General features: G+C 34.9%; 7 protein-coding genes, 1 long non-coding RNA gene, 1 other non-coding gene and 1 pseudogene across 11 annotated transcripts; 7 read left to right on the forward strand and 3 right to left on the reverse strand.

Annotated features, from left to right (window-relative positions):
* The first annotated feature begins 10067 nt into the window (after positions 1–10067).
* LOC142522610 (secretory carrier-associated membrane protein 2-like) lies at positions 10068–14701 on the forward strand. The gene is made up of 13 exons (XM_075626104.1): positions 10068–10367; positions 10726–10791; positions 11098–11211; positions 11294–11356; positions 12500–12533; positions 12665–12787; positions 12945–13007; positions 13095–13188; positions 13429–13474; positions 13560–13627; positions 13898–13946; positions 14156–14221; positions 14336–14701. The coding sequence occupies exons 1-13, from the start codon at positions 10311–10313 to the stop codon at positions 14420–14422; spliced, it is 930 nt and encodes a 309-aa protein (XP_075482219.1). The 5' UTR covers positions 10068–10310; the 3' UTR covers positions 14423–14701.
* A 420-nt stretch (positions 14702–15121) lies between these two features.
* Positions 15122–15778, reverse strand: LOC142522611 (uncharacterized). Its single transcript, XM_075626105.1, has one exon. It carries the CDS (start codon positions 15704–15706, stop codon positions 15332–15334), a length of 375 nt encoding a protein of 124 aa, XP_075482220.1. The 5' UTR covers positions 15707–15778; the 3' UTR covers positions 15122–15331.
* Positions 15779–19161: 3383 nt separating this feature from the next.
* Positions 19162–21381, forward strand: LOC142522978 (sphingolipid delta(4)-desaturase DES1-like). The gene is made up of 2 exons (XM_075626598.1): positions 19162–19471; positions 20344–21381. The coding sequence occupies exons 1-2, from the start codon at positions 19304–19306 to the stop codon at positions 21178–21180; spliced, it is 1005 nt and encodes a 334-aa protein (XP_075482713.1). The 5' UTR covers positions 19162–19303; the 3' UTR covers positions 21181–21381.
* A 1276-nt stretch (positions 21382–22657) lies between these two features.
* On the reverse strand, positions 22658–24749 carry LOC142523135 (pentatricopeptide repeat-containing protein At4g21705, mitochondrial-like). Its single transcript, XM_075626781.1, has 2 exons — positions 24343–24749; positions 22658–24080 (listed from the first exon to the last, which is right to left on the reverse strand). The coding sequence occupies exons 1-2, from the start codon at positions 24601–24603 to the stop codon at positions 22851–22853; spliced, it is 1491 nt and encodes a 496-aa protein (XP_075482896.1). The 5' UTR covers positions 24604–24749; the 3' UTR covers positions 22658–22850.
* A 1811-nt stretch (positions 24750–26560) lies between these two features.
* TRNAF-GAA (transfer RNA phenylalanine (anticodon GAA)) lies at positions 26561–26633 on the forward strand. The gene has a single exon. It is a non-coding gene; the product is annotated as a tRNA-Phe (tRNA).
* A 5624-nt stretch (positions 26634–32257) lies between these two features.
* Positions 32258–35423, forward strand: LOC142522559 (serine/threonine/tyrosine-protein kinase HT1-like). Of its 3 annotated transcripts, none has more exons than XM_075626011.1 (4): positions 32258–32468; positions 33271–34193; positions 34343–34798; positions 34872–35423. In XM_075626011.1, the coding sequence occupies exons 2-4, from the start codon at positions 33447–33449 to the stop codon at positions 35142–35144; spliced, it is 1476 nt and encodes a 491-aa protein (XP_075482126.1). In that variant the 5' UTR covers positions 32258–32468; positions 33271–33446; the 3' UTR covers positions 35145–35423. The 3 variants fall into 3 exon arrangements, with proteins under 3 accessions (XP_075482126.1, XP_075482127.1, XP_075482128.1); XM_075626012.1 differs by lacking the exon at positions 32258–32468 and adding an exon at positions 32476–32696; XM_075626013.1 differs by lacking the exon at positions 32258–32468 and adding an exon at positions 32525–32543.
* A 7692-nt stretch (positions 35424–43115) lies between these two features.
* On the forward strand, positions 43116–44289 carry LOC142523371 (VQ motif-containing protein 4-like). Its single transcript, XM_075627147.1, has one exon. The coding sequence runs from the start codon at positions 43163–43165 to the stop codon at positions 44135–44137; it is 975 nt and encodes a 324-aa protein (XP_075483262.1). The 5' UTR covers positions 43116–43162; the 3' UTR covers positions 44138–44289.
* Positions 44290–58303: 14014 nt separating this feature from the next.
* LOC142522771 (uncharacterized) lies at positions 58304–59104 on the forward strand. Its single transcript, XR_012814524.1, has 2 exons — positions 58304–58526; positions 58597–59104. It is a non-coding gene; the product is annotated as an uncharacterized LOC142522771 (long non-coding RNA).
* Positions 59105–65612: 6508 nt separating this feature from the next.
* On the reverse strand, positions 65613–69407 carry LOC142522893 (mitochondrial arginine transporter BAC1). The gene is made up of 8 exons (XM_075626472.1): positions 68830–69407; positions 68204–68293; positions 67716–67817; positions 67446–67550; positions 67273–67368; positions 67018–67206; positions 66144–66242; positions 65613–66067 (listed from the first exon to the last, which is right to left on the reverse strand). The coding sequence occupies exons 1-8, from the start codon at positions 68920–68922 to the stop codon at positions 65933–65935; spliced, it is 909 nt and encodes a 302-aa protein (XP_075482587.1). The 5' UTR covers positions 68923–69407; the 3' UTR covers positions 65613–65932.
* Positions 69408–70243: 836 nt separating this feature from the next.
* LOC142522049 (receptor-like protein 4) lies at positions 70244–71078 on the forward strand (annotated as a pseudogene).
* The last annotated feature ends 1011 nt before the right edge of the window (positions 71079–72089 follow it).

A 72089-nucleotide genomic window follows, 5' to 3' on the forward strand; every position in this document is an offset into this window, starting at 1 on the left:
AAATCAATAGATTTTGGGTATAATTTTATTGTTTACAATAAAATATTAGATTAAATATTTTATTCACACATTGCTTATTTACATATTAGTGATGCACAGTGAAATGAATATCAAGTGAGACCATTATTTGATGAACTTGAAATACATCCCTAATTAATATGAAATGTGATGTAACATGTAAGAGATAAATTCGAAGTTTATGATTTTACATATCTCAACAACAAAAATATATTTGAATTTCGGTGATTTGAAATCAGTAAATCCAAATATAATCTTAAATTTAGTCATTTCAATTAAAATCATATCAAAGTATGTATCTTTATCGCACTACATCAATTATCCATAACTTTCAATTTCTCAGCATTCTTATCGTATATCATTCTGTTATCTCATCACACTAACCAATCGATAAGTTAAAGATTTGATGACATGTGTCTTTTATTTTTTAATAGTAATAAAAAAATTCAAGCCTCATAAACATTTTTACTTCCACTTTTGATTAAGGCCGAGAAAATTATCAGATTTTTTTTTCTCCAAAATATTTATGTGTATCAAATAAACAAAGTAAGATTATTTACACCGTTAGCGAGCACAGAAGCTCCTTACACCCTAAAAACCAATGTCTCCATATCTACCGTCTCGCCATGGCGAGTAAAGCCAATCCTCTACTCTCAACAAGACCACGACGGCAAATCAAACTCCGGACAATCTAAAACTGCCGTAGTAGTGCCAACGCTTCATCCACGTCAGCTGTGGCCAATTCTAAAACTCGAGTAGCAGGGAAGATGATCCTTGAAACACACAACGAAGAGTTTGACGTTGGATCACAAAACATTACGCTGGAAATAGGTAAGTTAGCGCGTTTTGCGAATGGCGTCGTTCTCTTGGCTATGGAAGAGACGAAAGTGTTGTCCACAGTTTCCTCATCTCAGTGTGATGAGACTCGCGATTTCCTACCTCTCACTGTGTTTATATCCACAGATTCTAGGCATGATGAATGATCATGCCTAGAATCTCATCGTGTCTGTGGCTGTAGTTTCAGAAGTCGGTGTCCCTAACAGGTACAATCGTTCTTCCCACTACTTCCCCACACTACCGCCTAGGCTGGCCGACTAGCATATTTACGGTGCGGTCGGCCGGTGCTAGGCCGAATTTTAGAACTGACTTATTGCCATTTACCCATTTTGTCATCTTCTTCTTATGAGCCTTATTATCCTAATTTGTCGTCTGTTTTGTGTGTAGTGTGAACGGGGAGAAGCCTTGGATAATATTACGCAGGATGTGTAAAAAACACTCGAGGAAGAATGCGATGAGGAAGGTCTAAATTTTTTTATCAAAAACTGTAGATACTGTAAGAAAACAGATATTTTCATCATGATCTTGGCCAATAATATAGTGTATATATATTCATGAATCCCCCTTTTTTATATGAGGATGGTATGGAGGAATAGTGAGAACACCATCAATACATGTTTTTTGTGTTCAACTTTTACGTATTAAGTCGCTTCAAAATAGATATTTATTATATATTGGTGCTCAATAGTATATGCAAATTCTCATTGAATTTGGAAGCAATTATTGCTGAGCATGTTGAAATCAGCTCCAGGTGAAGTTACATGAGGACAAATATTAAATACTTTGGTCAACTGTGTTTTTTCCTTTTCCCCTAGATTAATTCTTCATATGGGTTTGACATCTTATTCAGGTATAGGCTTCTTAAATTTCTGGCCATGTCAGGTTGTTCGCATAAGGATAATCAATGAAGGTCTGAGTCTCTGAGAGTTGATGGAAGATTCTTTGATGAAGTCAGACCTCTGTATTGCGCATCTGGTAATCTGCTTGTATTACATGGCTCAGCGATCTTTTCGCGTGGTGATACTCAGGTTAGTAACTTCACCGCCCTCGGTGTTCCCCAAAGAGTTTGCTCATGGTAGAGGGGCATGACATCTTATGTATCGGCACTTTTCTTCCGTGAGTCGTACGGTTGTCGGGGCATCTAATATGCTGGATACAGGTACTTTGTACTGTAACCCTTGGAGCACCTGGAGAAGCCCAACGTCCGGAATCTTTAGCTACTGGAATGTATCCATAATTGTCCTAATTCATGGTTTTCTGGGCATCTACTTGCTCATGTTTCATTATGAAAGCTATTTTAACTTGTCCGACTGGCGGAAGCAAAAGCAAAACAATTTCCCCATTTGTCTCCACCATTGTCAACATGATTGCTCAAGCACTCCTCATTCTTCATTCTGTTTGACCGTGATAGTTCTCTCTAAATTAGTGTTAGAATGAGACTGTCGAAGCAGGCAAGCCAGCTTTATAATTTATTGAAGTTGAGCTTCGAATTGAATTGTGCAGATTCGGAGGCAATCAACCATAGAACTTCAAAAATTTAAGGAGCGATGGGAAGAAGCTATCAGGGAAGACGAAAACTGGGTCGACCCGTCTCCTTCTTCCCAGAGACGTAAGCATAGGCACAATAAATACTCTCTCAATCTCATATATCTAGATTTGCGTGTGTTTTTACAAAGAAAAGTGGAAAAGTAAATTTTACAAAAAAATTTCTAATTTTTATCTTTATTTAATTAACGTTTATTAATACAATAAAAAAAGTTGTTGAAAATTATTAATGTATTTAATGACGAGATAAATTTGTAAAAATGTTAAATATTAAAATTACATTATATATTTTCGTCACGACATAAAAAAAATATGAAGGGAGAGAGAGAGTAAAAACTTGAGCAAAAGAAAAAAATCTTAGCTTGAAATCAGTCCAATCGAATGCCCTAATGTGAAATTGCATCTGTTTTTTCTGGAAGCCTTGGCCTAGTTGTTGGAAGTTTCCCAACGTACGACTGACAAAGACAAAAACTGGGAGAATTGTTCGTATTATGAAAGTCAAGGTGGGCAACTATGATGTGAGTTCCCAATTTCAATTAATAATTTCTTTTCCTATTGCATAATTTCAGAAATACATTATATCAAAATTAACTCCTCTGCTTATTCGATCTTAAGGAATTATTGTTCCTACTACATTGCTTGCTACGTTGCATGACAAATTGCTACATGATAAATTCAATTCGAAAATGGAAAATATAGACACCAAAATCTGAGTATTCCTCCAAGAACAAGTTAGGGAATGAAAGTGATTGCTGATATAAATACACGAAAGGGAAAATCGATTATTTTCAACTAGCAGATATAGCAATAAAAAAATTTCTAGAAAGAGACGGTGTCTCTTTTAATGGGAAAAGTCGAATTCCTTAACATCAAAAGATGCGTCTCTTTTGAACATACAACTTTCCATGATAGCCACCTTCAGATTTAAATGACTTGATTTTTAAAATAATTAAAGGCAACATTGAAACAAATAAACAATAAAATTCGAATTATTGTCCAAGTTATTGGAAAATAATATTTAAAATTTGTGTATTGAATATTTGAATGTTGAAAATAAGAGTTGTAAATATTGAAAATTAGTGTGTGATGATGTAGGTAATGATGTATTTTATTTTTGGATTATTTGTAAAGATTTCCTATAAATAGATCTCTCATTTGTGAAGAAAATCACAATTGAGTAGAGAGAAAAATATTATAAAGTGTGTAGTTTGGTAAATTTTGAGAGTTTGAGATTTTTACTTTTTACCATAAATTTTTACTTTTTCACAACACGTTATCAGCACGAAGCTCTAAAAGTCCTACATACTTTTCCAAGCTCCAAACAGAAGAAAAAGGTAACAAAAATAATTATATTTATTTTACTGTTATTTATTTATTGTGTATTTATTTAATATACAATATAATGTTATTATTAGAAATAATAAAAATAAATTTTTCATAAACTTGTTATAAATCCTGGGAGGATGTTAAGACGACATCCCACACTCCCGGTAAGGGATACGACAAGTATAAAAGCCTATAAGGTTTTTAAACAAAATAAATTATGACACTCATTATAATATTGATATGATATACATAATTATTTAAACATGTCTAATATTATATATATCATATTATTACCATAAAATTATACAAATACATACCTTTATTTTTTTTGTACCACAACGGTCATAAATGGTAAAAAACGGCTAGTTTTTGTCCTATAAATATGATCTCACAAACACATTCCATCACTCCAACTTTCTCTTCTTCTCTAATTATTCATCATCAAATTTTTCGAAGAAAAAAAGAAGATGGCTTTCTCAAGGATATTTTTAATTATTTTGGTTGTCATACTCACGAGTCTTGTATTTATCGGAGAATATCCTCCTCGTGCGTTTTCTTTATTTTTACAAATACTTGTACTTGTTGTTTATCCGTTACTTTGTATTGCAATAATTATTAACTAATAAAATGCATCGTAATTTTTTTTAGTACCACCATGTCAAATTTAACAAAGCTCGAATTTGTTGCGCTCGACATCACGGGAAAGAATTATATGCCATGGACTCTAGATGTAGAAATGCATCTTGAGTCATTGGGTCTAAGCGAGACCATTAAAGAAAATGGCATATGCACGTCACAAGAAAAGGCAAGAGCCATGATATTTTTGCGTCGACATCTCGACGATGGATTGAAATGTGAATATCTGACTGAAAAAAATCCCATGGCTTTGTGGAAGGGATTAAAAGAAAGATTCGAACATATAAGAGAAGTTATACTTCCGACCGCCCGGGATGAATGGAATACATTGAGATTCCAAGACTTTAAAAAAGTCAGTGATTACAATTCGGACGATGTATAGAATAATCTCGCAATTAAAATTTTGTGGACATGAGGTCACAGAATCTGAGATGCTTGAAAAAACATTTTCCACGTTTCATGCATCAAATATTACTCTACAGCAACAATATAGAGTACGTGGATTCGCGAGATATTCTGAACTCATCGCCTGTCTTCTTGTGGCGGAAAAAAACAACGAGCTATTAATGAGAAATCATCAGTCCCGACCCACTGGATCAACAGCATTTCCAGAAGTAAATGCTGTAAGTAAAAATGAATTTAAACCTGGAAACCAAAATCAAATTCAAAGACAAGGTTTTGGTCGAGGTCGTGGACGTGGACGTGGAATTGGCCGTGGTTTTGAAAATAATCGAGATAGTTATTTTTATAACTCATCTCAAAAGAACGTCCCAAACCATCCACAGAAAAGGCATCATGAGAATACAAGTGTTAATGAGAAGCACTCAAAAAGATATGAAAGTTCTTGTTACATATGTGGTACTCCAGGACATTGGTCCAAAGTTTGTCGAGCCACTGAGCACCTTTGTAAACTTTATAAAGAATCATTAAAGGGGAAAGAAAAGGAGACCAACTTCACTGAACGCAGTGACCGTTTGAGTGATTCAACTCATTTTGATGCTGGTGATTTTATGAATGATTTCTCTGGAAATGATCAATATGTTGGTGGGATAGAAATGAACAATATTGATGCTGCAGATTTTCTCAACGATTTCTCTGAAAATGAACAATATAATGGTAGAATATAAATGTACAATAATCTATTTTTCATGTATTCATAGAATAATGTTTTATTGTATAATTATGATTTGTGTTATATTTAAATATATATTGCAAGTAATTTATTTCATTGCATATTTTTTTGAAGTTCAAATATGGAAAATGCTATGAGCAAAGCTGAAGTTTGCATACCCGATAGTGGTACAACACACACTATCCTCCGAGATAAAAGATATTTCTTGGAACTAAACCCAACAAAAACAACGGTGAATACAATATCAGGTCCTGTAGACTTGATTAAAGGATGTGGTAAAGCACAATTTTTGTTACCTAATGGTACAAAATTTTTGATCAATGATGCTTTATATTCACCACAATCGAAAAAAAATTTGTTGAGTTTTAATGATATATATTCCCATGGATATGATACTCAAACAATGAATGAAGGGAATGAGAAATATATGTGTCTTATCACATATAAATCAGGAAAGAAATATGTGATTGAAAAACTACCAATGCTCCCTACTGGATTGCATTATACACATATAAGTCCCATTGAATCAAACATGATAGTTGATAATTCTTCGATATTAACCAATTGGCATGATCGATTGGGACATCCTGGTTCAACAATGATGCGAAGAATTATAGAAAATACACATGGTCATCCACTGAAAGACCAGAAGATCTTTCAGAATAATAAGTTTCAATGTAAAGCATGTTCTATTGGAAAACTTATTATAAGACCATCACCAGTCAAAATCCAAACTGAATCACCAATGTTTCTTGAACGTGTTCAGGATAATATTTGTGGACCAATCCATCCACCATGTGGACCATTCAGATACTTTATGCTATTGATTGATGCCTCCAGCAGATGGTCACATGTATGTTTATTATCAACTCGAAATGTTGCATTTGCAAGATTACTTGCTCAAATAATAAAATTGAGGAATCAATTTCCCGATTATACAATCAAGAAAATTAGACTTGATAATGCTGGTGAATTTACTTCCCAAACTTTCAATGATTATTGTATGTCTATGGGAATCATTGTTGAGCATCCTGTTGCTCATGTACATACACATAATGGATTGGCTGAATCATTGATTAAACGTCTGCAAATGATTGCTAGACCAATGATTATGAAAACAAAGCTCCCTATTTCTATATGGGGACATGCAATTTTACACGCTGCTTCATTAATTCGCATCAGACCAAGTGCATATCATAAATACTCCCCATTGCAGCTTGCATTTGGTAAAGAACCAGACATTTCTCATCTGAGAATTTTTGGATGTATGGTGTATGTGCCTATTGCACCACCGCAACGAAAGAAAATGGGACCTCAAAGAAAGGTTGAAATTTATATCGGTTATGATAGTCCATCAATCATTCGATATCTTGAACCTCAGACAGGCGACGTGTTCACAGCACGTTTTGCTGATTGTCATTTTAATGAGGAAATCTTCTCAATGTTAGGGGAAGAACAGAAACATACCGAAAAGGAAATTACATGGTATGTATCATCATTGTTATATCTGGATCCAAGAACAAAACAATGTGAAAAAGATGTACAACAAATTGTACACTTGCAAAGAATAGCAAATCAAATACCAGATGCATTTGCAGACACAAAAGGGGTAACTAAATCATATATACATGCTGCAAATGCCCCTGCTCGAATTGAAATTCCAAAGAAACAAATGGAAGATACTCATGATTTCATTAAACGCCTGAAGCGTGGAAGGTCCAGTCGGTTCCAAGGATAAAAATTCATCGAAAAAGAAAATTCATAGAGAAACACGATGATCACAAAATAAAGAATGACGTTTCTGAAGAAACACATGATGATCACAAAATAGAGAATGGTGTTCCTGAAGAAACACATGATGATGAAAATGTTCTGTCAGAACCACAAACTGACGAGAATCATGAAATCTCTATCAATTATATTAATACTGGAAAAATATGGAACCGAAAAGATATAGATGAAATTGATGATATATTTTCTTATAATGTGGCAATCGACATCATAAATGATAACGAAGATCATGAACCAAAATCTTTTGGTGAATGTAAAAATCGGCAGGATTGGATAAAATGGAAAGATGCCATCCAGGTTGAATTAAATTCGCTAAATAAACGTAATGTTTTTGGACCTATAGTCCTTACACCTGAAGGTGTAAAACCTGTTGGATACAAATGAGTTTTTATTCGAAAGCGAAATGAGAAAAATGAAATAGTAAGATATAAAGCTCGACTTGTTGCACAAGGTTTTTCTCAAAGGCCTGGAATTGATTATGAAGAAACGTATTCTCCTGTGATGGATGCAATTACGTTTCGGTATTTGATTAGCTTGACGGTATCTGAAAATTTAGAAATGCGTCTTATGGATGTTGTTACAGCTTACTTATATGGATCACTTGATAGTAATATATATATGAAAATCCCTGAAGGATTTAAGATGCCTGAAGCACAAAGTTCAAAACTCAGGGAATGTTATTCTGTGAAATTACAAAGATCATTATATGAGTTAAAGCAATCAGGTCGAATGTGGTATAATCGACTAAGTGATCACTTGATGAAAAAGGGATATGTAAATAATTCAATATGCCCTTGTGTTTTCATTAAGAAAACAACATCCGGATGCGTAATTATTGCTGTATATGTTGATGATTTAAACATCATTGGAACGAATAAAGAAATTCAAGAAGTTGTGTCATACTTGAAGGAAGAATTTGAAATGAAGGATCTTGGAAAAACCAAGTATTTTATGGGTTTACAAATTGAACAAAAAGAATGTGGAATGTTTGTTCACCAGACAAATTACATAGAAAAGATCCTTAAACGTTTTAATATGGATAAAGCAAATCCTTTAAGTACTCCAATGGTTGTTAGATCATTAAACATAGAAAAGAATCCATTCCGTCCATGTGAAGATGATGAAGATATTCCTGGTCCAGAAGTACCATATCTAAGTGTCATAGGTGCCCTTATGTACCTTACAAATTGTACAAGGCCTGATATATCTTTTGCCGTGAATCTGTTGACAAGATTTAGCACATATCCAACAAAGAGACACTGGAACGGAATTAAACATATATTCCGTTATCTATGAGGAACGACAGACTTGGGACTTTTGTATTCAAAAGATGCTAATCCAAGTATAATTGGTTATGCTGATGCTGGATACTTATCTGATCCACACAAGGCACGTTCCCAAACTGGATATGTATTTACTCGTGGAGGCACTGCAATATCTTGGCGTTCTCAGAAACAAACGCTCGTAACAACTTCATCAAATCATGCCGAGATTATTGCACTACATGAAGCAAGTCGTGAATGTGTGTGGTTAAAATCAATGACCTAACATATCCAAATTTCATGCGGATTATCATCTGATGAGAAGCCTGTGATACTATATGAAGATAATGCTGCATGTGTTGCTCAAATGAAAGAAGGATACATAAAAAGCGACAGAACTAAACATATTCCTCCTAAGTTCTTCGCATTCACCAAGGAGCTTGAGAAGAATAGATGTATTGATGTTCGTCACATTCAATCAAGTGAAAACTCATCAGATCTCTTCACAAAGGCACTTCCTACGTCAATATTCAGAAAGCACATATATAATATTGGGATGCGCAATCTACGAAATTTGTGAAGAATTGTTCATAGTCAACATCAGGGAGAGTTTACGTGACTGCACTCTTTTTCCCTTACTATGGTTTTTATCCCAATGGGTTTTTCCAAGTAAGGTTTTTAACGAGGCCAGTACAAAAACACGTAATGAAGACATCATCGTATCATGATCATCATCACAAGGGGGAGTATTGGAAAATAATATTTAAAATGTGTGTATTGAATATTTGAATGTTGAATATTTGAATGTTGAAAATAAGAGTTGTAAATATTGAAAATTAGTGTGTGATGATGTAGGTAATGATGTATTTTATTTTTGGATTATTTGTAAAGATTTCCTATAAATAGATCTCTCATTTGTGAAGAAAATCACAATTGAGTAGAGAGAAAAATATTATAAAGCTGTGTAGTTTGGTAAATTTTGAGAGTTTGAGATTTTTACTTTTTACCATAAATTTTTACTTTTTCACAACACAAGTGTTATTTTTGAGGATCAAATATTATTTATATTTATATTATATCATTCAAACTTTTGGAAGTTCTCTCCAATTATTTCATCAATCTAAATTAAACAATTGGTGTAAGTATCTCTTTACTAACCTTTCAATTTCTATTTTTTTTCTCGACATAAGACTTGTTTTATGTAGTTATCAATGGTAATAATTTGTATTGCAATAACTTTGATACCCAATATGACCTCACGAGTTTTAACCTTAAAAATCGGTTTTTGCGTATAAAAAAACAGAGGGGAAAAAAAAAAAAAAAACCTCACCTCTTGTGGTGTGGCTAAATCATATTCTTTTTATTACAAAAAATTATAAAGACCTCTCCTTATTTTCATAAGAGACCCACGAGATCGATGATTTTAAGGAAAGAATGAGTCACGAGACGAAGAGAGTAAAAATCGTATAGATGTATAAATATAACGCGAGAAATACATGCAAAATAGAAAACAATAACGGCGGTAATTACGACACAAGAAAAGTCGGCTGGAAAAGTCGTTAAATTTCGCAGCACGTCGCTCTGGTCTCCGTTCGATGTCTCTCGATATTCTATTATATTCTATTTTCAATATCTGAATCCGTAGTTGTCATAAAATTCTTCTGCCCCAACCCCAAGCTTCCACGCTACGTTTGTTGCATCTCTATACTATTTAGCCGGTGTTGTTCCGACGGATTATACTGAAGCGAACATTGACCAAGAATATGGCCGGCCGTTATGATCCCAACCCGTTTGATGAAGACGAAGTTAATCCCTTTTCTGTGAGTCATATACCCTTTTACTTCGCGTATGGGTGTGCTATATTTTAGGTGGGAAAAAAATACTTCTTTGTTCTTTTGATTGCGCCAAAAACGGATTTGAACTTGCTAGTCCAAGTGAATAATTTGAAGTTAACCAAAGAGTTCTTCTGTAAATAATTGAGGGTTTTGGGCTTTCTGAGAAAGGAATTACGATGATTGTCGATTTTATTGTTTTGAGTGTAAATTTTGTATGGAGTCCAATGAAGTCAATCCATTGGCTTTAAGCTGTTGGTTAAATTGCTTTGGCATTTTTACGGAACCTGCAGGATGTTTTTGTATTACATAGTACTGATTAGAGTATATATGTATGTAAATACAGGATGGAGGGGCTGGAGGTAAAGCACGCGGGCAATCAAGGTTTGGTGGAGGTTCGTTTTATACAACGGTGAGTTCATCTTTATTTTGCTTACATGCTCATAAATGCTTTCATGTTGTACCTTGATCTTGGAACATGCATTCCCACTTTATACTCGTGCATATGACGGGTCTCCCAGTTTTATCCATAATTTGCCATTGAATCAATTTGAGTAATTTTGAGTCTATTAATTTTGTTTCTCGAGATTATTTTTGTTCAAGCTTTATACTTTGAAATACTTGTTTCTGTCGTCACCTTTATACCTTAATGCATGAGCAGTTTGCATAGCATTTTTTTGGAAGTCTTTTTCACAATAACGATGTTCTATATTTTCAGACTACTGGGAGCGTCCCTCCCGTGACAAACTCAAGACTTTCACCCCTTCCTCCAGAACCTGCTGATTTCTACAATCCTACGGCTCCATATGATATTCCTCTTGATAGTACTTCGGTAGTTTTGATTGCAATGCTGTCTTGTTTGTTTCTTAAATTTGTTTGAGCAGTCTTCTAATAAAGGAAAATTTCAATTGCAGGATTTGAAAATGAAAGAGAGAGAGCTACAGGCTAAGGAAGCTGAGTTGAAAAGGAGGGAACAGGTATCAACTCTGTTTACTCTTGAACCGTGGGCATGAATTTCTGTGAAGAACTCTCTGATATGCAGTGAATACAGCTCCTGTTAGTTTTAATGGCAAACACAAATCAGCAATACTCCTTTCAATGCTCATCCCCTATACACACCCACACACACAACATATAATTGAAATTCAAGTTAAACTATGACATCAATTGGACGTCATAGACCATAAAACCTATTAGGATCGTTATAAAGCGGTAATCAAGTCAATTCTGGCTGAAGATGTGGAAAGTTTATATATGAGAATAATTGTGTCTTCATCATATATGCATATATAATGCTGACATTCATGTGATTATTGAACTGTTCTATCCACTGTCAATCATTGGATATCTTAAATAGCATATCGTTTGGAGGTGGAACCAAATTGTTTACCCACTATTTACTAGTAATTAAACATTGAACATATTTTTTTTTCCAGTGAAGCATTTGATTATTTTGGCTATATAGTGTCAAATGAACAAATCGTAACTTAAAATTTTAGACTTTTTTATCATGACACTTGTTAATAATTTATTATAAATTGATGTGATAAATGCAAGGTGCAAAATAGAATAATCTATTGATTGAAGAGTGAAAATTGTATCCATTGAAGAAGAATTGAGAAAAGGAATCTGGTCATGCAAAAGTTGACAAATAATTCCTTTCCATGAAAAAGAAAATTTGTGGGCAATAAAAATTATAGTGGAATTTCTAAATGACTCGCCAGGAAACCAAATTTGAGCTCCAAGAGGCTCTTCCTTAATATATAGTATCTTATACTATAACCATAACTAACATCGTTCATGTGCCCTGTTTTTGTTTGGACCATGTTATCATCCTGTTCTTAATACGTCAATTCCTGGGCAGCTCCCCTTCCCTGGTTATCCCATTATTACTTTATCTTGTGTACAATAAATTACATAGCCACTTCTTCCCCCAGCCTTCAATAAACTATCTGGTTGGGCAGCTCCCCATCCACAGTTATTCTGTAAATTATGTTATATCGTGTAGAGTTTGTACAATATATTACATAGCCTCCACCACCACAGCCACACCCTCCTTCAAAACCAATTTGGATCCAACCCTCTTTAATGTGTATTATTAACTTATTGATGCTCTGCAGGAAGTTAGGCGAAGAGAAGAGGCTGCTGCACGAGGTACTTTGTTCTATTCTTGATGACTTTTTTTTTTTTTCAGTTTTGAAAAGGTATACTTCATTGTCTAGTTATTCCTAGAGGCTTTTTCAAAGTCCAGAGAATTATTACCCTATTTTTGGTTCTCTTTGCAGCTGGTATTGTGATTGAGGATAAAAATTGGCCTCCATTTTTTCCCATTATACATCATGACATTGCAAATGAAATACCAATTCATTTGCAGAAACTGCAATACGTTACATTTACAACCTTGTTAGGTATGTAAAACTGGCTGATATTGTTATGGAGGTTCTGTGATTTTTTGTTACCATGCTATTTATTATTTGAATCCTGCAGTATCACTGTCTGCTTTTGCCTTTGTGGTTTGATGGAGATTATCTAACTACGCTACTAATTTGTATGTACCGTGATCAGGACTCACATTTACCCTTTTCTGGAATCTCATTGCCGTGACTGCAGCGTGGATTAAACTGGGAGGTTGGTAACTTGGTATTTTAGTATGCATCATTTGTTATCATTATTGATAAGTGGTCTTGACCTTACGTTCATAATCCTGTCCTCCAGATCCAAAGATTTGGTTTCTTGCTGTTATCTACTTCATATCTGGGGTTCCAGGAGCTTATGTGTTATGGTATCGCCCACTTTACCGTGCTTTTAGGTAAGTGCTTCTATCTTTTTGCAGGACCAAATGTTGCGTTTATACTTCTGCATAATTTCGTGTGGAACATTTGATATTCAGAAGGTTGTAGCGAGTTAACTTTCAGAAAAATAATTTGTAATTAATCTACGTGGAAGGCTAAAGACTTTATATAATGGGATGCTCAAAATTTTAATTAGTTGCATGGATCCGCTGTTGTCTATCTTCAGATAATTTCACTCAAACTAATCTATATCGCAGGACTGAAAGTGCCGTGAAGTTTAGCTGGTTTTTCTTGTTTTACTTGGTAAGTTTTCTAAACAAATGGTCGTCATATATATATATATATATATATTGAATCACTCCCAGTTTGTCATCTTATGCCTCTACAGCTTCACATCGGCTTCTGTATATTTGCCGCTGTTGCGCCTCCTATAGTATTCAAAGGAAAATCACTGGCGTGAGTCTTCTTTCTAATTTTGCCACGCTTCATTGGTTTCATAATTTATGCCATATCTTCTTTATTCACATAGTTCACATTATTTCATGTCAATCATTACGTTTCATATTTCTTGGAGTTTCTGCATGTTTGGTTCATTTAATCTTGTTCTTCAATAGTTTTGGGCTCTTGTTAAATATTTCTCTCGGCTATATAATGCCATTAGTCAATAGCAATTATCAATTTTTCGTTGTTTGTCTTTTGACCTGATTATGGATAGTGGTTTTACAGAGGTATCCTACCAGCCGTAGATATCATAGGCAATCATGCCATAGTCGGGGTAAGTCATATATATATACACCCCTGCTGAGCTTATACTTATTGGCATGTTATTGACAAGAAACTGATCCTGTGTATTATACAAAGGGGGGGTTACCTAGTTTCCTCCACCCTTGTAAGAAAGGGATCATCCGCTATCTTGTCTAGTAACCAAATTTGGAGGTACAAAATGTGTGTATGTTTACACTAAAATTGTGCATTGCTTCCCAGGTTTTCTACTTCATTGGGTTTGGACTGTTCTGCCTCGAGTCAGTTCTTAGCCTCTGGGTTATTCAGGTCTGATCATTGTTTCTCCACACAATATATGTTCTAACACAAATCCATTCCATACACCAAGAGACTCTACCTGTGTGGTTGTTATGTTGACGGTTGGTTCTTGTATATGTGCAGCAAGTATACCTGTACTTCAGAGGCAGCGGCAAAGCAGCAGAGATGAAGCGTGAAGCTGCTAGGGGAGCATTGAGAGCAGCAATCTAACTTCTGAAAAGTCGAAAAACTGAACGATAGGAAGTCCCGTCATATGATGGATATCATATGTGGGAGGAGGTGCAAGTGTTAGTTCATTATTTTGTAATAGTTTCATTCACGGTTTGCCTGTTTTGTGAGAGAGATGATTTGAGGGATGGACTAAAAACATGATAGAGATTGTATCTAGTCTGTTTTGTAATTATTATTATGAATATAATTTGTTGTTTATTTGATTAATTATGTATTGTAAAACTCAACACTTTATATATTTAGTATCATTAAACTTTACATACAATAATACTGCGGATTTCAAATACATCTACAATGGCCTGATTCGGAACTTATCCATCAAAGTCATGTTTTTCCCTCAAAGAAATTTATCAATCCAAAGGGAATAAAGGTATATCAATACAAAACATCAGTTTGTACAAAGAAAATAATGCCATAATCGAACGTCAATATATATTTTAATACAATAAATCGTATATTAATTTGGAAGATCACATTAGGCCAACTTTTATGATGCAAAATTTTGATAGAATCACCATAATCCACCCACATACATCGACCTTCTTGCCTGTCAGACCTACCCACTACAAACTTGGATCTTCATTGATCTTTCTCAGTTTGATCTATGTCACTGCGTTAATTTTTTTTCTCAATAAAAGATGTTCATATGAATATCTGCCTGCGATACAATCCGCACAATCAACTTCAAATCAATCCATTAGCATATGAAGATTAATCTGAATGCTGCTACATACATGATAAAGTTCATTCATAAAGCAAGCACAGAGCAACGATGTTGCCGTGGAATCACATTTCACATACTATATATATATATATTTGTGTGTGTATTTATTATAATTTATAAGTAGAAGCGACACAAAACACTCCATTGATCATCTGATAATCTCCTCAGCAATAAGCGATACATTTGTTCTTGCAATCAATAGTGCAGCCACCGCCACCTCCTCCTCCGCCGTACCCCTTTCCGGCGTGGCTGTAGGAAGTGAAACACTTGGCCGGGAACGCCAACTTCTTCTTGTAACACGGCCCTTTGTCTTTACACACAACAGTCGGCCTTATCACGGCGCCTTTTGCGTACCCTCCCTTAGGTCCTCCGTACCCGCCACCGAAGCCTCCGCCACCGAATCCGGGTCGGAACCATGGTATGTTGAACCCACCTCCCGGGCCAAAGAAGCCCCCCATCCCTTTGTCATCGTTGGGGCGAATGGCGAGGGATATGGTGGCTGAAACAAGCAAGAAAACAATGAGAAATGTGATTTTCATATTTGAATTTGTTATGAAAAGAGGAAGAGAAACGAGTAAATGAAGGTGAAAGATGCATTTATGAAGTGGATGACAGTTGCTGTGACTCGCAGGTAGTGAAAGTGGTAGGTTAGGGAAAGCAGCGTTCTCACACGGTCAAACCAAAGTCTTCACTAATTTGGACCTATCAGTCGTAGCCACACCGCAATTTGCTGGTTTAAATCGCATTGTTTGAAAAAAAAAAGTTTTATAAGAAAATATATTTTATCGTTATTTAATGATGGTTTTAGTGCAATACAAAAATTGTTTAAATAATTGAGAAAATAATAATAAATATAGATTTTGAACTATATATATGAGGCGAAATCGACTCAATCTGATCATGTTTTAAAATATTTTAAGTTAAATTATCAAATTATGACTGTGAATTGTATTAAACATCATTCCCCTCACGTGATGAGTATATGATAAGTATGCTATTAATCAAGTTTTGTACTTATATAATTTGAAAGTCATGCATTATTTATATTTTGCATGGGAATTAAAATTTTTATAAATACAAAAACTATCGTGAGATCAGTATCACAAGTCAATTTCATGAGAGATATATCCAACCACATACAATATATGAAAAAATATTATAGTTATGCACAAAGTCAATATTTCTAATGTATATAAAATTATGATATCGTCTCACAAAAAACGAATAAACATATCTTTATACATTATTCATTGTCTTGGTAACATCACCGATAAAGGAAAAAAGTAATCTACAAGAGAAGCTAGACCATTAGAAGAGGGTGGCCGACCATTTAATCGAATATAAATGCAATGCACATCCCATCATATATACTTTGATTTCGAGTGAATAAATAATGTATAACAACTTATCCCAAACATTTATATCACAACAGAAGTCAATTGAATTATTGAATTATGAGTAGTTTTCATGTGAGAATGTCTCACGAATCTTTATTTGTGAGACATATCAATCATATCAATATTCACAATAAAAAGTAGGCAAAAACTTGTATGAGACGGTCTCACGGGTCGTATTGGGTCATCCATGAAAAAATATTACTTTTTATGCTTAGATTAACACTTTTTATTGTGAATATCGGTAGGATTGACCCATCTCACAGATAAAAATTCGTGAGACCATCTGACAAGAGACCTACTCTAAAAAAATAATACTCTCAGCATAAAAAATAGTATTTTTTCATGGATGATCCAAATAAGAGATCTGTCTCACAAAATACGACTTATAAAACCATCTCATACAAGTTTTTGTCTTGTATCATTTGCAACACGCTTATTTGAATCATTTGCAACACTCTTATTTTTTGAGCTTTTTAATGGCCCACCCCTTTGCAATAAATGGAATTATTTATTTTTATTTTGTTGATGATGGAGAATGAAAATAGCTTGGGTGATATATTATTTTCATTCTCTCTTTGATATAATCTAAGCCTGGGATTTTTTGTACACCGCTTATTTTTGTTCTAAGTACATGGGATGACCATATTTTGAGAGTTCAGAAAATAAGGACAAAATTCATTCTAAATAATTTATTATAAAAAATTGTCAAATATTTTTCCCCCTAAAAACAACCCATCAAATTGTCATTAAAAACATCATTTATTTCGGGATTTGGATCCTCTACTGTGTTGAAAAGATAGCATTTGGTGCTGTGCATTTTTTACACGAGATGATCATGTGATCATCTTCTGGACATCAAATCATTTAAGATAAATTTAAAAAGGTTGTCAAACTAAACGAGATGATCATCTCGTGTAAAAAAAGTCAACATAGCAGAGGATCCAAATCCGTTATTTCGATATTAATCTAATTTAAGAGAGTATTTTAATAAAATGCAAGAAATATCCTTATTGGTCTATTGGAGTGTTTGCATAAGATAGAGTTTGACGATGATGTATTGTGATCTGTAAATGATTGTAAATATTAATTTGGATTAGACAAAATTATTTGAGATAAGAGTATTCAGAAAAATTTTCTTGTTTATTTACTACAATATTATAATCACTTTTGAATAATCAGAATCAATATGAAAACCAGCTGCTAGTTTGAATCAAATTAAATTGAGCAGAAGTAAAAGCAAAATTTGAGGTTAACAAATAAATAAAAAAATAAAACTGAATTTTTAATCACTTTTTACTACAAACAATCTTTTTTTTTTTAATGTAAAAAGATCCATTAAGAATTCAAAGATAGATCATGTTCTACAACATTCAACAACCAACTAGGAAAACGTCCTAGTACCCAATCTAAATTAGACACACAAATAAAAAACTTATTATTTTTGTTGAGATCGATCTTATATCCGACTCAAAAATATAAAAAAAACATCAAAACATAACCTTAACGTATTTGATATTTATTCCTATATGCATGTTATAATTTTTTCACTTGAAAAGAGAGATAAATACATTGAGTTGAATATAAAATTTCATTTACTCAACTTGTAGTAACATTCACGTGCCAAAATGTAAATTTTACTCAAATATGTATTGTGTTTGACATTTTTAGTCATATATTTTTATTGAATTAATTATAGACATGAAACTATATTTCGATTATCAATTTTAGTCTCAGATCTAAATTGTGCATTTAAATAACTAATATCATGTTAAATTTTAATGAGTAGATATCTCGAAAGACGGTTTCACTTGATTTATATATGCGAAAAGTTAGACGAGTCAAATCGACCTCAATCTTACATTAAAAATAACTTTAGGTATAAAAGTTTATAATTTTCATGAATTGAAGTCGGGTTGAATATTGATTTCATGAAATTAACTCGTGACACTAACTATTTCACAAGAGTTTTTGTGAATCTCTACGTGATTAAAAAAATATCTCACAACGTATACGTGTGCTTGACAACGTATTTATGAATTCTTAAAAGTGATGTTGGTCAATTTATTACGTGATTTTGACAAAAAGAACTAGTAAAAACATAATTAGAAGAATATTATTTATTCAGCCAAAAATATATCATTGAAAAGAATAAGTGTTTTTTGAGACGATCTCATAAATCTTTATCCGTTAGACGAGTCAACCATGTCATATCTACAATAAAAAATAATATTTTTGACATGAAAAATAATAATTTTTTGAATGATCCAAATAGAATATTTATCTTATAAAATCGACTCGTGAGATCGCTTCACATAATTTTTTGTCATTTAAAATATCACACGCAATACACATCAGATTAACATGTCAAGCTGATCAACTTTTTATATCAATAATATTTTAAAATTTGCAATAATATTAGATTCTCGTTTATTACAAATTCAAACAATGGAATTTATGTTGGAAACCGAATTTGATTGGCGAGCGTTTTCTTCCAATCAAGAGAAGCATGTGGTCCATTCGCATCAGATCACATGCAGCTCTCCCAAATTCCTGAATTATCCCTTGTTTTCGGACGGAGTGGTGGACACGCCGCAATTCTTGCAGGGACACACATGAAATATCACGCCGACCAATTCAATTAAAAAAGTAGCCACCCTCCTTCCCCATTAATCCCAGAATCAAGAAAACAACAAGTGAGACAGGGAGAAGAGAAGAGAAGAGAAGAGCGTGAGGAGACTAATGGGGTACGCAGGGAAAGAGAGGGGAGAACAAGAAGAGGGTGTGATGGCCACAGAATTTTTCTGGTCTTATACAGATGAACCTCATGCCTCTCGCAGAAGACAGATCCTCTCCAAGTACCCGCAGATTAAACAACTTTTTGGCCCCGACCCCTTTGCTTTCCTCAAGGTACTTTTATGTGTCTTTGTTTCTGTAATGTGGGTTATATTGTACGGATTCACGGAGAAGAGATTGGGTTTTTCCAAGATTGATTTTTTTTTACATCTTGTGTTGTTTCTGTGGATTTTGGTTGGGTCCATTGTGATTGGATTATCTTTTTTTTAAAAAAGGAATATTAGGTTTCTCTGTTTTCTTGTTGAGTTGTTTCGTGTGTCCAAATGAATCGTTTCCTGGATATTGTCTGCTATGCGTATTAGGCCATTCATATAGAATGTGTTATTTGGTGCATTGAACTTTACTGATCTGCGCTTAGTAATGCTATGAATATTGATAGGAATTTGATTGGATCTCCTTGTGTGGCCAAACTGCATCCATTCATCCCTTTCCTCCCAACTGTAAAAATGGCCTTTCAGGAAAAAGAGAATATGGCTTCTTTTAATATTGCTTAACTTGAATGATTAGATTGTGAAACTTCGTTTGGCTAATTATTCTCTTTTGTAAAGGTGTTGAATTCTTTGAGTTAATCAAATCTAAGCTAACGTGCTCCGATACAGTTGGTACTTGGTTGTGTTTGGTTGATTGATTGATCTCTCATCCAAAATTCATTTCATGAGAATAGATCATCGCTCTTACTTCTATGTAGTAACATTATAAACTAATATTTAGTTAAAGTTGTAATTAAGAAGGTGAAATTCATTGAAGAACATTGGAAAAGTATTGTTTTCATTGTGCAGCAGTTGGAGCTGCTGATCATTTGTTTAATACCTTTTTTATTTGTACTCAATTCATAGCAATTCCCTGAAGCAAATTTGAATTTGGAAAACTGCTAAGCATCAAAGTAACAAACTGTTACTTATGTTTTCAATTGTCTTATATTATAGATTGCCGCAGTTGTTTCACTTCAGCTATGGACTGCAGCCTTCCTCTGTGATGCAGGTTGGCTGAAGATACTAATGTTGGCATATTTTTTCGGCTCTTTTCTCAACCACAACCTGTTCTTGGCAATTCACGAGCTTAGTCACAACTTAGCCTTCTCAAATCCGGTCTACAACAGGTGGCTTGGGATTTTCGCTAACCTCCCCATTGGTGTTCCTATGTCTGTTACCTTCCAAAAGTATCATCTTGAGCACCATCGGTTCCAAGGAGTAGACGGCATTGATATGGACATTCCAAGCCTTACCGAGGTCAATCTTGTAACCAATGTTATTTCAAAATCAATATGGGTTGTCTTACAGCTATTCTTTTATGCTCTCCGCCCCCTCTTTCTCAAACCAAAACCTCCAGGAATGTGGGAGTTCATTAATTTTATTATTCAACTCAGCCTTGATGCCTGTTTTGTTTATATCTGGGGCTGGAAGTCTCTTGGTTATTTGATTCTTTCTACCTTTGTTGGGGGTGGAATGCACCCAATGGCCGGCCATTTTATCTCAGAACACTACATTTTTAAGCCAACAGATCAAGAAACGTATTCTTACTATGGCCCTTTGAATCTGATGACATGGAGTGTTGGCTACCACAATGAGCACCATGATTTCCCAAGAATACCGGGAAGCAAACTATACAAGGTGAAGGAGATTGCACCAGAGTTTTACGAAAATTTGGAGTCATATAAATCTTGGAGCCAGATCATTGCCATGTATATAATGGAAAGGACGGTCGGGCCTTTCAGCCGAATGAAGAGAAAACTATCAGCCAATTCGATGAAGAAATCTGAATAGTTTCCAGACTAAATATGGGTTTTTCTTTGTTTCCGCTTGACCTCAGTTTTGCAGGTTTGATGTGAGATATAGTCGATTTATTGTTTTTTTTGTTGTTGTTTGTATCATTTAATGGATCAATTCTCTTGATGCATGTTGATTTGGAATAAATCAACAGAAGTCATTGTGTTATTTAGTATCGTAAAAGACCGATTGAGACTCTCTCCACTGTCCCACGAAGATCTCTACGCACTTGTCTAATTTCTTTACAGTTCAAGCATGGTCTTACCGACATTGTTCTTGAAGCCAGTAATATTTCAACCTTTCAAGCGTAGAGCTTTTTGTTTCAGAAACTGATGTCTATTCCTTATCAATACCCATTAAGGATTCTTAACTTAAAGAACAGAGTAAACTCAAAATCATCCATATGGACAGCAGTAAGGCCCACCTGTATCAAGAATGAATCCGGGAGGGTGGTTCCCCCATGGTCATGTCCACCACCATACCCCATACCCCGTCCATATCCTGAGGAGATGCTGCCATAACTCCAACTGCCTCAGCTTCACCCGTTGAAGCTTCCTTTGTCCCCACTCCCATCACCTGCCCATAACTACCATCCCGGGGCTTTCACCATATGCAATCATGTTTCCACTACTCCAGCATCCTCCACTCCCATCAAAGCCACCACCATTACTGCCATGGCCATAGCTGTAACCAGCATCACCTTCACCACCGTTGGCACAACCCTCACTGCCACTCACTTGACCAGAATAACCTGTCTACTCCGTGAACATGACTCTCCCATAACATGCCAGGGTTGGTCATTTGAATTTCAGCCATAGGGATCCAATTTTTAACCGAGCGCACAAAATACATCTAAGATTAACAATGCCATCAATACCATGTAATGCCATTTAAATTGCAGCCATTTTTTAAAATTTTTATTTATGGAAAAACAGATAATGTATATTAAATTTCAAGCGGAAATTGCAACATATGTGAGGCTTTATACAATGAAATTTCCTCAGCTCCACGAAGAATTGCATTTAGTTAATGAAAAATAATATCAAGAAACAGCGAACTATTTGTTACTCATTATCAATTGGTTTTTAGTCATATGGCGGGTCATTAAGTTTTAAGGAGGAAAGGGCGAATGAAAAATTAATTACCTGAAAGTTTGGTCTTATAGTTTATGGGACCTGATGAATCAGCAATGTTCTTGTCAATTGTCTAGCACAAACAAATGTTTGCATGAAACAAACGATACTCATTGTTGATTTACATACCACAAATTTATTTGTACTTTTTGTGGTGACGGAATCTAACAGTAAATAAATGGGATGTGCTGCACTTGACAAGATTCAACCTTTTGATTCACAGACTAGCGAAATACACAAAGGTATAAAGATGATTTTGACATGTTATAATTTTTACGCTTATAGGGAGGTGAGTTTCAAATGCAAAGAGCAAAGAGTGTAGGAGAGGTGAATGCAAAAAATCTGAAAATTGAGCCATTGGATTCAAATGGATGATCAAAGACAAGCGTGACATCTGTCATTTTTCTTGCGAGGTGTAGTTGGCTTCTTGGATACAAAATACTCTCTTAAATTCATGTTCTCACAACTAAAATCATGCAGATGCTACAAAACAATCCATTTCCAAAGAATGTCTAAAATCTACACTCCATTCTTCTATATGGCAAGAATCCTCTTCGTCTCTTCGTCTTCTTCAAAACGATCAGCTTTCATCATGTCGAGGACTCTATTCACTACCTTACCACCACAGATATTTGACTTTAGCAAGGTGTGATACATCTGTCTGTTCAATGACGTAACAGATCTCAACAAATTCACAACTTCTTCTGTGGCATCAGAGCTCCCTTTCTCACCAAATAAACTCAATATTCTGCCAATCACTGTATCTTGAATCACATTCTCTTCTCTTACATCACATAAAGAGATAGCTACTTTCATGGCCCTCAAAGCCTTTTCCATCTCACCCTTCTCCATGTAGCCTGCTGTCAATCTAGCCCAGATATTAGATGTTGACGCCTTCCCCGTTTCCATCAAGTATTCAAGTAAAGCTTCAGCGTTTTCATACAAACCCTTCTCTATGTGTCCAGCGATGACAACACTTGGCACCCGAAAATCATAGCAGTTTCCAGATGACTCCCACTCCTTTAAAACTTTCTCTGCTTCTTCAAGCTCTTCCAGCCTAACCAAGGACTCCATTACATTTATGTAATCCTTGTTAAGGCACCTCTTGCAAGCATTCTTCTCAAGATCCCATAATCTGAAAACATCATCTCTGTTTCCCAGTCCAGCATGTAAAGAGATGAGATGATTATAACCAAGACCATCTTTGTTCCTTAGCCTTTCCTCTGCTTTTCTCAGGGTAAAATTTGCTTTAGTATTGAGGCCTGCCTTAGCATAAAAATTTGCAACAACAGCGTATGTAATCCAATCCATGAAAATGTGGGATTGACTTTCCATTTCACTCAGAACTTTTTCCACTCCATCAATATCAGATCTCACTCCATAAGAATTAATGCATATCCTGTAACTCAAATTATCAGGTTGGACCCCATTCTCTTTCATCTCGTCTAAGACAGCAGGGACCTTGTCAATCTCACCAATGTTAGAGTAAAGGGACATGATGCCATTGTAAGTAACGGAAGCCAAAGCAATACCATTCTCTTTCATTGTCTGCAGATGTGCAAATACTTTGTCAGTTTGATGCCTCCGAGCATAACAATGTAGAAGAGCACCATAAACCTTCTCAGTTCTATCTCGCTCATTCAAGCCATTGAAGTAGTTTTCTGCCGCAAGAAGTCCATGAACCTTACCAATCAGGTCCAACTGCACGGCATGTTGAAAAGGGGTCAATGTGTATATTCCGGAATTGTTGGTCCATTCTGAAACCTGTAACATCACGAGGCGGGATATTAGGAGACAAAGGAAAGCGGCCTTCAAATGTGACCTTATTCCTCCAAGTGTAATGTGTTCCCTCTGATGGAGCGATTAAACTAGTGCAAACACAGTATTTTACAATACGGGAGGTCAAACAAAATCAGCATATCAAAATACCGCACACATTCTACAAGTAGTTCAGCCTAAACCTAGTACAAATTATCGCGAACCTCATAAATGCAAACATATATCTTTTCTCGCAAATTATACGTACCTGGAGAGCATGAGAGAATCTTCTCCGCTTACGGAGATCAAGAATAATGCGTTGGAGCTCCGCAAATCGGACTTTATTGCCCATTTCAACCCATCTGTCCAGCTCCCGTGTGACATCAAGGCGAGGGTTTCCCAACGGACTGATTTTCTCGTACAGAGATGGGATTTTCTTTTGCTTGTTGTTCGTGTAGTAACATCGGGAGTTGATGATAAAAGTTTGAATCAGGGATTTGATTCTGTCCCTACGGATACTCCATAGCATTTTAATGTTGAATAACGCCTGAATCTATTATCTTTTCAATGAGCTGTGAGGAGTCGATAGATGCTGGTGACTGAATTTTTTAGGGCTTCTGAGAGAGAAACTGGGATTTGGCATTTGGTTCCAGTTTGAAAGATGGTCATCCATTTCATAAATCGGCTATTTTTCAATCACATTTCTATTTGAATTGGTTATTTTCTTTAAAATTCTTGAATGCGTTACTTTTTTTTTTTTTTTTTTAATGCGTTACTTTGTGGACATAATTGTTAGTTGTCGAGGATCGACAGGCTCGGGGAAGAAAACTACGCGATCGCAAAAAGACAAAGTACGACATTAATATTTCCTCAGAAATCGAAAAGGATATCGATTTTTTTTTTAAAAAAAATAAAAAGATAAATTAATAATGTACGGATTACTAATTCTTTGGAAAGATAAGATTTTTCATGCAAAACATAGGAGTACATTGTTTTACTTCACTATCAAAATTAACTGTCACCGAAAGTTAATTTTTAGCAATCCCAGATTTTTAGCAATTTCAGATTCCACTGTCACCGAAAGTTAACTCCGACTTTTTAGCAATCCCAGATTTCAAACCATAACAATTTTTGCTATGGTAATGTTTTTTTTCTTCATGATCTATCTGTATTGATGCGTTAGTCTAAAACTGTAACAATATATGCAATTTTTGTAATGGTATTATGTCGCACCACATGAGAGTAAGACGTAAATGACATTCGACATTATTTAACAATAATAAATCTCGTAACAAACAGATAGTCAAAATCAACATAAGGGCGCGCCCAAGTTATGAGACTTGATCTACAAATCGACGCAGTCGAAACCCTTTGCAGAAAATGCTTCAATGAGCCTAGGCAAGAGTTTTCCAAGCATGATCTTGAAACCCAATCAGATTCCTTTCTGAGTTTCTTGTTCAGCATTCTTGTTACAGCTGCTGCGCAAAGGATATATACCCCGCGGTAACTCCTTGCATATACGCCCTACAAGCCGATAAAATATGTCCGACGACCGTTTCCTAAAATGCTCATCCACAGTTCCTCAAAATGTTGTTCCAGCCAAAACAGTCGGTGTTTTAAGTTGCATGCAGTTAAACAAAATACGTTGGCTATGCTAAAGGCCTTTACCAGTTTAGTTACCTTGGGTGGTTTGTGGAGTATGCACAACATGGACCTGCAGCTGAGAAGAAATGTGTTCTCGTTATAGCTGACCGAGTTCTTTTCTCCCTCCCCTTTGCCAATCTGTGTATCATAACCAGCCTCATTGAAACAAGGCTTCTCGTTGGGTAAAAGCTAATTAAATACATATATAGTTTCTAATTAGACTATAAATTCCCATTTCATTAAAGTTGTATCCAATTTACAAATGACTAGATCTCATGTAAATTACATATTTATATTCGTGACTGTGTTCATATCTAAACTGAAAATAATATTTTTAACATAAAAATAATATTTTTTCATGAATCGCGTCGTGTAAGAGATATGTTTCACCAAATTGATCCGTGAAACGGTCTAAGAAGAGTTTTTGTGTTAAAAGATTATGATCTTAAGACCATGCATCCGACTGATTAAAATCATCATATATACGTGTATGTTATCAAACATGGATGAATAAGATTTTAAAAAAACAATAACAAAAAAAAAAAGGAAATCAATCACATGTGGAAACACGATAACTACATCAATTCTGCTATAATGATCTTAAAAAGGCAAGAGAAAGGCCAACAATTCATGAACTACACAAAATTTCAAATGATCTAGATTATATATTCGAAATCGAATACAAAGCAAGAATATAGACATCGTATTTAATTATGAGAGAAAGATTGAATTAGATTTTCATCTATATAGATAATTACATACGAGCGGCAGACCAAAAGTTCTGTAGGTGTTAATGAAATTATTATACTATATGTATAAACAGTCCGCAAACTTAAACAATTGCGGGGATAGCTCAGTTGGGAGAGCGTCAGACTGAAGATCTGAAGGTCGCGTGTTCGATCCACGCTCACCGCATTTCTTTCGTTTTTATTTATATACACCACTTCAGGCCAAAGGTCCAGTAACCCACTCGATCGCTTGGCCCATATTTTGTAGTCCATTTGGTTTGTTTTATTTTAATTTCCGGAATATTAGACATGTGTTACGTAATTACATTTTTATGGAACATATACTCTGTATAAGATATAACTACTAATAAATGTTTCCAATACTTTATGTTATTTTATTTTGATGATTTGGTGAAAAAATCAGAAAGTTCATTTGCTGTGAATATCTGAAACGTGGTTTCTCTGCCAAAGTCCATTTTATGGAGGAATTATTCCAACAATTTTGGAAAACACTATTTCATATAAATAATATAAAGAGCAAAGTATGTGCATTCAGATGCACATTCAAATATATTGTTGATTAAGTAAAATATTCAGACCATAATGTTTAGGCATATTATTTTACTTCATGTTACTTAGATTAAGTTAGAAAATAAATTTCTAACGATTGTTATTAATTTCATACTTTTCACAAAAGTATTCATGAATTACATATAATGATCGGAACTAAATCTGTTACTTTTAAAAAAATTATGTACACGCAATGTGTGTACCTCGATTCATTAGTTATCATTATATATGTACATATAAGCCACTTGTTTGATTATTTAATACTAATTTCTCAATCAACTAGTGAAAATCTGGTATATTATATACTAATGTTGGCGTTTAAAAGGAGAGACCTGTACTTGGCCGGCTTTATTTGCTTGCTATGAAATTGATTAAGTTTGAAGATGCTAATTGATGTTGAAAGAAAATCGTGAGGTCTCATATTTGAATGGGTAAATGACTTTTTAGGAGATCGGACCTCGTTTTGGAAGTTTGGGTCGGATCAGACCTTCAGAAGTGGAAGAGGCTATGTCAGAACAACTTTCTGGTTTTTTTTAACGGTATATTTTCTGAGTTATCATGAAATTTCTACTGTCTACTGACTTGCATTATCAGTCGTATAATATAAATTTTGTTTCCTTAACTGGTGAAAACCTATTATCAGTAAATCCAAATATAAGATAATGTTCAGAGTATACATGACAAAAACATTATGATGTCGGATCTCCGTGTTTCATATATTTATTGATGCATAATATTTTTAAATAAGACGAACAACATGTAACATCCGGTACTATTTATGTTAGGACCATAGTACGATTGTATTATAGTCATTCAAATCTGAACATTGCAAAATATCTATAAAATGACATATCAAGATTCAATAAACACTCTCGACACTACTACAATACGTTATCTACTTTATCTGAGATTCAAAGCTTTGCTGAAAACTTACAAGCACACTCATAAACGATTCATCGTATTTATTAAGAGATCAATATTTGTGTGGAACTAATATTCACAAGAGTCTTTTTATTCAGAATCTTGTTAACTTGTGAAAAGTTGTTGCTAAGAGTTTCAGTAGGTATTGTGTAAGTTTTATTGAAGTGGGTGCTAATAAGTATTGTAAAAACAAAGTCTTTTATTGAAATCTTTCTAGAAACATAAAGAAGATGTGGAAGGAATTCATCTTTCGAACTTTCATAAACAATCTCTGAGTTATTTATTTTCAGTTGTATTTTTTCTTAACTGATTTGTTGTTCGCAATTTACTAACTTTACCTTGTTTCGCAAAGTTCGACTGGACTTTTCCACACTGAATTTTCATTTGTCTACTAAACTTGGAATATCGAAATCCAATTTCAGCTGCTAACACCAGATGATATTATCGTTTTTTTTTATAAAAAAAAAAAGCAAAACTGTAAGGTGTTCATTCATTCATATAAACAATTTCATCGATCCTAATAATGATATTTAAAATTCTCAATATAGGTGTATTATTGATGCACGTGATCATTATGCTGTTATGCATGCCTTATCCTTGTACATCATTCGTTCACTTTTGTCGACCACCCTCTATAATTGGATTATTGCATTTGAAATTACGGGTGACATTCATCCACACCCATAGGCTAATATTATTACTCTTTTAATTATATTTTCGTGTTATAAATTAAGTTATCTATATAGTTACTTTCATCACTAGAAAACAAATTATCCCACGACACATGATTTTACTTTCTTACATTTTAATGTTTATCTTAAATTTTAATAATTAGATCATCAATACATGACATCGATTTCTATTAAATTATGTAAGACATAATAAGATAGAGATAAATGGAGAATTATCCTGTGGAGGACAACCTAACTCGAATGAAGGATACCTTGGAACATGCCTTAATTAAGGTGATAATAAATAGTTTACTTTGTAATGGAATTAGGTAACGCGAATTTGGATTTATATGAAAATGGAGTGGGCAAGATTGCAAGAAGGATTAAGGCAAGACAACAAAATCATGACGAAATCAACTGGCGATTAATTGAGTTCAAAAAATCTATAATTTTCAAAAAATATAGATTTTACTTCAAAATAATCTAACTCATACATATTTGTAATACAATGAATTTTTACGAATATACATTTGCATCCCATGTTTTGGGCTGTAGGCCCGTTTGTTGTATCCAATCTGGGTTGGATTCCGCATTCTAAGCCCATGATGTAAAACCGTATTGGATATTTTTCATCCGAACACATTAAGAAATTAAATGGGGATCCTGAACTAGATTTATTCACTAAAATTCCAAGAGACAAGGGTGCTGGGTTTCATTAACTCATTGATGGAGTACAAGTAGCCATGGAGGAGTTAGAGAATCAAATCGAGAAGATTATTAGTAAAATATTAAGGTTTGAAATGTTCGATCATGTTCGTGATATATTCTAACTATTGCTCGAACATTAAATTTCGAAAATAAATGTTCGAAAGGTCGAAACATCCAAAACACTAGAAATGTGTTATATGTATAAAATAAAATAATTATATTAATAAGATATTATGGGCGGCTGAACAAAAAATAATGTTGGTTTGAGAAAAAAGTCGAACATGTTCGAGTTCGGTAACTTCATATACAAATCAAACAATTATTAGTCCGCTCTAAAAACTAACGAACTGGCTCGACGTTCAACCCTTTCAATCCTGAGTACATGTTGTGGTAGCTCTAGGCAAAGATAAGAATGGCGATAGGGCTGTATTTCGAGTTGGAAACATGGAAAATTGGATATGGTTTTTGGTTTAGCTTTTTAGGTGGTGTAGATGAAAGCAACTAAACATGTGAACTTTTTATGTCTGATTGTGAACGTAAATGTTGCTTGAGACATGTGTATCTCCGAAAAAACTACAGGGGTGTTGAAGTAAAGTTGCATTTTGGGTTGGTGGATTTGGAGCTGTTGAAGCCAGAGATAAACCTATCACTGGGCCAAAACCGACCAAATAACAAACCAATGGCCATCAATGTGGTTGACTTGAGAAACTTGTGGGATGTTTCAACCATGTGGATGCCCATGTCCTCAACAATGTTTCAAAAAAGGATGCATGATTCTTGCTGTTCCTGGTGAAAGTGACTATTGTATGATGACAGCTTACGGGCACGGAACACCGATATATAGTGAAGGGAAAAGAGAGCCTGAAACCACAGAAAATGAAAAACAAAATCAAGATGGTATTCTTACAGGATGACTTTGCTTCAAAAAAACCACATTCAGATTCAGCTTGTAGTAAGTAGCATGCACTCATAAACAAGTTCAGGTGGTAAAAGTCAGTGGCGTATCCTCGTGAATTGGGAGTTGTGTTCATGGCGTTATGACTCTGAAATATATTCGAATAATTTCTCACAGAAATTTTTTTTGATCTGATTTTGTCTTTTGGAGTGGTTGTAAATTCTGTTCCACATGATATATATATATATATATATATATACTTGACGACAAAGGTATCTTATTGTGCTAATTCGAATGTTTAATTTAAAATCACTATAGATGATGAAACATAACATTTCTACCATTAAAATAAATGTTACCGACACCAATATCTCATTGCCAAGAATGAAGAAACTATCACAACTGTGTTATTATTATTATTTTCTTATGAAAAACAACTAAATAGAAATTGCAATTGGAATGCCAAAATCAAGTGTAGGAAATTTTGTAAGATAATTGATACCCCGGGAGGCTCGGGTCATGGGTATCAGATGATCCCGAGTCATGGATCAGGTTATGAGAAGTTTTCGACCAATCCGACAGATAATCGGGCAAATATATGCTCGAGACATCATATACCTCGGGCTACCATCAGTCGGGCAAATATATTCTCGGGACAGCATCTCTCCGGGCTTCCAGACAAGTTCTCGGTGATGACTTTCTATCAGAGTTACTTTGATAGTAACACCACACTCAAGTACACAAGTATGAGATATCTTACCGTAGTAATCATTACTGTCAGAATCACATGTATTTGATGTGTCAGAAAAGTTGATGTCAGAAAGTAGGGCATGAACAACCATCTTGTCGTAATTAGTATGTGAGCACTGAAAACAAGGTCATCATTGACTTCTTTCTATAAATATCAGGTTTGCTCAAATTTAAAAGATTCATTCACACATATATATCTTGTCCACACCATTTCGACAATATTTTCTCTTTGCTACATAGCTTTTTTTCACTCATCTGCTGACTTTAGCATCAGAGTGACCACGCCGAACATCTCTCCATATCCCGTTCACGTGGTTATCTTCTTGTTTACAGGTCACCATTGATCTTTCTCGAAAGAAGAAGTTTCTGGTTTGGACACGTCTCACTAAGCTCTTATTCCTCATCATTTTCACAACACGATCAAGTGAAATTGTCCACATATCTCACACCAATTTTCACCATATCACATCAATAACTATAATTGAAATGTTTTTCAATATATAAAGAGTAAAGAAACACGATATTTTTCCCTTTGCCTTTCATATTTTCAAAATGTAACATAAAAAAATATCATATATATAACGATAATAATAATCTGACTTGCACTAAGTCAGAATCTCTTGGTGCAAGCTAGGTTCTTGAGCTTTTCTTCTTCACAATCTTACCCACAAGCAATTTAGCGAAAATATCTGAATATCCTAAATGTTTCTTCAAATTAGAAAGATTCCATTTTGGGCATCGAAACTCGACAACTATAGCAGACAGACCCACAACCTGCCTCTATGAAGCAACATTAATCAACATTAAAATCGAACTACTTGCTGTTGACAAATTTAACTATATTTAATGTATAAAAACAAAAAAATATGATGTTCATTCACTCAGGCGTAACAACAATGGTTTAACTCAAATTAAGAAAATTATTGGAAAAAAACAAATTTTACTGATAGAATTCTCATTTTACTATTATTTAATGAGTGCTTAATTTTAGTATGATATAAAAACTTGTTGGAAGCAAGTAATAAATTTAATAAACATGGATAAATTAATAAAATAGTATTAAATATAGATTTTATACTATATATTTGTGACATATTTAAAAAATAAGATATTTATAGTTGTGACAAAAAAATATAAAGGTTTTACTTTCGAATATCCAACAAGAAGCAGAACAACAACACACGACGCCTCCCAAACGAACTGCAATCACTCGTATCCGTGCAAAAGGTACAATCTTTACGTATATACACACATATTTATTCATCAAGAAAGGAAATCCACAAAATATCTGAGTTTTCCATCTTCATTTGTCCCGTTACCTACTTGCCATTCCTTTTTAGATTGACCCTTTTGTATTCTACATCGTGTGTGTACTATTAATATTCCCCTTTCCTACTTTTTTTCTCTCTCCTTTCCCCCTTCTTGACTTTGCGATGATTGGACCACGCCTCAGCGTCAGCCTCCACCTTTACCGGGCTCGCCGACGAATCACTCAGCTCATCGCCGTGTAAAATACTTATATTTTTTATTTATTTTTTCTTGGGTGTCTTGGGAATTATACGTATTGGTTCTTCACACAATGGTACCTGTGTGTTGTATCTCGTAGTTGTACGTGAGTTTTATTTTTCTCTTGACGAAGTAATGGCGCGTTCTGAGATGGATTATGTGCAAATAACTTGGTTTTAGATTATAGCTTGAATAAAAGGAAGAATGGCGTGAGAGATTTACTCTCTGGGTTAGTACAAAATCCTAATATTGCTAGTTTTGTTGTTTTGGGCTATCGAATGGGAGAGGACAGATATCTTTTTTTTCTGAATCAATTATTTGTATTGTTTGGTGGTCATGATGTGTTTAATGGTGGGTTTTCCTTAAATTTCAAGAAATTTGAGAACAGGGTTGTTTTTTTCATGTTTATTGATATCGATATTTTGTAGGACAGGGTAATCTTGATTATCGGTATTTTGTAGGATAGCGTATTGATTCATCCTGTGGGACTTTTTCGGGGGGATTTCAAGGTGGGATTTAATTTTGCAGTTTAAGTGGGTTTGTATTTGTTTTGTAATCTTTTTGTCTGATTTTGATGGGGTATGAAATATTTGAAGGTTTTTAATTTTTCGTGGTCTGCATGCAATATTGGTGGATTCGTGGGTTCAAAAAGTAGTTTTATATGTCTGCAGTTTTATTGTAATTTTAAACTTTGTTTCAATGTGAAATGTGATATTTGAAGGGTCTTTTTATTTTGGTTGTAGCTGCGATATATTGATTCACTCGTTTATTTTATGGTTTTATGTGCTCTTGATTGGTTTCAGGGTTCTGAAACTCTGATGGTTGTGGAATTTGATCTCCCCTCTTTACATTTTGATGTAATTTTAGTTTGGTGATTGTGAGCACTATGGAGATTTTTATGGTCATAATTTTGTTTTAAAGGAGGAAGAAAAGGTGCACCTAGTAGTGACTATATACAGGCAATATTAAATCACCATAAATGGATGAAGAGGCAACTTCTTGGATAAGGAGAACAAATTTTTCCAACACTGTTTGTCACCGTTTGGATGCTTCAAGATTGGGGTCTGTTCCTTTCACCATTCAGCCAAATAGATCATCAACTGTCAAATCTAGACCGGAACCAGGTAGAGTAAATAATCCGATACCAGGACCAAATCTCGTCCAAATCCAGCGACACCCTACAGCAAATACACAGAGGGCTATATCCCCCCACCCTGAAACAAAGCTTTCCGATACCTTTAGGGAAGCCAGGTCGCTTCAGAGGAGATTCTCAACCCCACATCCACAAAGGAAAGAACACGAGAAAGGAATCGTTGGCAAGTTGTTCCGTAAGGATTCCCTTGAAACCAAGTCTCCTCCTTCAAGGTTGTCGAGGAACCGTAGCCCCCTTAGGCACTTCACGTCAATGAAGTTTCACGAGAAGGCTAAAAGTCTCAAGGATTCGGGTTGGACAAAGTATTTTGATCATGGTGGGGGAAAGGTCACTTCTGTAGATACTGCTGATGAGCAGATGATTGATCTTTCAAAATTATTTTTAGGGTTAAGATTTGCACACGGGTCACATAGTCAGCTTTACCATGGGCTTTACGTGGAAGAACCTGTTGCAGTTAAAATTATTAGGGTCCCGGATGATGACGAAAATGGAGATTTAGGTGCTCGGTTGGAGAAGCAATTTGTTAGAGAGGTTACTCTCTTGTCTCGTCTCCACCATCAAAATGTCATCAAGGTACTCATTTTCGCTCATCAGTTCTTTATGTGATTTTCCTCTGTTTTTTTGTTGGGATTTCAGTTATACTATTGACTAAATTTTGATCTTATTGTTTTCGAATAGGAGTTATCCTGATTTCTTACTAATGCTTTTTTTCCAAAATGTAGCTCGTAGGGGCATGCCGAAAACCTCTAGTCTTTTGTATTGTCACTGAGTATTTGATGGAGGGCTCGTTGAGGGCATACTTGCACAAGCTTGAGCATAAATCTCTTCCATTGCAAAAGTTAATCTCGATGGCTTTGGATATCGCACGAGGAATGGAATTTATTCACGCACAGGGTGTTATTCACAGGGATCTCAAACCCGAAAATGTTCTGATTAGTGAAGATTTCCACCTAAAAGTTGCTGATTTTGGTACTGCATGCGATGATGCACAGTGTGATCTTTTGGCAGATGATCCAGGAACTTATAGATGGATGGCTCCCGAAATGATTAAAAGAAAGCATTATGGAAAGAAGGTCGATGTGTATAGCTTTGGACTCGTTCTGTGGGAACTCGTGGTTGGAACCATCCCTTATGAAGATATGACGCCTATACAAGCCGCTTTTGCTGTGGTGAACAAGGTACAGCCGTTTCTCTTTGATATGTTTCGTGATTTTCTCAAATGCATATGCATAACAAAAGGTACCATTTCAGAATTTGAGGCCCTCTATACCTTTCGACTGCCCCCTGGCCATGAAAGCTTTGATTGAACAATGCTGGTCGTTATATCCAGACAAGAGGCCCGAATTTTGGCAGATAGTGAAGGTGCTAGAGGAGTTTGAGTTTTCGTTGGCTCGTGATGGGACCCTCAATCTAGTACAGAACCCAGCATGTCATGACCATAAGAAGGGATTGCTTCATTGGATTCAAAAACTTGGTCCTACTCATCAAGCCACTAAGCCGATGCCTAAACCAAAATTTTCTTGATTTTCAGCCCAATACGGACCTTTTTGGTTTTGCCTGATCCAGTGTAATTAAAATGTTGTGTTAAGCTGTCTCTTCTTGAATTTCTAGTGTCTCAGTATGTAAACGGGATGATTAGGTCTCATGGTCTTTGTAAAATACGAAGCACACGACATTCAATAGCCATGTTTTTATTTCGGTAATATGTAACATTTTGTCTTATTTGATATAAACTGGGGAAATCTGGTCATACTCCCAATTCCCTATTGTGTGCTCGTACATGGGCAATACATGTTTACACGACGAATTGTTATCTTGCTTCTTAGCTTTTAAATACATGAAGTTATCTTATAATTTGAGTTGTTATGGTTGTCTCCTTGCCTCATCTCTTGTAAGATAATGGTTTATTTTACAAGTCTGCTCGTAATGAGACGTGTACGGTGTAACAGAGGCTATTGTCCTGGATTCCAGGAAGCATATTCCATTTTATTACAGGTATGTACCATCCATCCTCTTTTACCTGTTTTTTTTGGATGTGCATGGCGCTCAGATTTCAGAACAGAATATTTCGGGCTTCGGGCTCATATGTATAGAATAGAATGGTCTGAATGGATGAGTGAAACATCAAGTCATATGTTATTCTTGGTTTTTGGCTTAAAAAATCAGTTTTTTTTTTTTTTTTTTTGTTGATTACAGTTTAATTTAATTGAAATACAAAAGCTAGTAGTGCTGATCATGCAGGTTTTCATTTGTGTTTTCAAACACTAGAACCCAATTTTGATTTCTGTCATATTTTCATGATTTATACTTCTTTAAAAGCAGAAGTTGTTGGCTTAGAATACAAGATCGGGCCTCTTCAAAAGGATTAAACAAAAGAGTGAAGATCGGAACATTATTTAGAATCGGGCATATGCATCGTAAGAGTTGCACAAAATTTTACTCAAATTCGTCTTCTTTCTCTAGCTAGCTTTGTATTATTAATAATTAATTATGCTAAGCTAGAAGTCAACTGAGGGTTTAGAAATTAATTGCAAATTTGTATACGGAATTCACGACCATTTATTGGTTGTGGGGGGCTGGTGTATCGAATCCAGTCTAATTTTATTTCACAGATCCCTTGATTTTCGTGTGCACTGTTGGAATAGAGATAATACAAATATTGAATTTTAGTCAAACTTTTTTTTTTTAATATCTTTCAATTATCACGAGATTAGTATTTTTATGCTGCTACTCTTGCGTGCATGACATTTCTTCATCTTCTCTTCTATAACAGTACTAGGTTAGACGGTATTTCACGGTAATAATTGTGAAGGAACTCGAGAGCGGATCATTTCTCTGATAACCATTTATTATTTTGAATCCTAATAAATCGAAGTCGTCATGTGAAATCCGGATGACCGATCGCTATTTCAAATCTAAATAATTTTATACAAGGTAGACGTTAAACATTCGGCACGAGATATTTGGGAAAATGGATCTGGTCGACAATTTTTTATTTTATTTTTTGTAATACACTGAAGAAGATCATTTTTAAAATATAATGATCGATCAGTGTTAGATAACAAAATATCCCGATTTGGCACCTAGCTTAGCTAGCCACCTAGTGTCTTTTGGTTCCACACAAGAACGAATTGAAGGGCGCATAAGCACATGGGGTACAAACATAAAGTGAGCATGATCTTCAATTGCAGAGTGTGGAGTGAACACTTTATGCTTTACTTTGCAATATTAATTTGCTTGTGTGCGCTGACATTTTTGAAGCTAAGGTATAGCAATATCTTGGTTCAATGATACATAAAATATGAAAATAATCATGGTCGTTGATTTGGTTTATTGATTTCCTGAAAAATGAGACTAAACCCATGCAGTCGAGAACCGACGGAATTCAATATGCTTGGTTTTGGATTGAGAGATTTAAAGTCGTGAATTTTAAATCTATGTTTTAAAATTTATCAGATTATTTGAACGAATTTATGTTGAATCTACACCTTTATTAATTTATAACGTAGATGTAATAGTAATTGTGATAGATTTGAAATACACTTCACTCATGTGAGTATGATTTCAAATATATATTTTCAGCTCACTCTCAATTTAAATCCCTCCTTCCAAATATAATCATTATAATCAAACGCAGCATGTTATTTTTGAAATCACACTAAGCACTTGTTTGTTATTGAATTATGCCTTGATAAAGTACCATCGCATTTTATATAATAAGAACGAATTTCAATCGGGGCGGACATGTATATCCAACGACGTCACTTGGCTGAGGTATATCAATTTCCGTCAGATGCAGCACTTAGGAAGACACGAACGTGCTGCGCGTGCTTATGAAAAAGCAATATATATAAACATAAAGTTATCAATGCACATAATGAAATGAAAGGAGATTCAATTAATAGAAATGGTTTTGTTATATATGATATCTCCTGGCTGAAACTAAGTCGATTGGCACATATATCGTGATCATCAGAACTTGAGGTATGGTAAATTTTACATGATAAAATCTCACTCTGAACTAGTTTATTAATGTGATGTCTTGGGCCAACGAGAGCGGAGAGTGATTGTCGGTGTCAAGAAGTAGTATGAACAAGGAGCGGTTCTTGACAAGTTTATAGGTAGAGGGGGGAACATGAATCATTAAATGAACAGATATCACAATAGAATGAAAGAGATTACAAGACTGTTTAGGTACGCGAATGTATACTTGAGGAGTAGGCTTAAAAAAATGGGTTAATTGCATATATTATCCTTGTAAAATTATGAGATTGGTAAAACCCTTGTGAAAAAAAATAATATTTCAAAAGTCAAGCAGATGGAAACTCACACATTAAATAAACATGGAATGATGGTTCTCTCACTACGATGTAGTGAAATTTTAGTTCTTGTTCATCAATACATTATATCAATTTTCATTAAAATATAAGAGATTCATATGATCTAACGATGTTGAAATATGAAGAAAACTACTCCCGATAACCGCTACATGGAAGTATAAACTATGATACAATCATTATAGAAATTTTTTTTTCTAAATTTAAATAATACTGGTGGTTATAAATGGTCCAAGATTTGTGCATTTTCGGTCCCCGCAGATTATAACGTCGGACCCTTCACTATTCCTTTCACAAAACTACTTACTTTCACTCAGAAATATGCCTTTTTCACATTATATCACTTTACAAAATGGATTGCAAACAAAAAGAAAAAAAGAGTGTAATTTATCAATATGTTTAAACATGTCACTTATCAATATGTTTAAACATGTTTTTATTGATTATTTATTAATATTAGATTTATTTATTTTTAATTCAAGCTAAAATTAAGCGTATGTAATTGGTTAGACGAAAAATTGCATTTAATTTAATGGATCACTGAATGAATTTCAATCACTAATTAATCACGCATTCATGGTGGGAGGAAATATGTATCTTGTGAATGTAAAGGATCAATTTATGATATCGCACATGACTCATTAATTTGTCAATGACAGTTTTGGGAGAAATTGCGTAATTTATAATGTGCTTGCCAAGAATTTATGACCGCCGGACCCATTAAAATCTATTGACGTCTTGCTTGAATTCTAGATCATACCTTGTCCACAATATATATAAATATTGTTGCAATGTTGAATGGGGTGCACACGAGTCAAGCTCGAGTCATACTACTCGAGTTCGAATCGATTTAAATTTTATAGACTCGAACTTGAATCAAACTCGATCGAGTACTCAATTTTAAGTTTGAGATTGACTCCTGAAAATATCAAACTCTTGTTGAAAACTCAAAAGTATTTGTATCATAATAGAGATTGATCTCGAACTTGAAAAAAAATTAGGATTTGTATTGTCAAAATTTACGATAAATTATTTATCCTCTAAAAAAATAATATATATTCAAGAAGCACACGAGTTACTCGAATCGAAACAATTAAAACTAAACTCGACTGAAGATTCGAGCTACTCGAGCTCGATCAAAACAAGCTTGGGTCGAATTTTGACCGAACTATTCACGATTAACTTGACTCGTTTGCACTCGTAATGCTAATAGAGATTGCTTAGAGCTGCTTCTACTCCGATAACTTTGTTAGCTAGGCATGGAAAGGATGACATTCATTAATTTTAATAGAACAATAGAGTAATAAAATACTAAAGGCATGATCAGAATTCAGACCCATATCGGTTAATTAGTCCTATCACCATTGCTTAACCATCTGATCCATCGCCTTCTCCTACCTCCACAACCATGGACGTCCTGTCCGCCTACTCACCAAAGATCGAGTTGTTCGCATCCTAAAGAAATCAGACATTTTTTTACTTTTTCGTGTAAGTTTTTTAGTTGTAATAATCGATTAAGTCCACTGCAATTTTAGTTCGGCCTACGGTACAAGGTTGTCTGCTTGATAGGTGCATCCGATATTGTTGACTGTTGATCGCATGTCCTGCATGTCATTTATAAACATCGGTACAGCCGATCGAATTTTCTGTAGTGTGGATTCAGGCCCATTCAACATGGGAGGCCCCCTTTGTGAGAATTAATTCTGCTTGAGAGATAATTACAATAAAACAATTTTGCCACTTTAAGGGAGTTGGGACCCAAATGACTCTCTCACACGAGTGTTTTAATGATACCACGTGGGTAGTGTCCCAAGTGTTAATATAGAGAAATGTACGTTTTTGGTCCCGTAATTTGTTCATTTTTTTAAATTTTAGGCTCGTTATGAGTCAATTTGTTGTTTTAGTACATTAATTTGCATTTTTTTCTAATTCGGTCCTTTTATTTCCTCAAAAATGAAATTGGCCATCGGAAATTGCTTAACTGACGCCTGTGTATGCTGAGTTAAAATTAATGTGAATTTTATTTTTGGTAAGAAATTAGTGTATGTAGATTTTTTTTTTTAATTCTTCATAAGCAAATAAAAAAAAATAAAGTCCATTGAGAAGATGCAGATTTCAAGCTTTAGTTTCTAAAATGTGAATATTTTTAATATATATATATTAAATTTATTTTTAAGATCACGTGAATTTTGGATTTTATATTTTATTTTATTTTCTTAAGTGAATTTTTTATTTAAAAAAAAAAACCATATAGTATATTTTATCACCAAAAACTAAAATCTCTAAATTTATTTTCCAACTCAACGTTCTCGTCCGTCTCATAATTAACAATTTATGTGGTCAATTTCAATTTCGGAAAAAAAGGTCGAAATTGAAAAAAATTCCAAGTTGATGTATTAAGATTGCAAATTGACTCATAACAAGACTAAAAATAGGAAAAAATGTAAGTTATAAGACAAAAAAAAATATAATTTTCTCAAAAAAAAATTGTGGCTAATGATCCGATCCATTTCTCTGGTCACAAGGGTGAGTCTCCAAGACTCGTGCAGTCTTAAGTCTAAATCTCACTAACTGTACATGATACCTTCGTAAGACTCTGTGTCATGAATGACCCGAAATATCAAATGGATTCCCAAATCCGAGTGAATCTGCAGATGGATTCTTCTGGAGCGGAGCAGGTGCAAGCCCATGCTCTACTCTCCGGGCAGTTATAGTCCCGGACTCTTGTATAAAATCTCCCGGGAGGCATTCTACCCGGACACCTCGATAACAGTGCCGCATTCTAGTGGTTCAGAAGATAAGATCTTGTCTCGAGAAGCGCACCTGACATAATCCTATTGATGTGACTTGATGGAAAAGTAGAGTGACGTGACAGGAAATAGCAATTAGGCACTGAAAACAAGGTACCTACTACATTTTCTCCTATAAATAGCAGGTATGTAATTCATTTGAAGGACTTTGGCTTCCTCATCTTCTCTAGTGCTGGAGAATGATTCATTCACCAATACATGTTAATGCACATATTTACACCAGTAGCCTTTACTTTTATCTAAGCTACTTTGGTTATCATCTTCACCTGCTGACTTAAGCATCGGAGTGGCCACGCCAGACACCCCCCGACGCCCATTCACGAGTTACTTTCTTGTTTGCAGGTGTTAATCTCAGCCATTATCTTCACTCAAAATTCTCAAACACTATAAATTGTGGGTTTGATCCATCGGAGCTCCTTACCCGACTCACTCATTTCAGAGGGATCACATCAGTACAAGATGTTTACTTAAGTAGTGTTTATAAAAATTTATTTTTAGTATTTTAAGTTTTTAGTCTATAAAATTCTTAAAAATTATACGTAGAAATTGAAAATCAGTTGAAATAAACTCAAACAAATACTAATTTAATTATGTTAAATTTAAGTAAACCCGTGACTCCGTTGTATAAAACATATGTGGCCCCCTTGGATAAACACTCGAGGTTTTACTCATGCGTTAACTAACGAATCCGTTTTATATCTCTCGAGATGACAAAAGAGACATTTGTTTTGTCAAAATATAATTGGTCGTAAAATATTTATATTTTTTAAAAAAACCTAAGATGCAAATACAAGATTTAGGTCTCAATTTCATGTCACATCGGATTTTATTTATTTTTGGATAACGTCACATCGGATTTTTTTAATATTAACTTATAGCCTAAAGTTTTAGTTAAGGATGAAATCAATTAACTTAATGTCTGCACGATTAACTTAATGGTCAAAACATATAATATCCGAGGTTCATTATGGACTCAAATCACGTTGAATGTATGATTGGTTTCTTTCCATGTTGGATTGAAATTCATTTAAAATTGATCAAACGTATAATTATTGGGATTGTACATATAAATATTAGCTCGCTTGCCTAACTCCTATTTTTTATGCCAGCTAGAAAAAATAAAAAAGATCGGCCATCAACCAATGATATTTTCTGATGATTTTTTTTGAGTATGTCTCTTGTGAGACGGTCTCACGAATTTTTATCTGTGAGACAGGTCAACCCTACCGATATTCACAATAAAAAGTAATATTCTTAGCATAAATAGTAATACTTTTTTATGGATGACCTAAATAAGAGATTCGTCTCACAAAATAAAAGCCGTGAGACCGTCTCACACAAGTTTTTACCTTTTTTTTTTTGTTAAAGTTCCTAGTTGACCGATATTTTGAAATCAAATGATTTGAAATTCATTATCTGAATCCATTATATTTGTTTGGATATTTTTAATATATATGTGTTTAAAATCAATTATTTTTTTATTTTACAATCGTTTATAAATCTAAATAATAGACGAATGAAGTCATTTAAAATTCATGTATGCAACTCCAAATCACCTTGTCTAAACCCCACTTTTAGGGAAACAGATGGGGAAATTAGGGAATTTCTTGCCACCAATATATTTATGTGATGTGGTTCCATTTGTCGAGACTCCTCCGATGACTTTCGGCCTTACTATTAGTGGAGAAATAACACATCCAACGACCCATATTTTCGCTGCTCTATTTGAACAATTATTTTACGTGTAAGAGCCATAATTTAGACCAAATCCCGTTCACATGTTTTGTTTGTACTAGTGGAAGTGGACAAGGGTTGATTCAATCAACCGAGTTAACACTTATCAGTCTGTCGTGGACTCGACTAATTTTTTGAGCGATGATAAAACTCGACTCGAGCACTGAAACTTGATTTATATATATACATTTTGATGTTTAAACTAGGGGTGGGAAAAAATACCGAAATACCGAAAAATCGTATCGAAAAAATACCGAACTTACCGAAAATTTCGGTCGTTATCGGTAAGGAATATTTTTTTACCGAAAATAATTTTTTTTATTATTATTTTTTAAATTTAAGTTCGGTATTTCGGTATACCGACAATTTTTTCGGTATACCGACAAAATTTTCGGTGTCGGTACGATACCGGTATGAACTTTTTTCATACGGAAAATTCGGTATACCGAATGTGCGGTATACCGAATTTCCGATATCGGTACCGATATTTTCGGTACGGTATACGGTACCGTAATTCGGTACGGTATATCGTACGGTACCACCTCTAGTTTAAACTCGACAAAATGAAATGAAGGGTGTCTCTAATTGAGAATTATTGCCAATAATTATACTTAACAAAGTCTAATTTAATTATAGGAGCATTGAATTGGCATCTAAGTCAATGCCAAATATTGAAAGTTGTTTTGACAATTTCTTTCTTCCCTCTAACCCCACCATCTCCAGGTCTGAAATTCCAATCACAGCCAATTTTCTGGTTCCAGTTGGACTTTCGTTGCAACCACAACCCAGATCTCCCTCAACGCACGTGTTCCCACCTTCCAAATGTTATATGACCATGTCACGGGAGTTGCATATCACGCGCCAAATATCGCCTCGACACATTGTCGCTAAACCAAGAGATTTTCGTACACTCCCTAAATACTCTCACTTCATCTTCTCCGAAAGCAAATCCCTTTTTCTCCCATACACAACAGACCCATCGATGGAAAACTCGATGAAAATCCAAGAAACACAAAACCCATCTCTAATTCCTTCTCCAAGGACTCATGGCACCAACAGCCCGACCAGCAATGGCTTCCACGCCAGATCCGAACCTAATAATCCGTACCCTACCACCTTCGTCCAAGCCGACACCTCCTCCTTCAAACAAGTGGTTCAAATTCTGACTGGGTCGGCTGAGACTACCCGGATGGCCTCCAGACCCGACCCGGTGAGAAGCTCGATCCCACCAATCAGGACAGGTCCAAGGAAAGATAAGCTCTACGAGCGCAGAAACAGCCTCAAAAACTTGAAGATCAACCCGTTGGGCCCAGGTCTGCTCAACGGTAGACCCGGATTCTTATCCGGATACTCGGTTTCGCCTCGAAACGGAACCCCTGAAATCCTGTCACCCAGTATTCTCGACTTTCCGTCGTTGGTCCTCAGCCCGGTTACCCCTCTGATACCCGACCCGTTTAACAGGGGAACTGGTGCCAACAACTGTGGTAGTAGCTTGAATATGGAGGCAGAGGATAAAGCGATAAAAGAAAAGGGATTTTATATGCACCCTTCGCCTGTGAATACCCCGAGGGACTCGGAGCCCCGACTTCTGCCTTTGTTTCCTGTAACCTCACATCCCAACGGAGTTGGTTCTTGAGTCGGTCTCATTTTCCTTTTTATTTTATTTTTAATTTATGATCTTGGAATGGATGAGTGAGTAGTCAACTCGTGTGGCATTTCACCAATGTTTTTGTAACATGAAATTTGGTATTAGAAAAAAGATGAGGAAAATATGCCATCTTTGCTTCTCTGTCATTCTTGTTTTTTTGAAATTCCTTTGGTTCGAAATGAAATATTGCAATTTAAAGTGCCAAGTTCTTACAAAAATGCGTGTTCTCCACGTATATTTTTGTTTTAACATTTATTCAATAATAGTTTGATCCCTAAAAAATAAAAAATAAAAGTTTTGAGAAGTGGACACGAGGAAACGGAGTGGAAAAGGGGGGACAATTAACGAGTGGATTGGCCAATGGGAGTGGAAGAGTAAAAGAAGGAAAGGCAGCAGGGAATCTTGACTTTCATGTTTGTAACTTTGTATTATCCGATAGATTATGCTAGTTAGTTGAAGGACGGGCACGTCGGGCTATAGGTGATTGATTGTGTTATCAGTATCCCCTTCATCTTTCTTATTCTCTGTTTGTTTTGGGATTCCAGGAAATATGAATATTAAAATGAAAATATCAAATATGTCAAGAAACAGATCTAAATATTAATATGCTTATATTAATAATAATGTAATTTATAGTAATGAAATCGACAAGGTAAAATAATAAGGCCCAGACTCTCTGCATGAAGTGCATTGTGTTCTGTGGTCACTCAACAATCTCCGATATCTTAAAATCAAGAACAAACATTGAGAGGATGCTTGAAATTGTTTCAACGGAACTCCTCCGCATGCTTGAATCAGAACAAAACGTCTAAAACTTTTGGGTGATTTGACATTAAATATGTATGTAGTCTCTTTTTTCCTTCCGGTTTCTAAGTTGGGTGATTGGCATTAAATTAAGTAAATGGAGTAACTGTTAAAATGTCTCCTAAGATACTTTGATATTGTCGCCACTGTTATGAATGTCGGCGTACACAACGGCTAGCATTTTAATGGAGTGGGAGCCATGACCAACAAATTGCAACAAAATGATCAATTGGAACCTAAATTAGTCGTCCTTCCAATTTTGGTTGGTGGTCGTCGCACTTTTGAATTTGCCATTATAAAATATAAATACCTTTCTTCCTAATTCCATTCCACATATTTAAAAGACCGAAAATAGTAGTTTATCATCAAAGAAATGGTCAATTTTATACAATACTTGGTAAAAATTCTCCGTAGAAAAATATCTATTAACTCATCGTGTTTTCAAATTGTCAGCACATACATCACGGTATTTTTAAATCTTGAGCATACACACATTTTTGTCTATACATTTTTTAGAGGTTATGTATGCTAAAAATATGAAAACACGGGAAATTAATAGCTATGAAGGTTAATTACATACAATATTCCTGAGAAATATCGGGAAATCTTGATCGGAGAGAAAGCAAAGTGTCATAATTTTTTCAGGTTGCGTTTGGATTGATATATTTGGTTTTAGATTTGTAAGAGTATTTCAAATCAAATAATTTGAAATCCAAAATTTTGAAATAATTAGGTTGATTAGTGGATTTGAAATTAAAACATAAAAATGTATTTAGCTAACATAATGTATTTAAGATATTTCATTATAATTTTGAACCAAATGAATACAATAAATTTGAAATGTGGATTTGATTTTTAGAGATGAAGGTGAAAATTTTGGTCTCCTTCTGGGATTGAAAAGGGTGCGTAGAAATGGACCAGATAAATCCCAAATCTCTTAAAAAATAATATTGTTGAAAAATATATTTAAAATGTGAGTATTGAATATTTGAATGTTGAATATTTGAATGTTGAAAATAAGAGTTGTAAATATTGAAAATTAGTATGTGATGATGTAGGTAATGATGTATTTTATTTTTGGATTATTTGTAAAGATTTCCTATAAATAGATCTCTCATTTGTGAAGAAAATCACAATTGAGTAGAGAGAAAAATATTATAAAGTGTGTAGTTTGGTAAATTTTGAGAGTTTGAGATTTTTACTTTTTACCATAAATTTTTACTTTTTCACAACACGTTATCAGCACGAAGCTCTAAAAGTCCTACATACTTTTCCAAGCTCCAAACAGAAGAAAAAGGTAACAAAAATAATTATATTTATTTTACTGTTATTTATTTATTGCGTATTTATTTAATATACAATATAATGTTATTATTAGAAATAATAAAAATAAATTTTTCATAAACTTGTTATAAATCCTGGGAGGATGTTAAGACGACATCCCACACTCCCGGTAAGGGATACGACAAGTATAAAAGCCTATAAGGTTTTTAAACAAAATAAATTATGACACTCATTATAATATTATGATATGATATACATAATTATTTAAACATGTCTAATATTATATATATCATATTATTATCATAAAATTATACAAATACATACCTTTATTTTTTTTTGTACTCCAACGGTCATAAATGGTAAACAACGGCTATTTTTTGCCCTATAAATATGATCTCACAAACACATTCCATCACTCCAACTTTCTCTTCTTCTCTAAAAATTATTCATCATCAAATTTTTCGAAGAAAAAAGAAGATGGCTTTCTCAAGGTTATTTTTAATTATTTTGGTTATAATACTCACGAGTCTTTTATTTATCGGAGAATATCCTCCTCGTGTGTTTTCTTTATTTTTACAAATACTTGTACTTGTTGTTTATCCGTTACTTTGTATTGCAATAATTATTAACTAATAAAATGCATCGTAATTTTTTAGTACCACCATGTCAAATTTAACAAAGCTCGAATTTGTTGCGCTCGACATCACGGGAAAGAATTATATGCCATGGACTCTAGATGTAGAAATGCATCTTGAGTCATTGGGTCTAAGCAAGACCATTAAAGAAAATGGCATATGCACGTCACAAGAAAAGGCAAAAGCCATGATATTTTTGCGTCGACATCTCGACGATGGATTGAAATGTGAATATCTGACTGAAAAAAATCCCATGGCTTTGTGGAAGGGATTAAAAGAAAGATTCGAACATATAAGAGAAGTTATACTTCCGACCGCCCGGGATGAATGGAATACATTGAGATTCCAAGACTTTAAAAAAGTCAGTGATTACAATTCGGCGATGTATAGAATAATCTCACAATTAAAATTTTGTGGACATGAGGTCACAGAATCTGAGATGCTTGAAAAAACATTTTCCACGTTTCATGCATCAAATATTACTCTACAGCAACAATATAGAGTACATGGATTCGCGAGATATTCTGAACTCATCGCATGTCTTCTTGTGGCGGAAAAAAACAACGAGCTATTAATGAGAAATCATCAGTCCCGACCCACTGGATCAACAGCATTTCCAGAAGTAAATGCTGTAAGTAAAAATGAATTTAAACCTGGAAACCAAAATCAAATTCAAAGACAAGGTTTTGGTCGAGGTCGAGGTCGAGGTCGTGGACGTGGACGTGGACGTGGACGTGGAATTGGCCGTGGTCGTGGTCAAGGCCGTGGTTTTGAAAATAATCGAGATAGTTATTTTTATAACTCATCTCAAAAGAACGTCCCAAACCATCCACAGAAAAGGCATCATGAGAATACAAGTGTTAATGAGAAGCACTCAAAAAGATATGAAAGTTCTTGTTACAGATGTGGTACTCCAGGACATTGGTCCAAAGTTTGTCGAGCCCCTGAGCACCTTTGTAAACTTTATAAAGAATCATTAAAGGGGAAAGAAAAGGAGACCAACTTCACTGAACGCAGTGACCGTTTGAGTGATTCAACTCATTTTGATGCTGGTGATTTTATGAATGATTTCTCTGGAAATGATCAATATGTTGGTGGGATAGAAATGAACAATATTGATGCTGCAGATTTTCTCAACGATTTCTCTGAAAATGAACAATATAATGGTAGAATATAAATGTACAATAATCTATTTTTCATGTATTCATAGAATAATGTTTTATTGTATAATTATGATTTATGTTATATTTAAATATATATTGCAAGTAATTTATTTCATTGCATATTTTTTTTGAAGTTCAAATTTGAAAAATGCTATGAGCAAAGCTGAAGTTTGCATACCCGATAGTGGTACAACGCACACTATCCTCCGAGATAAAAGATATTTCTTGGAACTAAAACCAACAAAAACAACGGTGAATACAATATCAGGTCCTGTAGACTTGATTAAAGGATGTGGTAAAGCACAATTTTTGTTACCTAATGGTACAAAATTTTTAATCAATGATGCTTTATATTCACCACAATCGAAAAGAAATTTGTTGAGTTTTAATGATATATATTCCCATGGGTATGATACTCAAACAATGAATGAAGGGAATGAGAAATATATGTGTCTTATCACATATAAATCAGGAAAGAAATATGTGATTGAAAAACTACCAATGCTCCCTACTGGATTGCATTATACACATATAAGTCCCGTTGAATCAAACATGGTAGTTGATAATTCTTCGATATTAACCAATTGGCATGATCGATTGGGACATCCTGGTTCAACAATGATGCGAAGAATTATAGAAAATACACATGGTCATCCACTAAAAGACCTGAAGATCTTTCAGAATAATAAGTTTCAATGTAAAGCATGTTCTCTTGGAAAACTTATTATAAGACCATCACCAGTCAAAATCCAAACTGAATCACCAATGTTTCTTGAACGTATTCAGGGTGATATTTGTGGACCAATCCATCCACCATGTGGACCATTCAGATACTTTATGGTATTGATTGATGCCTCCAGCAGATGGTCACATGTATGTTTATTATCAACTCGAAATATTGCATTTGCAAGATTACTTGCTCAAATAATAAAATTGAGGAATCAATTTCCCGATTATACAATCAAGAAAATTAGACTTGATAATGCTGGTGAATTTACTTCCCAAACTTTCAATGATTATTGTATGTCTATGGGAATCATTGTTGAGCATCATGTTGCTCATGTACATACACAGAATGGATTGGCTGAATCATTGATTAAACGTCTGCAAATGATTGCTAGACCAATGATTATGAAAACAAAGCTCCCTATTTCTATATGGGGACATGCAATTTTACACGCTGCTTCATTAATTCGCATCAGACCAAGTGCATATCATAAATACTCCTCATTGCAGCTTGCATTTGGTAAAGAACCAGACATTTCTCATCTGAGAATTTTTGGATGTATGGTGTATGTGCCTATTGCACCACCGCAACGAAAGAAAATGGGACCTCAAAGAAAGGTTGGAATTTATATCGGTTATGATAGTCCATCAATCATTCGATATATTGAACCTCAGACAGGCGACGTGTTCACAGCACGTTTTGCTGATTGTCATTTTAATGAGGAAATATTCCCAATGTTAGGGGGAGAACAGAAACATACCGAAAAAAAAATTACATGGTATGTATCATCATTGTTACATCTGGATCCAAGAACAAAACAATGTGAAAAAGATGTACAACAAATTGTACACTTGCAAAGAATAGCAAATCAAATACCAGATGCATTTGCAGACACAAAAAGGGGTAACTAAATCATATATACATGCTGCAAATGCCCCTGCTCGAATTGAAATTCCAAAGAAACAAATGGAAGATACTCATGATGTCATTAAACGCCTGAAGCGTGGAAGGCCAGTCGGTTCCAAGGATAAAAATCCTCGAAAAAGAAAATTCATAGAGAAACACGATGATCACAAAATAAAGAATGACGTTTCTGAAGAAACACATGATGATCACAAAATAGAGAATGGTGTTCCTGAAGAAACACATGATGATGAAAATGTTCTGTCAGAACCACAAACTGACGAGAATCATGAAATCTCTATCAATTATATTAATACTGGAAAAATATGGAACCGAAAAGATATAGATGAAATTGATGATATATTTTCTTATAATGTGGCAATCGACATCATAAATGATAACGAAGATCATGAACCAAAATCTTTTGGTGAATGTAAAAATCGGCAGGATTGGATAAAATGGAAAGATGCCATCCAGGTTGAATTAAATTCGCTAAATAAACGTAATGTTTTTGGACCTATAGTCCTTACACCTGAAGGTGTAAAACCTGTTGGATACAAATGGGTTTTTATTCGAAAGCGAAATGAGAAAAATGAAATAGTAAGATATAAAGCTCGACTTGTTGCACAAGGTTTTTCTCAAAGGCCTGGAATTGATTATGAAGAAACGTATTCTCCTGTGATGGATGCAATTACGTTTCGGTATTTGATTAGCTTGGCGGTATCTGAAAATTTAGAAATGCGTCTTATGGATGTTGTTACAGCTTACTTATATGGATCACTTGATAGTAATATATATATGAAAATCCCTGAAGGATTTAAGATGCCTGAAGCACAAAGTTCAAAACCCAGGGAATGTTATTCTGTAAAATTACAAAGATCATTATATGGGTTAAAGCAATCAGGTCGAATGTGGTATAATCGACTAAGTGATCACTTGATGAAAAAGGGATATGTAAATAATTCAATATGCCCTTGTGTTTTCATTAAGAAAACAACATCCGGATGCGTAATTATTGCTGTATATGTTGATGATTTAAACATCATTGGAACGAATAAAGAAATTCAAGAAGTTGTGTCATACTTGAAGGAAGAATTTGAAATGAAGGATCTTGGAAAAACCAAGTATTGTCTGGGTTTACAAATTGAACAAAAAGAATGTGGAATGTTTGTTCACCAGACAAATTATACAGAAAAGATCCTTAAACGTTTTAATATGGATAAAGCAAATCCTTTAAGTACTCCAATGGTTGTTAGATCATTAAACATAGAAAATGATCCATTCCGTCCATGTGAAGATGATGAAGATATTCTTGGTCCAGAAGTACCATATCTAAGTGCCATCGGTGCCCTTATGTACCTTACAAATTGTACAAGGCCTGATATATCTTTTGCCGTGAATCTGTTGGCAAGATTTAGCACATATCCAACAAAGAGACACTGGAACGGAATTAAACATATATTCCGTTATCTACGAGGAACGACAGACTTGGGACTTTTGTATTCAAAAGATGCTAATCCAAGTATAATTGGTTATGCTGATGCTGGATACTTATCTGATCCACACAAGGCACGTTCCCAAACTGGATATGTATTTACTCGTGGAGGCACTGCAATATCTTGGCGTTCTCAGAAACAAACGCTCGTAACAACTTCATCAAATCATGCCGAGATTATTGCACTACATGAAGCAAGTCGTGAATGTGTGTGGTTAAAATCAATGACCCAACATATCCAAATTTCATGCGGATTATCATCTGATGAGAAGCCTGTGATACTATATGAAGATAATGCTGCATGTGTTGCTCAAATGAAAGAAGGATACATAAAAAGCGACAGAACTAAACATATTCCTCCTAAGTTCTTCGCATTCACTAAGGAGCTAGAGAAGAATAAATATATTGATGTTCGTCACATTCAATCAAGTGAAAACTCATCAGATCTCTTCACAAAGGCACTTCCTACGTCAATATTCAGAAAGCACATATATAATATTGGGATGCGCAATCTACGAAATTTGTGAAGAATTGTTCGTGTCAACATGAGGGGGAGTTTACGTGACTGCACTCTTTTTCCCTTACTATGGTTTTTATCCCAATGGGTTTTTCCTAGTAAGGTTTTTAACGAGGCAGTATAAAAACACGTAATGAAGACAATCATTATGATCATCATCACAAGGGGGAGTGTTGAAAAATATATTTAAAATGTGAGTATTGAATATTTGAATGTTGAATATTTGAATGTTGAAAATAAGAGTTGTAAATATTGAAAATTAGTATGTGATGATGTAGGTAATGATGTATTTTATTTTTGGATTATTTGTAAAGATTTCCTATAAATAGATCTCTCATTTGTGAAGAAAATCACAATTGAGTAGAGAGAAAAATATTATAAAGTGTGTAATTTGGTAAATTTTGAGAGTTTGAGATTTTTACTTTTTACCATAAATTTTTACTTTTTCACAACAAATATAACATTTATTTGATCCAAAAAGTTAATAAAATAAACTAAAAAACACACAGTTTGAAAAAAGATAGAAAAATGTGGCAATAATTTTTATCACAAAGCAAATAGTCAATTATACTACATCGTCCTATGACCAATCAAATTATAAATGTAAACGTCCAAATAAAGTTTTGAAAATTTCATAAAAACCAGCAAAACCATTTTTAAATTTTAAATTGAAATAAAAAAATACAAACTTATAATTTATAAAGAATAAAAATACTTTGATACACGAACTATTGATAAATTGATATATTTATTATTGTACATGATTTAATTAATACACGATCCAACTAAAAAAGTGTATTAAATTCAATTAGATATACATCTTTATTTTCAAAATTATTTATTGATTGATTTATTTTTTTAAAAAAAGAGTATACTTGTTTTTAAAATATTATATTATGATAAATAAGTATTATTGTCTTTATATTAAAGCATTAAAATTATATAAATATATCTAAACAAATAGATTATATATTCAAATATAATATATTTTAAACATATTTATATATATATATAATAAAATAATATTAATTTTCTTTCAAAACAACTTTAATCATTATTTTAGTTTTTTGAAATCTGGTATTGATCCGTTAAGAATTCGAAAAAATGTTCCAATGAAAATTATAAATAATGGAGAAAAAGCAAAACTTGTGATGTCTCTGACTTCTCATCATTCATGCTTAATATAAATTAAATGCTGAATAATGTGAAATTTTATTTTTTATTTTTTTGTAAAAACACGTATGATTGTAATGTATCATGCATTAAATTCAATTTATTCAACGCATCCAAATGCCTCAAAAATCTCATGACTCAAAACTTGTATAACATCTCTTTGAACAAAAGAATGCTAAAATTTGGCTATCACACGGTTCTCATATGGGAACGTCAAAATTTCTTTATGCATGCAAAATTTGAAACCATAAGATAGTCAGTCCTAAAATTAATGTATTAAAACATGAATTCAAATAAAATGTACATAACTTAACCAGAATACATAAACATCGTCACTACAAAAAAAACGCCCAACGACAACGCAGCTACGACAACGGTTTTTTTGAAAAACCGTTGTCGTATAGTTTTTAACAACGGTTTTAGTGAAAATCGTTGTCGTAGCAACGTTTTTTTTACAAAACCGTTGTCTTTTAGAGGGTCAAAGACAACGGTTTTTAGAAAACCGTTGTCTTTTAGGGTGTCAACGACAACGGTTTTCTAAAAACCGTTGTCTTTCAGCGTTTTTTTAGGGCAAATGACAACGGTTCTATGAACTGTTGTTTTTTGACGTGTTTTTTTGGACAATCAACAACGTTTTTTGAAAACCGTTATCGATTAGCGTGTTTTTTTGACAAACGACAACAGTTTTAAAAAATCGTTGTCTATTAGCTTGTTTTTTTAGACAATCGACAACGGTTTTTTAAAACCGTTGTCGATTGGCGTGGTTTTTGGACAAACAACAACGGTTTTGGAAACTGTTGTCATATTTAGCGACAGATGTTCATAATCCGTAGCTAAATTTAGCGACATATTATTTATTACCGTCGCTAAATTCAAATTAGCGACGGTTTTAGTTTAAAGAAACGATTGCATGTTCAAAATTAGCGACTTTTTCAAAACCCCGTCGCTACACTTAGCAACAGTGTGGTACTAACCGTCGCTCGGTTTTTATCCAAACCGTCGCATAATCAAAACATGCGACGTTTTTTAAAAACCGCCGCTACATTTAGCGACGAGTTTTATAAAACCGTCGCAACCTTTGGCGACGCATTTATGACAACCGTAGCTAATTTAAAATTAGCGACGGTTTAACAAAATACCGCGCAAACTCTCTATAAATATCTCCATTTTCGGTCCATTTTCCTCCACAACACTTAGAATTTTTTCTCTTTTACACAATTTTCTCACTTCACACAACACTTAAAATTTTTCTCTCTTACATAATTTTATCACTTCACACAACACTTAAAATTTTTCTCACTACTTCATAACACATAAAATTTTCTCACTACTACTTCATAACACTTAAAATTTATCTCTCTTTCACGATTTTACTACTTCACAACATTTAAAATTTTTCTCTCTTACACGATTTTAGTTTCGATTGTTAGTTTCTTTTATATTTATTAAGTTATTAAAAGAATTTTTTTTATTTTTCGAAACAACTTAGCGACGGAAAGCATGAATAAAAACCGTCGCTAAAGTTAGCAACGATTGCTTTATGCTGACCGTCGCTCATTTTAGCGGCGGTATAATAAACCGTCGGTAAGTAGCGACAGTTGAAACAAAACCGTCGCTAATTTAAGTAGCGACGGTTTTCAAAAACCGTCGCAAATTCCACCTACCACAGCGGGTAAAAATCGTTGCCGTTGAGCGGACTTTCAACAACACCCTCAGTTACAACAGTTTTAAAAAGGCTACGACAACGGATTTTATCCGTTGTCAGATGCCGTTTTTGTTGTAGTGCATTGACATATTGGGCATAAGGTTTTGGACAACCATGTCATGCAATCCTCTCGCCCCCTCGACTGCTCAGCCCCATGACCATCATTTAAATCATTAACTTCTTTTTTCTAACATGCACCGTCCAAGCATAGTGTGTACCAAAGACTCAAGCATGTTCAAATACTAACGAGTGCATAATAAAATCATATGACATACGTAGGACGTGATCATAACTTAAAAGTTTAGTATTCTTAGCTTTGTGATGAATATAATGTCAATGTGGTAACTACCATCATAGCACGTAAATAGTTGGCAACCTAGGTATATTATTTGATACAACCCTTACTAGCCGAAGCCAATATGTATACCGTACCGTCCATTCTTGTTGGGAAAGGTCTCACTGAAGCTCTTCCAGGGAGATCAGTCTTGCACTGTCACCACAAGTACATATAAACATCATAATAATGTTTTCAGGCTCATAAACACCCATACTTGAAAATTATTCATGTCATTTACATGAAAAATAAACATTTCCCGTGAATTTCATAAACATCGCCATCAGATTTTCATACTTAAAAATAACTTTCATGAAAATAAATACTTAGATTGTCATGCATTACGTATAGTTAGTGATCCACGTAAGTCATTATCTACGTTCTCGACGACGATTTCATGCATACAAGACCACATTTGACCCTCACATGCATACTATAGGACAAAACTTGACCAAAAAGAAATGTAAAAAATCCGCCATACCCACGCGGGGGAAAGGAAGGGTTTCCTCGCGTGCCCGTGTGGGCCTCTTTCGTGTTAGCCACGCACACAAAACTTGATATCCCCATGAAATAGACCTCAAATATGCATCAAAACACCTTTCTACAAATTTATCCCCACGATTTTGACTCCAAAAACACATCAAAATACCCGTTGGAATTCACAAACAATGATTTTCAATACTTACGCTGAAATAGACCTCAAATACACATCAAAACACTCCTTTTCAAATCATATTCAAGAATTTTGACCTCAAAACACATCAAAACCCTTATTCTAAATAAAAAAAATCAGATTTTAACTTTCAAACCATAGACTCAAATCCATGCTTCTAAATCTTCGAGAACGACTTAAGCTTCACATGTACGCATCATCATATGCTTTTCTTTCAAAAATATTGAGATTCATCGCAAGAAAGCATCACATAGTTAGAAGACACACACCAATATCTCTTGGATAATACCCGAGAACACGACTCTAGCCTCCTTAACCAAGAACGACACAATATTATAACTAAACTTTGAGACAGCTAGAATTCTTCGAAACCCTAAGGGAATGGGGGATGGAACGACGTCTCCGAGGGTTTCTTTCCAGTTTTTTATTTTTTTTATTTTATCTAAGAATAAGTATGTGAGCCCAATAATGACATAATAAAATAATCAAAACATTTTTCATACTTTAAACTTAAAAATAAAATCCTAAATATTATTTTTATAAAACTCATGCATAAACTTTTCTAAATATAAAAATCCATAAATATGACTCGTTGGATAGTCTCGATTCTTTTCGTTACCGGAATTATACTCATACCTGATGATAATCAAAACTAACTTTTTGCTAAAAAATCATGCTTTAAACATTTAAACTCAAGATATTCATAATAAACAAATAAAAACTTGAAATATTTTAAATCATATGACAAGTAATAAAATATTTAATAAGTGTTCACTTATGTTTTTTGGGTGTTACAATTCTCCCGGAAAAAAATCTAGGTTATTGAACTATTATCACAACGACACGTGTATCTCACTCAATTTTCTGATCTGCATGCTTCCAATGTTCTGGAGTTTCTGTATTTGGTTTGTACTTTTCTAATAAGCTTCATAGTTTTTCAATATGTAATTTTATTTAAATATATATAAAAATATTTATTTATTTTATAATTTAATAAAAATAATAATCTTGAAAAATGACATGTATATTTAGTTGAATTTGATAACAATTTCAGACTTGATAGTAATTTAGGGGAAGCATAAATTTGATATTTAGTTATATTATGTATCAATTAATTTATTAATAAATAAATTTGTTAATAAATATTATTAATTATTTATTAATAATAATTTTGTTAATAAATATTATTTAAATATTTTCAAACTTATAAATTTAAATATTTTGGATTATTATATGATATCTTGAAAGGGTTCTTGGACCCAGCAGGGAAAGAAGGACTAAAACAGGTTCAGTCAAGAGTTAGTCCCAGGAAGACAAGAGAAGATCGGGTGGAAGTCCTCTCTGTTATAAAGAGAGTACCCTATTTAAGCCACTCAAGACATGCATCAACTCGGGAAATCTAGCATACCACTATCAACTTGCATAATCCCGGGCTCATGACCTCAATAGAGCAACACAAGAACACTAAGTTGATTGATCATGTACCCTATTCACCGATAATCACGGGGCATATTCCCCTTCACGTTCTCAAATCATGATAAAGCCAAGACGTGGATCGTTATCATTTACCTGAGCATCTCGGAGCAATCATCGATTCTGGTGCCCTATAAATACCTCCACCATAGGTAAAATCAAGGAGGATACATTTCATTCGTACAAGTACTCTCTATATTCACTTAAAAACCTTCTTTCTTTTGCGTTAATAATTGACAAGCTTGAGCATCAGAGTGATGACGCCAGAAACATTTCGGTGTGAACACTAATATTTCTTTTTTTCAAATGTGCAAATCATCATGTCCGGGTTCATCCTACCCGGTCATCAGTATTCACATGGAAAAAGCATATCTCTGCCTTATAAATTGTCCATCCAACTCATTCAATTTTTTTATAAAATTTTTTATATGTTTTTATAATAATAAATGTATGTTTGGACAATTATTCTATAAAAAACATTTTTATAGTTTAAAATAATACATTTTGATTTCCATCATTTCTAGAAACATCAAAAAACACATCTCAATTTTCTTTAAAAAGTTATATTTGGAGGACATTTGTTTCAAATATTTTTCAAAAACATTTTACAAAAATCTTATCCAAACATATACATTAAGTTTTTAACTTATAAAACACTAAAAACGTTTTAAAGTATTTATCCCAATTGAGCTTAGGTCTCGTGTGCAACGATGTAATAGATATATATTCGTGAGACGAACCGATCTAGTTCATACATGTAGTTTCACTACAATTGACATACATTACATAATATACTTTTGACTATAAAAATTAATTTATGTTCCTGTTATATAGTCCAATTTGTTTTTCACACATAGAAAGAATTTTATTGAGAAAACAAATTATACAGACAAATTTCTTAATATAATGTAATTTAATAACATCTAGAAAACATATTGAATACAATTACGAACATTAAATAACAATATATTATTAAATTTTTTATTAAATGTGTAAAAAAATTATATATTTGAGATGGACGAAACCAGAAATATGAGTATTATTTTTTACTAAATTAAAATACATTATATAAAGTTTTTTCATTATATAAACTACAAAAATAATACATTGTAATAAAAATAATATTTTAAACATTGATCACATATCGCATAAATATTTATGTGGGAAAGAAGCGACAGATTTGAGTTTGACTAGTTAACGGTTTCCAAGCACCAAACTACACGTGGCAGGTTGCTATCACAGCTGTACGATTTCCGCATCGCCACCTTTCTTTAATTTTACCGAAATAAAATAGTCAGATTATTCATTTGCAAGGCTACATTCTGAGGTTTCAATCTATTTCATCACTGATTCCACAATACGAAAGATATGGCAGCCATGTTTACAGTGAAAAACACGCTCATCGGCCTTTCAAAGTCTCTGTCTCACAGCAATCCTTCGTTTCCGCTTCGCCCTAAAGTCTCTACAGTTTGCTTCGCTTCTAATTCACAGGTAAACTTAATGCATTAGTCGATATCAATTCATATTTGTGATGTTTAAATTCAATAATGGGTGATTTCAGTCACGACATGCTCCCAACGATGGCGGCAGGAGAGAGTACAGTCAGTACAGTGCGGACGAGGCTGTGCAAGAACCAGGAAATTCCATAAACGAAACAGTGGACAAAACAAAGGAAAAAACAGGCGAAATGAAGGAAAATGTAAAGGGGCACGCGGAGGCCATGAAGAACAAGACTAGTGATTCGGCGGCTAAGGTGGCAGGGAAGACGAGAGAAGCTAAAGGCTGAGCGGCGGAATCTGTGGATGATTTGAAGGAGAAGGCGAAAGATAAATCCGAGGATATGAAGGAGAAGAGCAAGGAGGAACTAGGTTCTATGGGTGACAAAACTAAAGAGTACGCGCAGGAGGCGAAAGAGAAGACAAAGGATGCTGCCGGGACCGCGGGGGAGAAAACAAAAGGTGCGATGGAGTCGGTGGCGGACACAGCCCAGAGTCTAGGCAAGAAGGCGAAGCAAACTGTTGAGGGAGCCTGGGGAGCGGCGAAAGACACAACTCAGAAGATTAAGGAGACGGTGGTGGGGAAATCTGGTGAAGTTGACGTGGAAGAACATGCCAAGAAGCCGGCGAGAGAGGCTAAGGAAAAGGACGACGGCCCAAAGTTGTAAATGTTGTTTTGGCTCTCGAACTTTGGAATTTCATTTCAATTGTTGAATAAAAGAATTAGCATTTTGATACACTGACATGTTAATTCATGTTGGAGACAGGTAGCAGTATTCAGAAAGTTGTGCATGAAATTTCAATCAAGTACTTGAGGAATTAACATATTCAACTGAAAACCCGCAATTTACACATTTTTTAGGCAAATTTTATATTCACTCCCTTGTTATGCTGGCATTAATTGAAGCCAACAATTATGGCTTGGCAATGATCATCATTTATGATTTTAAGTACAAGAACTTGGAAGATAGGGGATAATAACATTTTTATTTTATTTTTTTATCGTTTCAATTCCAAAATTTTAACTTTTATTTTTAAAACACTTACAAATGGTATAACAACAATATCTCGACAAAATATTTTCAAACTACAATTCTACCCTCATCTCACCTACAAATTACATATATTATTTTTGAAAAGAAGAGCAAGTCATTATCCAAACAATAATTTTTAAAATTGATGGTGCTTAAACTCGGGAGGGTAGCTGGTCGGTCGGATCTTCATGATTTGGGGAGTTCGGATCAGACCTTCGAAATCTGGAAGCACAAACAAGAACGTTAGAAGAAAGCCGGAAGATTGTTTCAGTGGAGTCATTCCGACGTTTAAGTCAGAGAATAGAAAACTGAGAGAGTAATGTGTGTGTTGAGAGAATGTGAATATATAAATGAATAAGTAATGAATGAAAGATGATATTTATAAGAGAAAAATATAGTCCTGATTTTGTATATTTAGATCTTCAGAATCTTGTGTAAGATTTGATTAGATCTTGATGGGTTTTACCTCCTTGGACTTGATTTATGTGGGCTATCTGTTAATGTCTATGTAAGGGCTCTCATAGGTATGAGCCCGCCTATCATCTTGGTCTCATTAGAGCTCGGCTCGGGAGGTTGGCCCAAACATTACCAATCGGCGCGATAACCCCATCTGGGAGGTCGGGTCGGGCATTGCTGGGAGGTCAGTTGAGGGAGGTCGGCATGGGAGCTCGGCCCAGTCTTTTCTGTCATGATTACGGACGTTTGTGAGGTCGACCGAGATGACCTATCGGATGACGTCCCACCAACTTCGTGATAGATGACCTCTCAGGTGTTTCTGAACACTGTGCCACTAATTATATAGGCTACCGAGAGTTGGCCACACCCATCCCCATTCAGGGTATCAAAAAATATAACAAAATAATCACAAATATTTTTAATTTAATAAAAACCAAATGTGCTGCACATATGGTTACCAGTTTTAATAATGGTCAATAGAATTGTATAACTAATGTTGACAATGCCAATAGAGTTATAGTTCATTTCGCGCCTTCAATTTATTATCGTAGTCTTTCAACAACTTTAATTTAAGACTGAGATTTTCAGAAATGACCCCGTCAACGGATTCTACAGGGTACAAATAAAGTGAAGTCATGTGATTTAATAAAATGAAATGAAACTATTACATCACATTCAAGGAAAAAGAGGAAGATGACGAAACAGGGTAGATAAAGGAAGATATATATATGTATATACATATATACATATATATATATGTATATAGTGGTATATCATCCGACTGCGCCGCCCCACGACCGGCCGGCAGCTGTATCTGGCAACTCAGCTTCCAATTTGTGCATGTTCTAGTGCTCTATATATTATTTTGTCATAGCTGCTTTAGTCTGAACTGTAGATCATACGATCATTTATCTCACTGTCTTATGCAGTAAGGATTTTATTCTGATTTAAGCTGTGGTTCGCTACACAGAAAAGGGTTCTGTTGATCACTAAATTTTGCGTCTCCATGTCCAAATATTCGAGGATATCTGCACGCACACGGCCTATTTGATTAGTTTTGCGGTCTTTCTTTTGCTTAAGCCTTAAGCAAAGGCACAAGAAAAATGACGTGTTTTTCTTTAATTTATTTAATTCTGTCGTTCTTGCAAGAAAGATTTAGTTTTTAGATTGCCTTCGGTTTATCTGGATTACGGGGAAAAGCGGAGCTTTAATTTCTGATATTCATAATATCAAGACGAATTTGGGATTGGATTGCAAGAATATTATTAGCTAGAGTTACATATAATCTCTAAGTCCATGTTAAGCTCGCGCATTTAAAGCTTCTACACTCGAATTCATTTGAACTCGATCCTCGTACCGACTATTATTTAAACGTCTGCTCGGCTGTATATATAGATACACACAGACATATAAACATGCAGAAAGGGGGAAGCCAAGAGTATTTGAATTATCTTCACGAAGATCGGAGACAACCACCGCCGCCACAGATACCGGGTTTTCAAAGGGCCGAAAACCACCGCCAACCGCCACCAACCCAGAAGTGTCCGCGCTGTGATTCTTCCAACACCAAGTTTTGTTATTACAACAATTACAGCCTCTCTCAGCCGCGGTACTTTTGCAAAGCTTGTAGGAGGTATTGGACTCATGGCGGTACCCTGAGAAACGTTCCAATCGGAGGTGGTTGCCGTAAAAGCAAACAGTCGAAATCCTCATCTTCTTCTTCACCGAACAGTGAGATGGCCAGAGGAATTCGATCTCTATCAACCGCACGTCCGTCTCAAAATTTGATCGGTACTGGTATGATTTCAGGTCAATCATTAATGAGGACTTCGCCTCCGGTTAACATTCCGCCATTAGGGAATATCTCATTCTACACTGGTGGCGCAGTTCTGCCTTCTTTGGCATCCATGCAGCCTTTACCCATCGGAGTCAATCAAGTGACGGCGCCGGTGAGCTTTGTAGGCAGCGGTAGCGGCCAGTTTGGCAGAAATATGGCACTTATACAGGGAATGAATCTCCAGTCTTTAAAACATCCGGCTCCACAACAAATACAAGCGCAAAACCTACTTTTCCCAGCACAGCAAAGCCTGATACTGCAGAGGCCCCTGAGTTCTTGGACTCCGACCTCTATCAACAGAGATATCACCGCCCCTTCCGCGACAAGCTCTAGTTTTTGGAGCGGCGCTGCCACAAGCGGAAACCCCACCAACAATCGCGATCAAGTAGACTCTTCGTTGAATCCAAATCAATGGTCTGATAACCATAATCGGGGTTATGATCTTTCTAATCAATAAACTGATCTTCTTCCGTATTTATTAACTTTTTATTTCATGACAATAGCTAATTGAAATATTGTGTTGCAAATACGTACATAAGATTGTGTTATAACCTCTTTAATTTACAGAAATTAAATGTAATGGGTTTGGTTGGTTCTTACAACTTTTGATCAAAATTTGTAGCTTTTAATGGCAATATATGGCCTTTTGCTTTTGTTCGTTCATTTCAGATTTGACATCGTAAATTTCAGTAACGCGTGGTAAGTAACAGATGCAGAGAGGGAAACATTTTGCTTTGTATAGACAGCTTTAATTTCTTCATGAAGTAGGCCTCGTAGACTATACATTAAGTCTTCCAAAAGAAATAATGGAGGTAGGATAAATGCGATGGTGGATGAGCTAAATGCAATTGAAAACTTCCCAGCTCACGTTGATTTACTGTTCGAAACTACACTAAAATTAGAGTGAAATGGCGATATATTTTGGTACGATGGTATGAGTTCAAATCTCACTTGTGTTTGATAATGTTAAGATTCGAATTTGGACCTAACTCAACCCAAAAACTAGCTCAAGGGGAGAGGATTGTTCAAATCCATATATGCAACTCTGAGTTATTTTATTCAAGCGATGTGGCCAACTAACACACCCGAGAATGAACATATGGAGAGCGAAGTTGACAAATGACCCAACTATGGACAGAATGGGTTGCCCAACTATAGGCAGTCCAACATATATCGATGGTGTGATATCCTTGTCCCACATTTGAAAAACGAAAGATTTAAAATGAGTTTATAATGGCTTACAATGAACTTTTATAGCAACTTGGATTAATCATTTTCGTACAGCGAGGACGAATACGAAGTAGTTGTTATAGGGGCCCATAGTGCAGTCACGCGGCCGCGGGCCCGGGCTCGGGACGTGACAGAATGGTATAAGAGCCGGTCACCGGCATGGATCACCGAGAAATAAGTGCTATGCAGGGCAAAGTGCTACGTGCATGGGAGCCACCTCTTGAACCTGCGGGGCAAAGTGCTACATGACGGGAGCCATCTTTTGAATCTGTAAGAGCCACCTCTAGATTCTCGGCGCTGGTGGATCAAGGGATCAGGCCGTGACGAGGACGTCGCGTTCTGAAGGAGGGGTGATTGTGATACCCTTGTCCCACATCTGAAAAATGAAAAATTTAAAATAAGTTTATAATGGCTTACAATGGACTTATATAGCAACTTGGATTAATCATTTTCGTAAAGCGAGGACGAATACGAAGTAGTTGTTATAGGGGCCCATAGTGCAGTCACGCGGCCGCGGGCCCGGGCTCGGGACGTGACAGAATGGTATAAGAGCCGGTCACCGGCATGGATCACCGAGAAATAAGTGCTATGCAGGGCAAAGTGCTACGTGCATGGGAGCCACCTCTTGAACCTGCGGGGCAAAGTGCTACATGACGGGAGCCATCTTTTGAATCTGTAAGAGTCACCTCTAGATTCTCGGCGCTGGTGGATCAAGGGATCAGGCCGTGACGAGGACGTCGCGTTCTGAAGGAGGGGTGATTGTGATACCCTTGTCCCACATCTGAAAAATGAAAAATTTAAAATAAGTTTATAATGGCTTACAATGGACTTATATAGCAACTTGGATTAATCATTTTCGTAAAGCGAGGACGAATACGAAGTAGTTGTTATAGGAGCCCACAGTGCAGTCACGCGGCCGCGGGCCCGGGCTCGGGGCGTGACAGGTGGAACCTGGGCTCTGATATCATGTTAAGATTGGAACTTGAACCTAACTCAACCCCAAAAATAGCTCAAGGGGGAGGATTGTTCAAGTCCATATATGCAACTCCCAGGTATTTTATTCAACCGATGTGGGACAACTAACAGATAGTAATAATGCTAGCATAAAAACTCCAAACGGTCTTACTAGTCAAATTTGTAAGACGGATGTTCTATTTGAATAACCCATGAAAAATATTATTTTTATGCCAAAATTATTACTTTTTGTTATAGATATGAACATAGTTGACCCGTCTCACGATAAAATCTACGGGATCGTCTAAGTCTTACAAGAACTTACTAGATAGAAAATTATATCACCCTCGTTAAATATTGAAAAAATAGAGTGAAATTAACATATATTTTACATAATACAACCTTATAGAATTTATGCATATTGAACATACATTGGACTTCTTTTATTTATTCTTGATATACTCCATTACATGTATTATATGTAGTGTATTTTTATTAATTTCATAACAGGCCTATAATATTATGTATTTACGTAAGCATACATAATGAATATTGAATATAGAGTACGAAATATTGGATCCAAACATATAGGCTATTGAAAAATTGAGATGAGATAAATATGAAGCCAATTCAAACCCTAAAGCTATTGATAGTGAGGTTTAATTTGGTGAATATATTATTATATATATTTTTATGATAAAACCCACTACCACTATTTTTCAGTGGACTGACGCAATAAACTGCAAATCATGTTAGTCAGATAAACTACATAGGAAAAATCATATACGACATACTCATCTAAAAAAATGTCCATAAGAAGAATCAAACCTTGGTGATTATTATTCTGTGTGGGGAAAGTTGATAACCATGCAACTGAAATCACCAAATTCAAAACTTCTAGGGATGTAATCACAAAGAATTTGATATGATAAAATTAACAAAAGGCAAAGCACTAAATGATGTGATTATGCATCCAAACTTTCCCCTTTTTTTAATTAATTTGGTAAATATATTTCCCTCTGGTGACAGGTGCATGAAGCAACAGTGCAGTGGTTGGCTTTATATCGAAGTGGATCATGGGTCCTTTATTCCACGCATTTTGTGCTGCAATTTCCTGGCCATGTCCAATACCTTTTTGTTTAAGTCACAAATTAAATTCTCCAACCTCTACGTAACAAAAGTGCTCAAACATGCTGTTGCGTAAAAGAAAATTGTTGCAATTGAAAATAATTTTTGTATGACGCACGAACGCGTTAAAAATCAAAAGGTTGCTTGGTGGTTGGATGAATTTTGTCCTTATATGCGTGTTTAGATTAGGGTGTTAATGGCGAAATTATACATTATTCAAGTATTTGATCCCATTTTAGCGAGTTAAAATTATACAGTCTTCTTTGTATTTAGTAGGAATTTGGCAGCTCGTTCCGTGAGCTTTCCAGCCAAGAAGATTTTGTATTTCGGAGCCAGAACATTTACAGGGGTATTATATGCATAATAATATATAATATACAAAGAATTTGCTACACCGCGAGTTGATACCTGCCCCCACTCAATTCAAGTGCAAAGAGAATCCCGTTTACGATTTTGTAAAATGAGAAATTTTATAGCCGAATCAAATGAATTCCTCCTTGGAAGCACTCGTATATTTGAAATAATGCTTGAAAGTTAGTAAAATAAAGTAACAGATAATATCTATCACACTAAACATCTACATGACATGTCTGATGCAAACTACCATAGGTGTCCCTCCATTTCATGATTGGATCATTTGATACCATGGAATCACATTATGCCAATAGTACCTTGAAAAAGTCGTATGAATGCGGACAACAGTAAGAATCATGCCCATGTAGCGACGAGTGGGTAGAAGAATAAGCATTGAGCATTGTGATTTTATCCACGCTTGATCCCCAACAATTTCACAGCCATTTCCCATGTCACAATTGCAGCAGCATTAGCAGGAAACGCCCTTAGTATTGTGGGACCAAGACCAGTGTAGCATCCTTTAAATCCAGACCTCTTGTAAATCTAGCAGAAGTAAGCATCTGCAAGTTAATATTTGCTCATTGTGCATTCTAAAAAACTGAACACTGACATAGCATACCACTTCTAGAATCCGAAATGGATTTCTGGTACAGTTTCTGTCTGTTGAAGTTTGGATAATGGTTTTTGCAACGTCTAATGGCAGCACAGCACACCAACACTGAAACAGAAAATTACGTAAAAATACTAGAGAATACCACAAGTCAGGACTCAGGAGCAGATAGATTTAATAAAGCTTTAGCATGGGCCCTACAATTAACCTACTTGTTCTCTACGGTAGTCTATACGTCGCTGCTGTTAAGACACGTGTTATTGACAACAATAGGAGTGTAAAAAGGTCGAAGCTCAAGGTGACTTTTTAAAATTTTTCATGCTAGTATCTAAGTTTGAAAATTTTTAAGATCAAGCTTGTTGGATGGTCAGAAGGTCAGAGTTCCAAAGCTCTCATAGGAAACAATGATAAGAACTCATTCTTTTAATTAGTGGAAGAAAGAGAGAGATATATTGCACACACTTGTTAGAAGCACAACCCATACTAAATAACATAATTATAATATAATCTAAGCGCAATGACGCACACATCCTTTATTTCAGTGAACAGTGGAGAAAATATACTAGAATCTAATGTCGGAAGAGTTACTTTTATGTAATTTACAAGCTATAAGACAATAACTACACAAATAATCATTATCTAATCTCTATAAGCACGGATGATTATTTTTGTATTACACTTCTTTCGGACTTATCATCCACATATTAAAGTCTTCAAAGCACACCAAAGATAGGACTTCAAAGTTAACATGTACCCCATATCAAAAGGCTGAGCCTTAGATTATATTGACATGAAGATGTTAAGACTCACATAGCTTTGAACCTAGTTGCAACTTGCACCCTATAGGATTTCAGCAACTATGATATATACAAAAAATTCTTACCGCAATGCCACCAAGGCCGCCACTCACTATCCCAACTCCAACATCAATAAAATGGGATAAATCAGAGGAAGTATGTCTCACGGACTGATGCATGTGATAGCGTACATATTCGTAAGTGCTAAAGAAGACTGCATTTCCAACAGACTCTCTCAAAAAGGTAGTACCTCCTCCTCGAAACATGCCTGTAAGCTGAAGATAAATAATCAGCTAAAAACTCTAACAATATTTGTTTTAAATGGAGATTATGTTACTAACTCCTTCTGTTTGTACGGTTTTGAGCACGCAATCAACAGGACCGCTGTATCGAATGGAGCTTAGCGACGAGTCTGTTCCTTGAACTTGCATTCTACACTGAAGAATATCACAATCACCCTACGAGTGTCAACAACCCAAATGAATAAGAAAGGTAAGATTTTTTATTCACTAACTTTTATCAGCTCTGATGGGCAAAGTATAGAGCTAATGATGGCTCCAGCAAAAGCCGCAGACGGAACTATAGCTTGAGGCTGTGGCTTTTCACTATTCGATCCTCCCTATGAAGCAGAAATAATATTCATGAGCAAATAATACTGTTCCTAGGCGAATAGCCATACCGCTGCAATTTTAGCTCAATTAGTCTTCCATCAACAAAAAAAGGTAAACTAAAATTTCGAAAATATTAATGTAAAAACAATCTACTGGAAAATAACACCGTTTACCTGCAGAAACTGTTTCATTTGGGAATACATTCCAAAGGCAAGGGAACTTTCAAAGGCCATCCCAAGAAAAGAAGATGTGGCACCTCGATAAAGCCCTTTCACCTGTCAAAGAAAGTATAAGCATTAGGTAATGTTACTTGCATGCGGTAACCACTTCAAAAATCTTCTAAAATATACCGAAGAGTTCATGGGCATATTTAACAGAAAAAATGAACAATAAACCCCGTAACATATTTAAAGCCATAATAACAATCACTGCATTTCGTTCTGAATTTCTGACCTCGGACATGTAATGGTTTTAGATAATATGAAAAAATTCAACCACTCAAGATGGTTGAAAGACGTAAGGCAGTCAGATAAAAAGACAAACATGTTAACAAATAAGAAAGAAATCAAGGAATACAGATTGAAGAGCTTGATTAAAACACAAATATAATCAGGACATGAAATATCAAACACATGGTCTCACAGGAGGTAAAGAGGCATACTCCTTCGGTCTGCAATATTCTTGTTGTACAGTGCAAACTGCTCTTATATTTCATTCCGTTCCCTTCTGTATTGTGTTTTTGAAGTTTAACCTGATAATACGGATCATCAGGGGAAAAAAAGCATAGGATACAAAATTTCATGACTACATTCCAATATTTTCTTAAGAACAACTTTATATGTACAGACCACAGATGAAACCCAGAACACATAAAAAGGTTTCTATTACATCACAATGAAAAGGTACATATTTTTTTCCAAATTTTTAATCCCCAAGGCATATTTTGCAAAAGAACACAATGAAACCCGATTTCATTCATAAAACAGACAGAAGCACCAAACTGATGTGCTACTCAATAACAAAAATCAATGGCGAATGCATTTTTGCAAATGTTAAAGTTACTCTTTATCGGTTATCAGCTAGTGAATTGCTGAAAAATAAGACTCCAATCAACATCGGATAACAATCGAGCTTGTGTTTTAATTTCATTAGATGCACATATATCAAGAATGAATCATTTCCGATGACCAAAATTCGTGGTGTGGCGCTTAAATGTGTCACACACACAGGCACAGAGAGAGAGAGAGAGAGAGAGAGAGAGAGAGAGAGAGAGAGAGAGAGAGCGACCTTGACAGTATCAAAGGGGTGACCAACAATGACCATAGAAACTCCCGCTAACATACCCGCCAGGTACTCCTTGTAGCCCGAAACCTCCCCCATTTCAGCTCTCTTCTCTCACTCAAAGGTTGTCTCCCTCACGGATCTCAAAATCGTAAGAACACGTGAGAAACCACAATTAGCGGTACCGTTGGATTCCTATTCGAATAGCGAACTGATGTCCAGCTAACAATGTGATTGATAATTCCGGCGGTCAAAAAAAGTGGAAGGAGATACCGTCAATGGGGCGACATGGCATCGGCGGCGAGTGGATACATGTGACGGAACTTGCTGGAATTCTTTATATCGGGGCGGCTCCTATAATCTACAATTCTGAGAAGTAACGAAAAAATTATAGCTCAGGCCGTTAAAACAAGTGGTGCAAGGTGGCGCTTTCGCCGGGAAAATGGAGGACCGCAGCCGGAGAGCAGAGGTACGGTGCAATTTCTTGAGATTTGATCGGATTTTGTGGAACTATATGCGGCGGTCAACGATTCATTAAGCGGTCAACTCCGACTCTCAGTTCAGTCGCATTGCATGATTTTCAGATTACATTTAAAGTTCCAAGCATTAAACACAAGGTTTCGGCCCATTAATCTCAGCGGCAAATAATGAAACTGGCCCAAATATCTAGCCCATCTCTCAAGATTAGGTGGATACTGAACCGGGTGGCCCCGTTTCATTAATCCATGCAGCCGTCAATTCCTGTAATCACATTTTTATCAATTCTTTTTATTGGTCTCTTGAGTGGAATAAAGGGTCTACTTTAAAGTCCACTTTGTTAGTCTGTTATAAATGTTACCCCACCCGTTTCTTAAATCTTCTCGAATTGAAAATTTCAAAATTTTGTTACAAGAAAACTACACTTACTAATTTATTATTGGTTATTAATTAATTTAATTTAATAAATGTCCATGAATTGTTGGTGTTTCAGTTGATAAATGAAAGATAGGATGGACTGGAAAAAAAATGCGAGCAGGATGTGCCAGGACTATTAGCATGTCTTGTTGGTGACTTCATCTTATCATATTACGACCAGAAAATATAAGCGCTGAGGAAGTTTATATAGGTGTCACCTGGTTTTTAGCATTTTCCGTAGTTAAAAAGTGGAGAGTTGTTGAATTTTAACTGTGTGTGTAAATTTTTAAATCAGCATTAGTTTGCGGTTGCTGCTGTTTGGGATATGATTTATTAAGTGTTCAATGATTTGCTATCACCTGCCGCGACAAGGATTTATACGGGTATTGAGAGTTTGTTATGTTAGCTTAGCATTCAGTATGTTATGAAGTAAGCTTTATATCTTAATTGGTTTATCCCTCTTAAGCATCTTATGATCACTGATATCAATTTTGATACGGCTGACTCTTTTCACCCGTCGTCTATCATGTCCGTTTTTTCTTTTTCCTTTTATTCTTTTTTATTTTATAACACAAACAGGGTTCCTCGTGGTCATTATTGAGTGAGAATCTACTTTGGGCTGGTCGATGAACCTGGCTTTGACAACGAACCTTCATTTGATGTTTCAATTGAAGGAACACTGGTTTATTCATTGCAGTCCGGTTGGCGCACTCAAGATAATGAGCGAGTATTTGTCGAAGCCCTCATTTTTCTTAAAGATGGCACTGCTTCTCTTTGCTTCCATAGCACTGACCATGGAGATACAGCTATACTTGCCATTGAAATTCTTCAGATAGGTAATAGAGCATACTATTTTGGCAAAGGTGATGGTCAAGGGACGATTTTCAGAACTGACAGAAGATTCAATTGTGGTGCCGCAAAACCAAAATTTGGTGCTGTTCTTAGCGCGGATAGTTGGCGCGGCGAAAACGGTTCTGGAATTCTCTCCCCACATTTGGCCATAATTCCGATCGTGTTATATCTCCGGATAATTAACAAAATCAAGGGGACCTCTCAATCACCAAACTTTTATCCAGGAGGCTCTTAATCGAACCGCTCTTATTAATAACGATAGTCAGGCTGATTTAGCATATACATTTGAGGTTGAACCAACTAGAAACTACTCAATTTGGCTACATTTTGCAGAAATTGCTCCTTCAATCACCAAAGCAAACCAAAGGGTATTTGATATTCTTCTTAATGGTGATGTTGCCTTTCAAGATGTTGACATTGTTGGTATGGCGGGTGATATTAACAGTGCTCTTGTACTCAATACAACAGTTGCTGTTCGGTCAATAGTTTATGTCTTAAAATGTCAATGAATGTATTTCGGTTTGTAGTTTTTGTTCTGTAAAATATCCTAATAACCATAATAAAATATGTGAGATCCAACTGATAAGTGGATTGAGCTTGGTATTTATGATACAGGGATCTCTCTTTCAACTTTTTCAATGGATCCATTCCTGAAAGCCTTGGACAGTTAACCTCATTACAGAGACCGTAAGAAATTTAACATCTCATGTGCATATTACATGAGAACAGAACATTGTCATAAACTAAATTGTACCTTCCTCATACAGAAACCTCAATAGCAACTCTTTAAAAGGAAAAGTTCCAGCTGCACTCAGAGGAAGGCTCTTGCATGGAGCTAGCTTCAAGTGCGTTTTCATCATTGTCCATCAATCATTTCATGCATTTGTAATTATTGCCATGGATTATGTCACGAGTACTCGGACACTCGCATATACATTTTGTTCAAGCTGCTTTTCTCTCTCTTTTTTTATTTTCCAGTTAATTTTGTACTCGCTTGACTTATCTCAGAATAACTAGTGTGGTATATGCAGTTTTACAGATAACACTGGTGTATGTGGGATCCCTGGTTTACCAGTATGTGGACGACTTTGAAAAACTGTACGAGTAGTTTTACTTTTCGATTTCTGGTAAATGAGCCGTAGTTTATGAAATGACATAAGCTCGGTTCCAAAGTATTACAATGGTAACAGTTGTGATTACCGTCCATCGGAATGAATCGAATTGACATTGTTCATGGGAACATGTTTGAATCCAGGACTGTTGATACAGATGAAATTTCACTTGAATCTAATCCAATTTTGAGCATCTTAAGGTTTGATTATCCATCTATTATGCAAGTTGAAGAACTGATCAATTGAAGCATTCTATTATAACAAAGCCGAATCTAACGTTAGTTCATATGAGAATCCATTTGCAAGAAATAGATGTTTTCCGAACTGATGATACTCAATATTAAATGTATTTGAAATTGATATGAAGTAAATTTTAAATCCATTTTAATTTTGTTTATCCAAACAAGT

This window comes from Primulina tabacum, chromosome 13 (assembly GCF_025594145.1).
Source record: "Primulina tabacum isolate GXHZ01 chromosome 13, ASM2559414v2, whole genome shotgun sequence".
Lineage (NCBI taxonomy): Eukaryota > Viridiplantae > Streptophyta > Magnoliopsida > Lamiales > Gesneriaceae > Primulina > Primulina tabacum.

Bases quoted from the DNA above. Each gene is read 5' to 3' on its own strand.
- LOC142523135 (XM_075626781.1), bottom strand. From the start codon at position 24,603: ATGCTATGGAGTATCCGTAGGGACAGAATCAAATCCCTGATTCAAACT. The intron at 24,081-24,342 runs GTACGTATAATT...GTGATGTTACAG, and splicing joins GATTCTCTCATGCTCTCCAG to GTTTCAGAATGGACCAACAA.
- LOC142522559 (XM_075626011.1), top strand. From the start codon at position 33,447: ATGGATGAAGAGGCAACTTCTTGGATAAGGAGAACAAATTTTTCCAAC. The intron at 34,194-34,342 runs GTACTCATTTTC...TCCAAAATGTAG, and splicing joins ACCATCAAAATGTCATCAAG to CTCGTAGGGGCATGCCGAAA. The intron at 34,799-34,871 runs GTACAGCCGTTT...GTACCATTTCAG, and splicing joins CTTTTGCTGTGGTGAACAAG to AATTTGAGGCCCTCTATACC.
- LOC142522893 (XM_075626472.1), bottom strand. From the start codon at position 68,922: ATGGGGGAGGTTTCGGGCTACAAGGAGTACCTGGCGGGTATGTTAGCG. The intron at 67,551-67,715 runs GTAAACGGTGTT...TCTGCTTCATAG, and splicing joins AAATGAAACAGTTTCTGCAG to GGAGGATCGAATAGTGAAAA. The intron at 66,243-67,017 runs GTAAGAATTTTT...TTTCTGTTTCAG, and splicing joins GCGGCCTTGGTGGCATTGCG to TGTTGGTGTGCTGTGCTGCC.
- LOC142522611 (XM_075626105.1), bottom strand. From the start codon at position 15,706: ATGAAAATCACATTTCTCATTGTTTTCTTGCTTGTTTCAGCCACCATA.
- LOC142523371 (XM_075627147.1), top strand. From the start codon at position 43,163: ATGCCAAATATTGAAAGTTGTTTTGACAATTTCTTTCTTCCCTCTAAC.
- LOC142522610 (XM_075626104.1), top strand. From the start codon at position 10,311: ATGGCCGGCCGTTATGATCCCAACCCGTTTGATGAAGACGAAGTTAAT. The intron at 12,534-12,664 runs GTACTTTGTTCT...TTCTCTTTGCAG, and splicing joins AGAAGAGGCTGCTGCACGAG to CTGGTATTGTGATTGAGGAT. The intron at 13,947-14,155 runs GTAAGTCATATA...ATTGCTTCCCAG, and splicing joins GCAATCATGCCATAGTCGGG to GTTTTCTACTTCATTGGGTT.
- LOC142522978 (XM_075626598.1), top strand. From the start codon at position 19,304: ATGGGGTACGCAGGGAAAGAGAGGGGAGAACAAGAAGAGGGTGTGATG. The intron at 19,472-20,343 runs GTACTTTTATGT...CTTATATTATAG, and splicing joins ACCCCTTTGCTTTCCTCAAG to ATTGCCGCAGTTGTTTCACT.